This window comes from Lactuca serriola, chromosome 3, assembly GCF_051521515.1.
Source record: "Lactuca serriola cultivar US96UC23 chromosome 3, Lser_US96UC23_V15, whole genome shotgun sequence".
In the NCBI taxonomy this organism is placed as follows: Eukaryota; Viridiplantae; Streptophyta; class Magnoliopsida; order Asterales; family Asteraceae; genus Lactuca; species Lactuca serriola.
The window spans coordinates 87,495,277-87,567,365 of NC_136410.1; the positions used below are offsets into that span (position 1 = coordinate 87,495,277).

Sequence of the window (72,089 nt, forward strand, 5' to 3'; positions counted from 1 at the left end):
TAGCAGCCTGATGATCCCAACCTACATGCTCCCTCATGCTGCCTGCCGCATTTTCCACAACGGCCCGGCCCCCCTTGGCCTTTCGGCCTACCATCTGATCCCTTGGGCTTCTTCCCCGAAGCCCCAACCATCTGCCCCGTCTCTGCCTTTCTCTTTCGAATGTGCTCCAAATCAATCTCCCTTTCCCTCGCCCTGGCAATCATGGACTCCAAGGTAGGGCAAGCTGAAAAGCTAACATGCTCCTGGATGTCGGCCCGTAGCATGTCATGATAGCGGGTCCTCCTCATATCCTCATCTCCCGCATACTAGGGCACCAACAATGCTCTCTCCCGGAACTTGGCGGTGATCTCCGCCACAGTCTCTGTCATCTGTCTCATGTCTAAGAACTCTCTGGCTAGCTGCTAAAGCTCGACAGCCGGCGCAAGCTCTGCCCTAAACCTGGTCATGAAGTCCGACCAGGTCATAGCCTCAACCGCCGAGGCTCCCAACGAGTCACCAACAGACTCCCACCAATCCCTAGCTCGGTCTCGTAAACATTCCGCTGCATATCTCACCTTCGACCCCTCGGGGCAGAAGCTGGTCAGCTGTGCAGACTCAATATCCGTAATCCATCGTCTGGCAGCAATGGGGTCCTTCGCCCCATGGAAATCCGGCGCACCACTGCCCCTGAAGTCCTTGAAGAACATTGTGCGGGTTCCTGACTGGCCAGATGCCATGTCACTCCTGAACGCCCTGAGGCGGTCCTCCATGAACTCAACTATCCCTTCCTTGATCGACCCGAAAATGATGGGGGTCGACTCAAGGATGCCTCTGGTGATCTCTGACGCGATGAACTCGCGTAGCCTCTCATCTACATCTACTGGCTCGGAACCTGATCCCGAACCCGATCCCTCTCCAGAACTGCCACCAGCTAGCCTCTGACGTAGTACCACCATTCTGCAATACACACAGACAACCATTAGTGATACTGATACCCCTAAAGGGATCACATTTACTTCAAGTTCCGTGGTCTTGTCTCAGCCTTTCTTAGTTCGGGTACAGATCCTCTGCTTTCAGTAGTACGGGCCCATACTACCTTCCACATCTATATGTACCTTCTCTAAGGACTGTCTTGACTCCACCAGGTCCCTTTCACTACTTCTAATCACTGTTATACTTATCCTAGGCTTGCCCCAGGAAAATCTCTAACTCCACTCTACCCGGTCCTCAGCTGCTGAAGGCCTCCTTGTAATTTCAATTAGTCATTACCTGAATACCATCACATGTGGTGAGGCTCAATTAATCCTTCGAGTAACAGACACGACCCTTCAACAGTTAGATTCAGACTAGAGTTGCGCAATAGGGCCAAATCCAGCACTCTAAGATTATTCAACCCTGATCACATGTGACGTGACGTATTCACCTAATGTCTAACTCCCATCACTCAGAGTCCCACGAAGCACAAAGCAAGCAACATTCAGACAAAAAAAAAAAGGAACATTCTCAAGCAAATCTGTCCTCATAGAGAAAAGCTGAACTAGCATACCATGCTAAACTCATACTATCATGCATAACCCTAACAGGCTATCCTACTGCCATCTACTCAATTCTAGCATGCAATTTTCATACACTGGAACATATAAAGCAGGCACATAAGGCATCACTCCTAGATCCTTAGTCCTATTCTAGCATGTTGTTCTATTGAAACTGATAAACATAACATAAGCTGGTATGGGTACTTTGGGGAATACTTACTTGAGCTCGGCCGGTCGCGCACATCACACACTTCTTCTTAAAACTCTTTACTTAGCTTTTTAGAAAATATTTTCTGCTTTAAAATCTTTTAATCCCTTGATTTGAGTTTAGACACCCCCGAAAGTGTGTCCGAATCCCTCAAACCAGGGCTCTGATACCAACTTGTAACATCCCAAAAATATGAGCCAAAAAATTCATTTTTAAAACATATACTTAGTAAAACATTTAGAAGTAAAAGCGTCACCGATCATAACATTTCATAAAAGATATCACGTGTCTGGAAAACATTTTCATAAACATAATAATGTCATATATAAGTATCACACAGACAACGAGTATAGACAAATCTATCATACTGGCATATATTATAATCAAACTCGACCACGAGATACGGGCTCTGCCCACACTCCGACACTAGCATATCGTCTAATCGGGCCGGCCTTGGTTCCTTAGACCCGTTACTACTGGAAGGAAACTCACCTCAAAGAGTAGCTACCGAAAGTCCGACTGCTAGACGTCTGGCTGCTGCACCGGCAATCCTCCGGCTACAAACCCATACACATAGATTAGCCACTCATAAATATCCTTAGGTCAATTGACTGGCCCATCCCTGGTCCAAGGTCAACTCCTTGGTCAAGGTCAACCCTCAGTTGACTGAACTCGTCGAGTTGTGGTACAGACTCACCGAGTCCTTCTCCTACTAACCCGGTCCTACTCGCCAAGTCTCTCTTTCCACTCACTGAGTCACCCCTGACTCACTACTCGGGACTATGGAACCGACTCGTGATCCGACTCGCCGGGTCCGAGAGCAACTCGTCGAGTTCCACGAGCAGATCCCCTACTCGCTTCCAATCCTCACCAGAACATCCCGTAAGAGGATTCGGGGTTTTGGGGCTACGTTACACTGCTAATTCCGCGTGCAGATACGAAGGGTTGGACCTTCAACACTTAAACCCCTCTTACTCAGTGAAAGTTCATATGACTCGCCGAGTTTGAAAAATGACTCGGCGAGCTCCAGGCAATCTTCATAGGACTCGCCGAGTTGTTCATCCAACTCGCCGAGTCTCGTCGAGTTCCACTTTGGGACTCGCCGAGTCCCTTCGACCCATTTCCCATACAGACCAAAACTGAGACATGCAACGCTTCTAACCCATAGATCTATGCTCCTAGAGCATGCTTATCACGTAAAGTTGCAAACTTTACGTGCATGCATGGCCCTATGAGCTCAAGAAGGCAAATCCAAGCTCTTTAAGGGGTCATACACTCAATAGGGACCTCAATAATCCCAACCACATAGACTTTATACTTCTAGGATGTCCATAAGATCCCAATCTGAAGTCCCTTCAGAACTTAAAGCATAAATACATGGAATTTGAGGTTTTAGGGCTTGAAACCACTAATTTGGGACAAAAAGGGGATCTAATGAACTAATGATCAAGGTAAGAACTTGCCTACCTGAATGGAAGCTTCTCACAGTGTAGATTCCTGATCTACCTCCCCTCCTTGCACACTTCAACCTCCTCTTCCTTCCTTTAAGCTCCAAACCTTCTCCACAAAGCCAAAATCACTCTCAAGAACAATATGGGGGCTAGGGTTTCTTTCTGCAGTTCTCTGGAAGTGTTAGGGACTAAGGAGGCCAAGTTAGAGCGTTTAAATAGGGTGAAAACGCCCGGATTAGGGTTTTTGTCCAAACAGGGTCTACTCGCCGAGTCCGGGGACCGACTCGCCGAGTACAAAGTTCAAACCCCGCGCCTTATCCCGCTCCTACTCGGCGAGTTGTTCCTTCAATTTGCCGAGTCCAAGGCAAAAATGCATAAAAATAAAATATTAATCACAAGGAGTACGTACCAGGAACCAGGTGCTACACTTAAAGCTCAAAAGGACTTAATAGGTGACTTAATACATGCATGCGGCCAAAAATCCCATAAAGCGTGCACCTTTATGCCTAAGGAGTCCATAACAAGCTCAGATCTAAAAGAATAAGTTCTTAAAATGTCCCAACTCCTCAACCCAACTCAAAAAGGGACCAAAAGCAAAAAAAAAACAAAAAAACTAAGATATAAAGAGATCTAATAATGGAGAAGACAATGTTTGAACTTGATACCTCAATAAGTTTCCAACAAGGGTGATGATTCTGGATCTATAACTTTCTCACCAAGCAAAGTAGCTTCAATCTTCTTTACTTCCTTCACAAAGAGCAATACAACCTCCAAATTCTTCTTAAGGACTCAAAAACACCACAAATAAGGCTAAGGGTCGATTTCTTGGTTTTTGGAGGCTTAGAGACTGGTAAAAAGGCCAGCCCTAATGACTTAAGGTGCTTATATAAGGTGCAACACCCTGAATTAGGGTTTCATTAAGTCGCACGTATGCCCCGCGTACGTGCCCAGAGTCCCGATCAAGCCTCACATCAATACGTTAAGTGTACCATGTGGTATGCCCCATGTACTGGCTTCTCAACTAGTATGCTAAGTGTACCATGTGGTACAGCTCGCATACTACCTAAGGACCAAATGTGCAACTTTTAAATAATAAAGGGCAATAATGAACATACCAAGATCCAAGTGTTACTATATATATAGACTAAAACTCAGTCTATAAATCAAAACCCTCCAAATTGACCAAAAGTAAAAATGGTCAAAAGTCAACAGTCAATAGTTAATGGTCAATGTTCAACGACCTTTATGTCATGACCACCCACTAGTCGCACCCCGAATGCTAGGTGACAAAATGGTTGCGAAACCTTTAAGGTCACATTGAGACCCAAAGTCTGTCACATCGTGAATCCCGAATTAACGACCACCTTTTTCCTAAGGTCTTAATCCTTTAAGGTTTGAACTCTAACCTTTCGGATCTTATCAAAATATGGTATTAATGAGAAAGTTCCCAACTTTATCCATTTTCATGCCTTATGCACCAATATCTCTTAAACTTAGATCAAAAGGGACTAAAAATGAACTTATGACCTTGCATGGCACCAATGAAAGTTCATTATTAATTCTAAGTGACAGAAAGGGTTTATAAGACACCAAGATGTAACTTTTGGGTCTAGAGTTTTCCAAGCTCCACCCAAACAACAAGAAGGATCCAAAACCAAGCTAAATAATCTAGACCTATCACTCAAGAGGCAAAAATCATGGATCTTGAATATTCATAAAGGTCCAAAGCAAGGAAAGAGGGTTGATGCTTGTTGGATTTGACTTCAACAAAACCTTCTTGCACCAAAGAACACCTTCAAGCTTTACTAAAAGGATGAAATCAACTCAAGAACACAAAGGGAGGCTAGGGTTTGCAAGGAGGGACATTCTCAGAGAATGGGGGCTGTTAAATGAGGAAACCCTATAAGTTAGTGCCTAAAGGTCGAGAATTAAGGTTTCACCATTCAACAAGATCACATCGTGACATCTAGATTTCATGCCGTGACTCTCATTTAAATGTCATGCGACGACCAGTCCCACAATCGTGTCGCGATCCCGCCAAAAACTCAAATTAAAATAACAACATAATTACATAATGAAAAACTAAGAAATGGATTAACAAGCTGTGCTAGTCTACCGTAAATTGAACAATTTCTCAGTAAAACAAAAATATGATAGTTTGGCAAGAACTTATGCCGAAATTTGAACACTTTGCAGGGCTTTCTTCTAAATTGTTATATTTTGGGCGGAGTTCGTGTTGTAACACCTATTTTCCAAAATGGATCAGTTTAAGGCATTAAGGAGATAAAAGAATGGTTTTTGGGAAAAATCGGGTGTCACTACGTGACCATAGGGAGGTTACAACGTGACGAGTTAAATGGGAAGCGCATATCCAAGAAGGTTTGTCACGACGTGACAAGATAGTGGTCACATCATGAATATGGTTGCACCCCAAGCCCACAAATTTTAGGGTCTCTTCTATATTTAAAGCCCCTAAATCATGTCCTAAGGTATCCTCTTCATCCTCCATCCCCTTCCAAACGAAATCCTAGCTTATATTGATGAATCCTTAAGCTTTTGGTGGTGTTTTAGTGACTTAAAGAAGAAGGGGTCATCCTTGGTGCTTAGATCTAGCTTGCAAGCCTCATTTTCATCTTCTAGAAACTTCTCTAGACCCTTGTGAGTACTCAAGTTTCAATATTTATGATTCCTTGTTGCTAGATCTAGACTTTCATGCATTATTATCCATATTTAGGTTAGTTGGAGTATTGGGATTCCAAAAAGTTGGCAACTTTATGGGTCCTTAGTGTTCCTTGATGGTTAGTTGTGCTAGATTTTATGTTTGGTGAAGTTCAAACTCATGATTAATGGTCTTGACCTCTATTTTCTTCATGAGTGACCTAATCGAGCTCAAGACTTGCATTGGACATGCAAGACATTAAAGTATCAATTTTTATGGCTTGTGGGGTGTAAGGAAGCCTTCTGCAAAATTTGAGTGTGTGGCTTAATGGATTAAGGGTTTAATCCATTAAGCTGCCCATTAGCCAGTTTTCACAACGTGACAAACAGCTTGTTACGTCGTGACGATTGAAGAGCTCGCAACTATTTTGTCTTAAGCTGGCCACGACATGACCAAGATTATGTCACGTCATGGAGAGTCGTTGACCTATTGACCGTTGACCGTTAACTTTTTGACCAATTTGACTTTAGGTAAAATTTGAAGGAATTGGGTTGTTGATTTAGGTTATTCTGTGTTTTTAGTGCTAGTAGGTTTATGGGAGCAATCGGTGCAGAAAGTGAGTGTTTCGCGGTGCTTCTTAGGTCTCCTATTCAGGTGAGTTTCCTCACTATACTCATGGGTCGAAGGCACCAATGTCGGCCAACAAGATTGTATTATGTATCCTTGTGTGTTTCAGTATATATCCTTGTGTGTAGGATGTAGGAGTAGTGGTAAGTTGTTTAAAGTATCAGTAGGTTGGTTATTATCTAGTGGAGTGTCCTAGGGGTTGTATGTAGTCACATAGGATAGCCTGAGAACTCTTAATCTAGGTTTTCTTGCATGTTCCTCGTTTGGTTGTGGCTCTAGAGTGGGATCACCTGTTCAAATGTCTATATCACCTCTAGTTAAATATAGTTATGTATTCCTTGGAGATTTTCCGGTAGTAACATACTGTGCTGGAAGAGGCCTAGAATGCAGTAGTGAGTTGTTAGATAGGCAGACTTGTGTAGTGAGTTGTTTGTGCTTATGTGTTACTTGACTGCTTGTTTGATTATATATATTTCAACATTTTGTGGTGGGTCAGGTTGAGGCGTTTCTGCTTTGTGTTGTAAGCCAAGATACCAGGTGCGGGCCAACCATAAATTGTAGGCAGGAGAGGGGAGCTAGTTATGGGCTTGAGGCTCAGGGGAACAGTTGGGTTGAGGCGGCAGGCCAACATACCTAGGGGAATCCAGTCTTTATGGTTGTGGGCTCGGGGCAATCTAGTCTTTGTGACTATGGGCCCGGTATGCATGCTTTGAATGTGTAACGCCCGCGTTTCCAGGCTAGGCATTATCATTGATGTAATAGTCTAGGTTAACCCTTGTAACTCTTTTTGGAGTATTAATGATGAAATATTTGAGTATTATGTGAATTATGTGAATTATGTGTTTATTTTCTTAATTATTATGTGATTTGATTAATTAAGAGTAAAATAAGCGTCAAAATTAAAGTATGATATAAGCCCGATATCTTTGCATAAAGATGTAGTGGTCGAAACAAGGATTCCGAAGATATAAAGAATGCCGAAATCCGAGTTATAACAAAGAAGTTATGACCTGTCGAAGTTTCGCGACAGAACCGGCAACGCTGAATGACGTAAAAAGTGAAATTTATGTTAGAGCGATATTTAGCCTTAGTGATCTAAACGAAAGTTGTAGAGTTCGTTAAACCGAGAGCATGCATAAAAAGAACGCCCAAATCTGACTTCGTATGAGGAAGTTATGATTTTTCGAAGTTTCGACTTAGCGGTATGCAGCCCGAATACTCGATTTGAGATTGATCAGTTTTTAGCCGAAACAATATAAATGAGAATCGAATATCTCATTAATTGTAGTAAAACGATAAAAAGATAGGCAAAAACGGACGTCGGATGAAGAAGTTATGATTTTATAACGGAGTTTTCCTGTCCCGGCCTACTAAAAATAAATAATAAAAATAAAGTCAAAATTAGCCGACGGAGTCTAAACGAAAGTTGTATAGCGTAGTCTCACCTACGCGGGGATGTAAAGAACGTTGAAAACGGAGTTCGTATGAGAAAGATATGAAATTTTGAAGTTTATTAAATATTTTCGATATTTAATTTAAATATATATTAACCGATATTATCCTTGGGGGAGTCAGCGACCTTATCGTCATTACGCCCAGCGTAATTTGAAGTTCCAGCCCCTATAAAAGGAGGTCGAGGGCAACCAAGTTGTTTGCTCATTTCTTCCCTTTTTCTCGCGTTTTTGCATCGTTTTTCGTGCAAGAATTATCCCGAAGCCCCGGTATCATTCCCGAGCCCCGAAGCAAGTCCCGAGGTCCCGAAGATCCCGAGAAGTAAGATTCCCGAGCCGAAGCTCTGCCCGCGAGGAGTCCGGTTTTTGTGAAGATCTTCCAGATCTGTCGAAGAATACTACTTCTACAAGCCGTAGTGCTGTCCGATCATCTTCTGATCAAGTGAGTGTGTGGTTACTTTCTTCTAATGCATAATTATGAAGTATTTTATATAAAATACGTGTTATGTGTATATTTTGTTGTTATATGTGTGAATGTATATTCACTTTCTTCTATCTCATAGATCTGATCTATTCTCCATGAAATACGTGTTATGTGGGTGTGCCTCATCTGTTATGTGGAATATGTATTGAATGAAAATGCTATACAGGTTTTAAACTATGTATAAAAATATGTATTTTTATCTACTAATATGTCGGGTAGAACATGGGTAGATAGTTGGTGTGTAATAAACAGATGAGAGGCCTCGACGTTGTTTTGATCCAGTCATCTAGCGGAATTTAGATGACGACCACAGACTTTTCTAGACAGTCCAGTGGAACGCTAGCAGGCTCATAACCTGTAGGTGTTAATGAACTTGGGCGTTCATTCGTTGTATTCCATCCCCCTCATGGTTGCCTTATTTGACTTATATTGTTGAAGAACCCCCGAAGCATGTGTTGTCGCCCCGATGAAATATTCTTAGACGATGTCCCTTATGTTAGTTGTCTTAGGGACGTAAAGTGAGAATAACGAGAATGAGTAATTAGGTTATTGTTGGTTGGTGGAAATTAAATATAATTATTTATTGTGGGTTGAAAACCCTATATGCTCACCAGGCTCCCAAGCCTGACCCACTCAGTTTATTTGTATTACAGGTAGTGGCGCAAGGGCATAGGATGGATGAACCATCAAGTTATTTTGTTTACAAGTCTGTATATGTATATATTTATTGAATGACTTGTAATGTTATCGTTTATGCTTTATGGTTTGTATCGGAACATGACATCCCGAGTTTTGATTATATAATGAAAATACATTTCTTTTATGAAATGTTTTGGTAAACATTGTTTTATCACGTTTTGTTTTTGGGAACAAATTCTGCAACTCTTTCAAATCAAAAGGATTTACTCTTAAATTATTTTAAAAGTATAAATGAAAATCGGTCTTTTCTGGCCGAGATTTTGGGGATTTCACAGTTGGTATCAGAGCATTAGTTTAAGCGAACTAGGAATTTGTAGGATTTCTAGACTTAAACTTAGAATGCTAAGTGAAATTTTGAGATATGTGTCTGTTATGTTTTAGACACGAGCACTAGTTTATTTTAGGAAGGTTGCCTAAAATGCTTTTATGTGCTAAATGTTATATGTTGCCATATATGATATTTTTTGTTTGGATCTATGGTATGTTGCCGACCGGATCTAGAAACCTTATGTGTGTAGGATTCTAAGCGTACGTCTACGATATTAGAACTAGCATGTAAACGTTTCGGAGTGATAAGGATGATTTGAATATCTATCGTGAATGAGGATCTAATTTCACCTTATTCGGTGTGTAGATCAAAAATGGTGAGAACAAGAAGTGGAGTTGGAAATGCTGATGAAAACAGGAATCAACCACCAGTGATTGAGCAAATACCTGTCGTAGCAGCATCACCTGAGCCAATAACCATGGATGGTGTGCAAATGATGATTCAAACAATGTTGGATTGTCAGATGGATGAAACTAGGCGGCTGCTTCAACAGAATCGTGAAGAACTTTCAATTCGTATGGAAGAGCCCGAATTAAATGAAGGGCACTCAGAAGGTGGAAACTTCAGTGGGTCTGTTGGTCAAGCCAACCCACCGATAGTTAGGCAAAACAACCATGATGGAAGGAATGATGGAATGGGATGCAAGTACAAGGACTTTCTAACTTGCAAACCATCGACCTTCAATGGAAAGGAGGATCCGATTGGAGTTATGGATTGGATCTCCGAAATGGAGTTAGCTTTCATGACTTGTGGCTGCAGAGGCAAGTTGCAGACTATATATGCAGTGCGTCAGTTCCGAGGTGGAGCCGTTCGTTGGTGGAACACTCTAGGGAAAACTTTAAGCCCTAATGAGCCACTGCAATTGACATAGGCAGACTTATTGGTGCAGTTCAAACGCAAGTTCTGTTCGGCCCAAAATTTGTTGGAGTTGGAGAATAAGTTTTTGGCATTGACGAAAAGGAGCATGTCAGTTGATGAATACACTAATAACTTTACAGATAAGATGGAGTTTGCTTTGCGCATCGTTCCAGATGAGCTCACAAAGGTGGACCGGTATGTGAAGGGACTCCCATGGGAGTACGAGGTGCCAGTACGTCAGGCACATACTCTAGAGGCAGCTATCTGGGCTGCCAAGTCTGTTGAGAGCATGATTAAGGGGAGAACCACCAACAAGGTTGAGGTTGGTGAGAAGAGAAAGTTTGAGGGAACATTTGGTTCCGGTAAGAAAAGCAAATTTTCGAAATATGATTCGAAAAAGTTTGGTAAAGGAAAAGGAGGCGAAGCGAAGTGGTGTGATAAGTGTAAGAAAAAACACTTTGGAAAATGTAGTGAGGACGTAACCTGCTACAAGTGCGGAAAAATTGGGCATTTTGCCAATGAGTGTCCGAACAACAAAAGGATGTGTTTTGGTTGTAATGAAGAGGGGCATATTTTGAAAGACTGTCCGAAGAAGAAGGAGGCAGCAAAGCCCAACATTCCACCAAAGCCGAAGGCGAGAGCCTTCCAGATGACACTTGAAGCTGCGAAAGATGAAGCTGATGTCGCTTCAGGTACCTTTCTCCTAAACGAATTACCTGCTCAAATTTTGTTTGATTCTGGAGCCAACTACTCCTTTATTTCGCATGAGTTTGGTAGGAAACTAGCTTTGCCTGTTAATAGACTAGATAATGCTTTATTAGTCGAAGTTGCTAGTGGCAAGTTTGTACCGGTTAACCATCGTATGAAAAACATCTTAATCGACCTTAATGGGAATAAGTTTCACAAGGAATTATTGCCTATCGAACTTAATGGTTTCGACATCGTGTTGGGAATGGATTGGCTTAGCGCCAATGACGCCGAGATATTATGCAAGAAGAAGATAGTTAAAGTAAACCCGCCTGGGAAAGATTCGTTTATGGTGTATAGGGACAAACGCAGAGTGAATTTTGGAATCATTTCCCTAATGAAAGCCAGAAAGTGTTTTGACCAAGGGATGTACATCATATTTAGCATTCGTGATTGATGCTAAGAAGGAAAAGAAGGTGATGCAGAGTATTCCAGTGGTGTGTGATTATCCGGAAGTATTTCCTGAAGATCTTCCTAAATTACCACCTGATAGACAAGTGGAGTTCAGAATACACTTGTTACCAGGGACCACGCCAATAGCAAAAGCACCTTACCGATTAGCACCGGCGGAGATGAAGGAGCTAATGATGCAACTTCAGGAGTTATTGGACAAAGGTTTCATTAGACTTAGTTCATCACCCTGGGGAGCTCCGGTGTTATTCGTGAAGAAGAAAGATGGAAGTATGAGAATGTGCATTGATTACAGAGAGCTGAACAAGGAAACAATAAAGAATTGATATCCGTTGCCAAGGATTGATGACCTGTTTGATCAATTGCAAGGTGCGAGCTATTTCTCGAAGATCGATCTAAGGTCAGGATATCATCAGCTAAAAGTAAGAGAGCAAGATATCGAGAAGACTGCATTCAGAACTAGATATGGACACTACGAGTTCTTGGTTATGTCGTTTGGACTAACCAATGCTCCGGCAGCATTCATGGATTTAATGAATAGGGTTTGTAATCTGTTCCTTGATAAATCTGTGATAGTGTTCATAGACGACATTCTGATTTATTCGAAAAGCCAAGAGGAGCATGGCAGACACTTGCGAGAAGTGTTGGAAGTTTTGAAGAAGGAGAAGCTGTATGCGAAGTTCTCCAAATGTGATTTTTGGATTCGAGAAGTCCAATTATTGGGTCACGTGGTCAACCAAGAAGGGATAATGGTTGATCCAGCAAAGATTGAAGCTGTAATGAAGTGGGAACAACTGAAAAGTCCCACGGAGATCCGAAGCTTTTTAGGATTAGTAGGATATTACCGAAGGTTTATCCAAGGCTTTTCTTCAATTGCTACTCCATTAACAACTTTGACCCAAAAAGGAGCTACTTATGCTTGGAGTGATAAGCATAAAGAAGCATTCGAGAAGCTAAAGGAGAAGCTATGCGAGGCACCGATACTTTCTTTACCCGATGGAGTTAAAGACTTCGTTGTTTATAGCGATGCGTCTGGGGTCGGATTGGGTTGTGTTTTGACCCAAAGAGAAAAGGTGATAGCATATGCGTCTCGACAGTTGAAGGAGCATGAAAAGAATTACCCGACTCATGATTTGGAGTTGGCAGCGGTAGTTTTTGCTCTGAAAATATGGAGGCATTACCTCTATGGCACGAAGTGTAAACTTTTCACTGATCATAAGAGTCTCCAATATCTCTTTAATCAGAAAGAGTTAAATATGAGGCAACGACGCTGGCTAGAGTTACTCAAGGACTACGACTGTGAGATACTTTACCATCCTGGTAAAGCTAATGTTGTTGCTGATGCTCTCAGTCGGAAAGTCAATCTTGAAAGGAAGAGGCCAAGAGCGTTGAGAATAGAAGTTGTCTCAACAATTGTGGAGAGTATAAAGAAAGCTCAAGAAGAAGCTTTAGAGAAGAATGACCGAAAGGCGGAACGTTTGGGTAAAACGTTATTGTTCGGTATAAACAGTCACGGACTGAAGGTGTTCCAAGATTGAATTTGGGTACCTAAGTCCAGAGGAATTAGAGATCTTCTGATGGAAAAAGCTCACAAGACCATGTACTCGATTCATCCGGGTAGCACTAAAATGTATAGGGACCTGAAACCCTACTACTGGTGGTCGACGATGAAACTTGATGTTGCAAAGTATGTGGCCGAGTGTATGACTTGTGCGAGAGTCAAGACACAACATCAGAAACCATTTGGGAGTTTAGAGCCTTTACCTGTGCCTATGGGTAAATGGGAAGACATTGCTATGGATTTTGTCACTAAACTACCCCGAACAAAGAATGGTCACGACATGATTTGGGTGGTCGTTGATCGATTCACTAAGAGTGCACATTTCATAGCAGCCAAGGAGAAATGGTCTATGGATAAGCTTGCGAATTCTTATGTGAAGGAAATTGTGAGGCTTCACGGTATTCCGTTAACGATTGTATCGGATCGTGATAGCCGTTTCACCTCAAGGTTTTGGAAAAGTCTACAAGAGGAAATGGGTACCAAGTTGTGTTTAAGTACAGCTTACCATCCGCAGACTGATGGTCAGAGTGAAAGAACAATACAAACACTTGAAGATATGCTGAGAGCATGTACCTTGGAATTCCTAGGTAATTGGGGTGAACATTTACCTTTGGTAGAATTTTCCTACAATAATAGTTTCCACTCGAGCATAAAGATGGCACCTTATCAAGCTTTGTACGGACAGAAATGTCGTACGTCGTCTTGTTGACTTGAGGCTGGAGAAAAGCAGTTTATGGGTCCCGAGATGGTCCATCAAACCGCTAAAAAGTTGAAAGTAATTAGAGAAAGAATGTTAGCAGCTCAAGATCGTCAAAAGAGCTATGCTAACAAGAAGCGAAGACCGATGACTTTCGAAGTTGGAGATTCAGTTTTGCTTAAAGTCTCACCGTGGAAGGGACTTATAAGATTTGGTAAAAGGGGAAAGTTGAGTACAAGGTTTATTGGACCATTTAAAGTTCTTCAGAGGGTTGGGAACCAAGCTTACAAGCTCGAATTACTCGAAGAACTGAATGGAATTCACAACACTTTTCATGTGTGTTATTTGAGGAAGTTCACGAGAGAAGTTCCTGATATAATTCGAATTTCTGAATTGAGAATTGATGAAAACAAGAGGTTAATTGAAGAACCAGAGGCAATCGTTGACCAAAAGACTAAGAAGTTGCGACACAAGATGGTCGAATTAGTGCTTGTTTGTTGGAAACATTCGAATGGGCCAATTCTCACTTGGGAAACGGAGAGTGACATGTTGAGTCGCTATCCGCATTTGTTTGTTGATGTGTGATCCCGGGGACGTAATCATCCTAAGGGGGAGAAAATTGTAACGCCCGCGTTTCCAGGCTAGGCATTATCATTGATGTAATAGTCTAGGTTAACCCTTGTAACTCTTTTTGGAGTATTAATGATGAAATATTTGAGTATTATGTGAATTATGTGAATTATGTGTTTATTTTCTTAATTATTATGTGATTTGATTAATTAAGAGTAAAATAAGCGTCAAAATTAAAGTATGAGATAAGCCCGATATCTTTGCATAAAGATGTAGTGGTCGAAACAAGGATTCCGAAGATATAAAGAATGCCGAAATCCGAGTTATAACAAAGAAGTTATGACCTGTCGAAGTTTCGCGACAGAACCGGCAACGCTGAATGACGTAAAAAGTGAAATTTACGTTAGAGCGATATTTAGCCTTAGTGATCTAAACGAAAGTTGTAGAGTTCGTTAAACCGAGAGCGTGCATAAAAAGAACGCCCAAATCTGACTTCGTATGAGGAAGTTATGATTTTTCGAAGTTTCGACTTAGCGGTATGCAGCCCGAATACTCGATTTGAGATTGATCAGTTTTTAGCCGAAACAATATAAATGAGAATCGAATATCTCATTAATTGTAGTAAAACGATAAAAAGATAGGCAAAAACGGACGTCGGATGAAGAAGTTATGATTTTATAACGGAGTTTTCCTGTCCCGGCCTACTAAAAATAAATAATAAAAATAAAGTCAAAATTAGCCGACGGAGTCTAAACGAAAGTTGTATAGCGTAGTCTCACCTACGCGGGGATGTAAAGAACGTTGAAAACGGAGTTCGTATGAGAAAGATATGAAATTTTGAAGTTTATTAAATATTTTCGATATTTAATTTAAATATATATTAACCGATATTATCCTTGGGGGAGTCAGCGACCTTATCGTCATTACGCCCAGCGTAATTTGAAGTTCCAGCCCCTATAAAAGGAGGTCGAGGGCAACCAAGTTGTTTGCTCATTTCTTCCCTTTTTCTCGCGTTTTTGCATCGTTTTTCGTGCAAGAATTATCCCGAAGCCCCGGTATCATTCCCGAGCCCCGAAGCAAGTCCCGAGGTCCCGAAGATCCCGAGAAGTAAGATTCCCGAGCCGAAGCTCTGCCCGCGAGGAGTCCGGTTTTTGTGAAGATCTTCCAGATCTGTCGAAGAATACTACTTCTGCAAGCCGTAGTGCTGTCCGATCATCTTCTGATCAAGTGAGTGTGTGGTTACTTTCTTCTAATGCATAATTATGAAGTATTTTATATAAAATACGTGTTATGTATATATTTTGTTGTTATATGTGTGAATGTATATTCACTTTCTTCTATCTCATAGATCTGATCTATTCTCCATGAAATACGTGTTATGTGGGTGTGCCTCATCTGTTATGTGGAATATGTATTGAATGAAAATGCTATACAGGTTTTAAACTATGTATAAAAATATGTATTTTTATCTACTAATATGTCGGGTAGAACATGGGTAGATAGTTGGTGTGTAATAAACAGATGAGAGGCCTCGACGTTGTTTTGATCCAGTCATCTAGCGGAATTTAGATGACGACCACAGACTTTTCTAGACAGTCCAGTGGAACGCTAGCAGGCTCATAACCTGTAGGTGTTAATGAACTTGGGCGTTCATTCGCTGTATTCCATCCCCCTCATGGTTGCCTTATTTGACTTATATTGTTGAAGAACCCCCGAAGCATGTGTTGTCGCCCCGATGAAATATTCTTAGACGATGTCCCTTATGTTAGTTGTCTTAGGGACGTAAAGTGAGAATAACGAGAATGAGTAATTAGGTTATTGTTGGTTGGTGGAAATTAAATATAATTATTTATTGTGGGTTGAAAACCCTATATGCTCACCAGGCTCCCAAGCCTGACCCACTCAGTTTATTTGTATTACAGGTAGTGGCGCAAGGGCATAGGATGGATGAACCATCAAGTTATTTTGTTTACAAGTTTGTATATGTATATATTTGTTGAATGACTTGTAATGTTATCGTTTATGCTTTATGGTCTGTATCGGAACATGACATCCCGAGTTTTGATTATATAATGAAAATACATTTCTTTTATGAAATGTTTTGGTAAACATTGTTTTATCACGTTTTGTTTTTTGGAACAAATTCTGCAACTCTTTCAAATCAAAAGGAGTTACTCTGAAATTATTTTAAAAACATAAATGAAAATCGGTCTTTTCTGGCCGAGATTTTGGGGATGTCACAGATTGTGTGTGTGGTGTATGGTATTTTTGGGGAACTCACTAAGCTTCATACTTATCTAGTTGTTTATAATTTTTTTTCAGGTACCATTGATGTATGTGAGAATGTGAAGACGTGACTGTATACACTCATCAACATCATTGGGGGTTCCATGGTTACCATATCACTCTAGTTTTCAAAAAATGTATTTTTAAACATATGATTTTCTCAACTTGGATTAATAAATGTGAAGTTTTACCGTAATTAAAAATGGATTTTTTGTTATGAAAATTAGACGTTAGATCTGCCAATATGACTCATGCCAAATTGTTATATTTTGGCAGGAGTCCTGCTAAAATATATAGACTTAAAATCAGTACATTTATGAATTTTGAACCCAAATATGGGTTTGCATATATCTAAGTGTCGGACCATACCTTGAGAGAATTTATGTTTGAATTTTTTTTTAAAATGAAGTAAAAATATGATATTTTAGGTTTTTTTAGGCAAATTTGTGGGTGTAGGGTGTGTTTGGGAATTATGATTGTTTTTCAATGAAATTAATGATTTTTTGAAAAATTAGAAATTTTTGGCTTCTTGAAAAAAGTTTTTTTTTTTTTTTTTTTTTTGAGGGGCGTAAGAAGTTAGTATTTACCAAATACTTTTTTAACTTATTGATTTTATTGATTTTTTGAAATTGATTTTTTGAAAAGAAAATAAGTTAATAAATTATTTTAAAAATCATTTCCAAACATCCCTAGTAATTTTGTTGAGTCCCTTCGAAAATATGAATACTACTGTGAAACAAAAGAAAGTCGTTACGTGATTTGATAGTACTTTTCATTTTCTTTGCAAGAACCTTACAAAGATAGTGGATTATATATTTTTTTTCTCTAATATATATCCTTTTACAAATTACAACCTAAATCTAAACATTTTGCAAAAAAAAATAATAATAAAAAACATTACAATGTTTGTGAAACCTAAAGCAAAACTTGCTTCTAGAAAATTTGATCCAAAAAAAAACTATTATATTACTTAAGTTACTTAACAAAACTAAAGTTGTTTTGTAAAAACAAATTAGGATAATGATTTGAAACGATAAATTACTTTAATTTTTGGTCATTAAATTATTTTTTGTATTTTATTAACTTTTGAACTTGTTGAAACGCATATATTATATTAGTATGACCGGTAATAGTGAGTTTTGTCAATTTTCAGCATTGTTGCTGGCCAAAACATGAGTTTTTCGGTCATCTTCTTCGATCAAACTCGATTTTCCGGCATTATTTCCTCAATATACGATTTTGTTCCAGATTTCTGGTGTTTTTGCTCATCAATCTCTTGAACTCAGAAAATTTGTTCATCCTTTTAACCCAAAAATTCTTGAACCCGGAAATCATTCAACCCCTTCAACCTAGAAAATGAATTTTAGAGTCAAGCTAGATAAAATCATAAATCAAGTTTTGAAGAACACATCCATGGCAGTTCGGAAATCCATTTTCGAGAAAGAACACACTCCGATTTCAAAATGAGTTTCAGTGCGTGTTCTTAATCTAAAACATGAAAATCAAATCAAGTTCGTTCATAAAAACCCAAAAATCCCAAAGTTCGATTTCTTGTATGAACTCCATTTCAGATTCATCATCAGCAACCAAATCCTAGATTTCTTGTATGAATTCCATTTCATATTCAAGTTCATGTGTATGTGTTTTCAAATTTGAGTTATGGGTTCATAAATCGAAACAAAATCTGCCATAAATCGAAATGAAACCCAGAAGGATGTTTTTTGAACATGAACCCAGATCTACATATGTGTATGATTTCTTTTCGTTAGATCTTTCATGGATGATTTGCTTGAGGATGTTTTTTGAGTTCTGAGGTTTCATGGATGATTTGCTTGAGGATGATTTGCTTAAGAACACCATAACCGGAAGTTGAAGACAATGAACAATGATCTGATGTGTATGTATATATGTGTTCATCATAGATCAAAGATCTCATGTATGTTTTGGAGTTCATAAGAAAAGAGAATGAGAGAATAGACCGAAGTTTTTGACCATTTTTGGTATTCACAGAGATGTTATTCCGTGAAATAACGCCGGAAAATCAAGTTTGACAGGAGAAAATGACCGGAAAATTCATGTTTGGCCGGAAACAACGTTGGAAACCGACGAACCCCATTATTACCGGTCATATTGATATAATGCATACATCAAGTTCAAGGATTAATAAAAACACCAAAACTAATTTAATGACCCAATATAAACAAAAGCTAAAATAGATTCATTATCCCAACCAAATTTTGTATGATGAATGATTATCCCAAATGATATACACTCACATTTTACCTTAATTATCCCATTTTAGCAAGGTAGTCCCCAACAACGCCGTCGCCGCCTCCGCCATCAACAACCACAAAGAACACCGCCGTCGAAAAGCCGGAGTGATTGGCTCTGCTAAATGCATTTTTCATCATCAATTGCTCTTTCTACCATACCTCAACCGCCTCTCCAATGCTATTCAATACGTTACGAACTTCCTTCCACTGTTTTCTCTCTCTACACCACTCCTTCTCCTTCACTCGACCTTCTTACTCCAATATTTTCAGTCGCTCGCTCTCAGTAGCTACTGCATCAGGTAAGCTAATCTTGCACACCAAAACCACTACCCCATTTGATTAATTTGTTGTTCAGTTCCAAATCATGTTATATATGTACCGAAAACATATCTGAATTACATTTTTTGAAAGTGATTATTACGATTCAAAGAACGACAATCAATAATTCGACCATCATTAGGAAAAATCAAAATCATAATCACTATCATCTAAGATTGCAGAATCCAGTGTTTATAATATGAGTATACTAATTGGAACATGCTTTTTTATAGCAAACATGGAGTCCCAACGACCTGTTGTACTAGTTCTAAGTGGAAAATCAGAAAGCGAGAAGGAATTTGCAAGGTCTTTGAAAGAAAATTCAACCCTTAAAATCACAGATGATGTAAAGCTCCAGACCTATTTGCACTCTGAGATGGAAACGCAATCAGAAAAAGACGAATTCAACATCGATACTTACATGGATTCTCTTGAAACTAAATGTTTCGGAAGATTTCTTCTTTGGTCTCCACGATTACCTTCTACTCAAGACATTGTGAGCCTGTAAGTGCAAGAAGCTTTAGAAATTCACATCATTTCTATTCTAATTCAGTCATTGAATCTTCTAGGGTTTATGCAGCAACTTCTTTCAGCTTCCAATAGGTTCTGTATGCATTGCAGATCTTCAATTCAAAGGACGAGGTATCAATCAAATGATTCAAATCTATAAAATCATTCATTGGAAACTCAATAATTATAATTTTAGGGCGTTCACAAAATACATGGGAATCTCCAAAGGGAAGCCTTCTTTTATCATTTACAATGCAAATGGAAAATGGACATGTGGTTCCTCTTGTGCAATATGTTGTGTGTCTTGCTATGACTGAAGCAATTAAGAATCTTTCTATAAGAAATGTAAGCTAAAATAACATAATTTCTAAACATGAATTTGTCATTTTATAACATTAACAAGTGTTTTGTAATATTAATTTCAGGGTATTCCTCTTCTTGATGTTAGAATAAAATGGCCAAATGATCTTTACTTAAATGGGCTTAAAGTAGGAGGAATTTTGTGTGGATCAACATATCAATCCAAGATATTCAATATTAGTGTTGGTAATTGATAAACTTTTAGCTTTTAGATTAAAAACTCAATTTTTTTTTAAAAAAAAAATTGTTAAAATTTTCCAATTTCAGGAGTAGGATTGAATGTTGATAATGATAAGCCAACAACATCCTTGAATTCTGAGCTTCAAAAATTAAATTCTGATTACAAATTACAAAGAGAAGATATTACATCAACTTTCTTTGATAAATTCGAGCATTTCTTCCATATTTTGATACACCAAGGTGAGTATTAATTTGTTTTTATATTTTTAAAAAAAGTATAATTCATGTTTTTTTTTTAAAATTCAAAAATTCAGGCTTCCAACCCCTTGAGGAGCTATATTACAAGACATGGCTCCATAGGTGTATATTAGTTATTGTTCATCATTCATCTTTGTTAAAAAGGGTAAAAAAGTAATTTCCCTTATTATGGTCTTAATTTATGCAGTGGGCAGAGGGTTATTGTTCAAGAAAAAAACCAAGAACAAGATTTGGCAACAGAAAATGTAGTCACTGTTCAGGTGAGCAAATCAAGAATTGTTAAGTGAAATTTTTTCTATTTTTTATTTATTAAAAAAGTGTTATAATTTGATAATTTGAGTTGTTAATAATTGCAGGGATTAACATCTTCAGGATACTTATTGGCCATTACTGATAATGGTGAAAGATGTGAGCTTCATCCAGATGGAAATAGGTATAAAAAGTTGTTACTTTTTTTAACTCTAATTTTATTTTTAATAAGAATTGTTGCTTTTGAAGTATATGAAACTGAAAATAAACTAAAAAGATTCATGTGGTGTATACAGTTTTGATTTCTTCAAAGGACTAGTGAGGAGTAAGCTTGCCTGAGAAACAGACATCTTTTTTTTTTTTTTTTTTTTTTTTTTTTGTAATTTTCATGAGTTGTATTTTAAATTTTAAAAGATTAATATATTAGCATACAATAAGAGTGATTAGTGGATGCTACACATAGTTATATCTTTAGATTGACATTGAAGAAAAAAATATTGTATGTGTTGTAAGATTTAGTTTTGTGTTGTGTAAAGAGTGTTTATGAATTAATTTGCATGTTCTGATATATGGTGTGAAGTGTGAAGATTTTATGATGATCTTTCGTTTCTTGATATTTCATAATGTTCAAGATGTAGAATATTATATACAGTATAGCTATCTAACTAAATCCCATTATTTATGGGATCATGTTTATCCTAACTATATATATATATATATATATATATATATATACATACTAGGTGTGAGACCCATGTATTACATGGGTTTATTTAAAAAAAATTAAATATAAAATTTTAACAATTTGAAAAGTTTAAATTTATAAGAAAAATAAGAAATTTTCTGAATTATTAAAATTAATGAGACTTTAATGCATTGGATACATTACATATATAAACAATTTTCTAATAAATACTTTACATATATATTACCTTATATATTAAATGTGGAATTTTAATTTAATAAAATCAAAAATACAATAAAATGACAAGTGGAAAATATAAAATTTAAAATTTCTAGAAAACGTCATATGTCCAAATGAATGAGTAGAGGACATGTGGCAAAAAACCTTTATTTATATATATACTAGGTGTAAGACCCGTGTAATACACGGGTTTATTAAAAATAAAAATTTGATATCGATATTTAAACATTAAATTTAATATCAATATCAATTTTAGAGCTCTTATTAATTATGACATTTATTACATTATAAATATATCAATTCTTTTTCAAGGAAACATTTATTTATCTCAATATTATAACCGAAATAAGTTATGATATGTGAACAAATCAGAAAATTAAATGTGGAAATAAATAAATTCTAAAAATCCATTAAAATGTCATGTGTCCAAATCAATGAGGACATGACATGTGGCAGAAAATGGGTTTTATTTATTAGTATATATATATATATATATATATATATATATATATATATATATATATATATATAGGGAAAAGTGAATATGTGCCTGTTATGTACCTAAGTTTAGGTATAGAACCTTTTAAACGACGTAGTTTTAAACAAAACAAATCCAATTTCATTTTATCTTTGTTTTGTTTTAATAGAATACCATTGAATTAAGTTCGATTATGGTATGAAAAAGATCAATTATATATATTTTTATTGCAAATGATTATTGAGTTTATAAAGAAAATAAAAAATCAATAGTTTTTAACGAATATAACTCAAGTGTTTTGTATTTCAATTGAAAAAATATATCCAATGATTTTGTGAAAAGCTTGATTGAGTTATGACATGTTCTTCTTTTATTTTGTATTCTATTAGTTTTCATTTAGAATTTAGTAGGGTTGATGAAATGGTCATGACTTTTAATGTTTTAAGTTCTTAAACACAATGAAGAAAAAGAACATAAATTTTGATCGATTTAGTAAGTCATATGATTAATGAAGAATAGTAAAAGAGATATCATGATTAGTCTTGATATAAACGGATCAAAACTACATTGTTTGAAGGGTTCTATATATAAGCTTAGGTACATGACAGCCACATATTCCCTAAGCCCATATATATATATATATATATATATATATATATATATATATATATATATATATATATATATATATATATATATATATATATATATATATATATATATATATATATATATATATATCGATGGTATCCTTATCTAATCAAATCCTAATAAAATCAAATCGAATCAAAATTTATATAACAATTTAGGTTAGAACTTTTATCTTTCCACACCCTTTAAGTTTGGTAGTATATGTTATGAAAACGATTTATGGATATGTTTGGCAAAATGGATGTGGCTTTTATTAAATATTTGGAAAAAAATAGTTGAAGCTTTTGATGTAAAATGAATTAAAACCAAAAAGCTAGTTGAAGTACTTTTTGGATTATAAGTCATTTGTTTAAATTTGATAAAAATTAAAAGCTCTCAAAAGTTTGTTCATGAATATACCAAAATCATCAAAACTATTTTTAGGAAAAGCTTTGGTGGAATATCAACTTGTGATTTCGTGAAAACATTGTTCAGGCCTTGAGGATAATACTTGCAGAAGCAAATCAAGATTACAAAATTACAATTATTTATATTACGACCGATTACTTCCACCATTTATATAGTGGTAAGATTTTGGGTATGTTTACTATTTAACAAATATTAGTTTAGGGTTAACAAATTATTATCTTTGGAGAAAGGGAAGTGATTCCTACACTGTTTTTTTGCTATACACAACAATGTATCCATTATAGAGTTGTACAGTATAATATTTTAAAACATCAATTCTTGTGTATGGAAAAAAAATTGTTGTGTACAAATCATCTCTCATATGATAGAGGGGGCCAAAGAAGGAAAGATTTAGGTTTAGGTTATAATAGTTCAAAAGGTTATATGAATTATAGTTTATGTCCATTTTAGTCCTTGTAGTTTATAGATTTTATTAAAACATATTTAATTATTTTCTAGACAAAACTTCAAAAATGGTCCTTGTGGTTTTTCGAAAATATCAAGTTTAGTCTCTAAGTTCAAAAAACCTCACAGATGGTCCTTGTGGTTTCAAAACTTTTAACAAATGGTCTTTCCGCCTAACTCCGTCAGCTTTCTACCATTAAGTGAGGGGCATTTTCGTCATTTCAATACACAGGGACCATTTATGAGGTTTTCTCTCTCTCTCTCTCTCTCTCTCTCTCTCTATATATATATATATATATATATATATATATATATATATATATAGGTTCCCACCCCCATTTCAATACACAAAACACTCCACCCGTCATTTCAATACACAAGAGAGATTGATCATCCAAAAAAAAGAAAAAATAATAAATGGATAACAAATAAATAAGTTACATCTTATACAAAAAAGATCCGATTTTTATGGAGATGAAGCATCAAACAAAACCTCATTAAGCATATCATCCTCACCATTAGCGACTGCAAAAAAAATCTGCATCTTTTTCATCATCATTTGAGAAATCCCTTCTTTCAACCCTAGAATGAGCAACAATAAAGATCAATTTCTAAGCTTTTTCCATTCCACTCCTCGATTTAGCCCATTTCAAGAAAGACCAATTTCATTTAAACCCACATGACGTGGCATGAAGAAAAATCAACCTCACTGCAACTTTCCTCAAAGAATTAAACTCTGTTAAATAAGTTTCCCAAACTAACCTGCTACTTTGTGGATTAGCGATTTTCATTTTACCCGAAATGGGGTCTCTTTGTTTTAATTGAACAGCTTGCTTATACACTGGATCTAGCCCTTCTGTTCGCCATTTCATGAGCTCCATTAATGCGATATGAGCTTCTTGTTGGGATACGAGACGTGTTATGAGTTTGTCTATGTCTTTTTCTTGATCGGGAGTTAAGCATTTGAAAGGTGGTAAATACTTCCCTGTTCTATCTCGGATTAGATAGAATGGGTCGAGGATGAATGTTGCAGCCCATTCGGGGTGATAGTTTCTCTTAAACCTTTTGTCGAACACCTTGTCGATGTGGGTTTCGTTCATCTGAAACTTTAAGCACCAGTCTTTGAGTTTCACTCTGAGTTCTTCCCATAGTGGTAGACATTGCCCTATTCGTGGTCTTTCCTTTGAGATTTCGTGAGCCATGGATTTAATTAGCTTGACTAAGGAATGAACGGCTTCGATTTCCCTCCAAAATTGAAGAAGAAGATGGGTGGAGTGTTTTGGGTTAAGTGCTCTCATAGAGAGGGTAATTAAATAATTTTATATATATATATATATATATATATATATATATATATATATATATATATATATATATATATAGAGAGAGAGAGAGAGAAAACCTCATAAATGGTCCCTATGTATTAAAATGACGAAAATGCCCCTCACTTAATGGTAGAAAGTTGACGGAGTTAGGTGGAAGGACCATTTGTTAAAAGTTTTGAAACCACAGGGACCATCTGTGAGATTTTTCAAAACTTAGGGACTAAACTTGATATTTTCGGAAACCACAGAGACCATTTTTGAAGTTTTGTCTGTTTTCTATTTTGTTTTTTTTAAAAGCAAGTATTATAAACATGTATACGTTTCAGATATTTGTAATAATTTATGTTTTTTTTCAATTCATTAAATAATATTTGTTTTAATTAAATTTTGCTTTTAATATTATTTAGAATTTTTTTGTTTTAAATTAGCAAAAGTTTATTTTTTTTAAATGTTTTGTTTTGTTTTATTTTATGTTTTCTAATTTAATAAAATATAAAGTAATGATGTGACAAGTGGGTTGAGTGGATCAAAAAAGATAGAGTTTCCATGTATTGTGAGTTTGAAAAGATGAAAGAAAGAGGCAAGAGAAAAACTAATATGGAACTATGTGACAGTGGTTTGGAAGGAAAGGTCCCCCTAATCCCTAAGTGACTTCATGTGTAAGGAAAAATGTCCGGGTTTTTTAAAGAGTGTTGCTTTAGATACACCATTGATTTAAGGGTAAACAATACAAAATATATTAAGTTTACACCAAAATTCTAATTTGACAAGGTGTTTTTTTTGTCTCAAATTTGACACCGTATTTTCCAATTTGTTATAATTTTGACTACTTGACCGGTCAACCTGGTTATCTGCTGACGTGTTAGTTTTGATGATATGACATGTTAACATGTCAAAATTGATTTTATTTCACAAAAGACACTAATTTTTTTAATTTTTTTCGATTTTGACACTAAGTTTATTTATTTTTTTAATTTTGACACTCTATTTTCTTGTTTCAAATCATAAATCATTTTTTTCAATGTTGACCATTTTTTATTTGAAACTGTATAAATATTTTTTATTATATTTTTTCATTTAAAAACCATATTTTTATATAAATACAATGTTTTTTTACATTAAAAGCATAATGTTATGTATAAATAATCTAATTATAATTAGAAATTCGATGTAATTAGAAATAGAAGTATTTCTAGATTTGAATAAACTAAAATCATTTTAATCACCAATGATCATTTTGAAAAAGCTTAGGAAGATTAATACAACCATATAAAGGAAAGAGTTTACAACCTTTAAAGACTTTGGTTTCTTTGGCAATTAGGAAGTTTATTAAGATAGCAAAAAGCTTCAAAGTAAAAACTCTTTAGAGATATCCACCAAGCAAGGAAATACCACCAACAATTGTTAATCTTCACTTGTATATATTATTGTTCTTAAGCTTTAAGATTTATACCAAAATAAACCTTATGTAAATTACCTTTAACTTTAGGGACTATTTATGTAAATTACCTTTAACTTTAGGGACTATACATGTGTTATTCTTTCGTTCGGACTATTTATGTGTTCTTTTCTCGTCCTGACTATCCATGTGTTAATTTTTTGCTCGGACTATCCTTATCTATTTTTTTCATTCGAATTATCCTTGTATTATTATTTTTTTGACTAACCATGTATTATTTTTTTCGTTCGGACTAATCATGTATTATTTTTTTATTCTATGATTATAAAGCATCTGACATACTATAGACCATTTTAATTATTATTGTTGTCTTTTTGTCTTTTATTTTAAATTTGAAGAGTTATTCGTCTTAATAATTTTGTTGTTGAGTGAATATGTAAATTCGACCAGAAATTATTAATGTCATCATGTTTTCAAACTTGATATCCATAGTTTATGTAATTTTGTTAATAACAATAACTTTAACTTCACTGACCATTTATGTAAATTACCTTTAACTTTAGGGACTATTTATGTGAATTGCCTTTTGAAATAGTTAAATTGAAGAGATATCAATCTCCTTAGAAGGGAAAATATCGTTAATAGTAAAAAAAAATAGGGGTTATTTTCAAAAAATAGACATAAAAATGGACTTTTCCGGATATAGACATGCATTCTGCGGAGGTAGCTCTATGGAATCTACTGTAGCTCCGCGGAATGGCAAAATTGTAAATAAATCAATGTATTTAAAAAAAACACACTAAAGATCCATTCCGCGGAGCTACCTCCGAGGAATGGATCTTTAATGGTTTTTTTTTCGCATCGATTCTTCAGGATTTATATTCATTCCCCCAACTAATTATTTTTAAGAAAATTTTATCATACTATTATAATATTTACTTAAAAATAATTAGTTGAGGAATTAATATAAACCCCGAAGAATCGATGTGGAAAAAAAAAAAAAACTCAAGATCCATTCTGCGGAGCTACCTCCGCGGAATGCATGTCTATATCCAGAAATGTCTATTTTTGTGTCTATATTTTGAAAAAACCCCCCATTTTTTTATTATTGCTGGTATTTTCCCAATAATGAATTAGATCTTGAGATATCGATGTCCATAATAAGAGTGAATTGTCTGATTGTCTGTTCAGATATCAATATCCTTAATGATAATGAGTTGTCTCTTGAGATATCTGTATCTCTTTGATCTCAAAATACAACACTTCCCACATCATCAATGTTTTTTGTTTTAGAATGTTGATAGCAGGTAATATGGATTAAAAGTGGATAAAAAAATTAACAGATGACCACGACAATTTTTTACTTTACTTACTAGGGGTTTTCTAATATGTGCCCTAAGGGCACATTTAAGAAGTATTAATTATGAAAAATATTACTATAATTAAATTCAAAATACATTTATTATGAAGATTATTAATGCATATTACATTTAATTAAGGTAACATTGCTTATAATTAATATATTTTACATTTAATTATAGTAATATTTGTCATTAATTAATGCTTCTTATATGTACATTTAGGCATATATTAAAAAATCTCTTACTAAAATAAGACTAGGATAATAGTTTAGTTTTTCAACTTTTTTTTTTTTCTAAAATAAATCAGGGATAAAACGAAGTATTTATCATCATTGTTAACCTGGCTTTCATAAGTTTCAAAGTAATTCATTCTCATTTGCTGTTTGAATGCCATGCCATTAAACATAAGCATGTTTATAGAAGTCTAAAACAGGCAACATTACTATAAGTTTATACATCATAGCATCACAAAACAAGAAAAAAGAGCGACATTTGAACTTGCGATAACGGTTTTCGAATTAAATTAAGATCCATCATTGTTCCTAAAACATCAATCAAGTAAGGTTAGGTGAACCCAAAGGTACACATCTAGAAAACAACACATGTTACTCTACCTAAAATATATAAGTTCCTAAACAACATCGACTTCAAATCATACTCAAAGCAAATTCACTTGCACAAATACCTAATACACACATGTATTTTAACTATACATATCAGATCGATTCAATCGATCTGATACATACAATGCACCTGATATGTCATCAGGTGCATTGAGCATTGATTTGATAGATTGTAGTCATCAAGCCCACATCCTTTTCTTGGTTTCTTTCTCTTTGAATCCATGAGGCAAAGTCCTTCGGGTAGATGTTGTTGGTTTATTCACCATCCTTGTTGGAGGTCGTGGGACCTCTGATTTCCTTCCCATTTTTTCAGTATTACCATAAGTTGATGGAGTGGCAATATTTTCCACGTCACTATTTCTTGACAATCTTTTCTTTTTTATTTCAACACCCACAAAATCATTTCTTCTTGGCAAACTTGGCCTCTTGCAACTAGGCATCTTTTCAGTGTTCATAACATTACTATTCTTTAAAATACGTTCTTCCATCTCGTTTTTTAATTCATCTTGCTCTTTAAGCTTCTCTTCAAGCTCCTTAATCTGCAATTATAAAACAAGTTACATTTTTCGTCCTTGGGTATAATTTATTTTTGCAATTTCAGTCCTTACATGAGGTTCTTTTAACGTTTTTTGTCCATATTCCAAATAAACGGACTACTTTTGGTCCTTGAGTATAGCTGGTTTTTTCAATTTGTGTCCCAAAAACATGGAACAGGGACCAAAAATGTTACAAAACTTCAAATAAGGACCAAAATTGAAAAAATCATATACTCAAGGACTGAAAGTGTAATTTACTCAAATAAGTTTTTTTTGACAGTTTTATGATTTTTGGTGATTAAACTTTTTTTGACCTTGTGATGGAGCAAGATGGAATCCGAATCCTGTTTTTGTTCTTTCAACTTCTTTTCAAGTTCATCAATCTGAAAAGCAAAATAAAACACAGAATATAAAACAAAACTTTTTTTTATCACCCATTTCGGTGAGAAAATATATTGTTATGGGTTGTGATTTCTAATAACCTTTTCTTGAAGGGTGTTGGAGTAAGATTTGGATTCTTGAACTTGTGTTTGCAATTTGTCTTCAAGGTCTCTAACCTGCTTTTTAGATTCTCACTTGATTAGTATTCCTAAAATTAATTTTATGACAAGGAAAACCAAAATAGAAAAAATTAAATGTCACATTATACCTTATGTTGGTAAGTTATTGAATTTGAATGTTCCCTCTCTCCAAATTTGCTTTCAAGCTCCTTAACCTTTATAGTAGACAAAACCCGACATCAGAACAGACAGAACAGAACAGTACATTACATTACAGGATAATCATATACCACCTTTTGTTGGAGGACATCATTGGATTCCTCTTTCGCCTTCAATTTCTCAGAAAGATTTAAAACTTTTTTTTCTGATTGAGATTGCAATCCAATTTTCATCTCCAATTTTCCCTCAAGCTCCTTTATCTTTTCCAACTGGTTTTTATATGTCTGATCTTTTCCTCTAACTTTTGTTTCACCATTTTGCAAGCTTTCTTCTAGTTTCCTCAACGATTCATCTTTCAGTTGTGATTCTTGCTTGGTTTTATCAAGCTTCATAATCAAAAATTCAAAATCAAGAATGTCAAAATACTATAAAACACTCGTAGAACATAAAGAAATGACACATATTGGTGATTGATTTACATTCACTTACCATTGTTTTAAGTTTTTGAAGCTCACTTGTATCAATTTGCTTTCGAGCTTGACCTAATTCAACCCCTCTAACTCTTGTTGCGAAGTTTAAGGAACTTAAAGTTTCACTCAAGTCCTTCTCCGAGGGACTAATTTGGACAAACATCAATGTTTTCGAGTCCCCTCCTGCAAAAACAAAGGGCATTCATGTCTTTTGCAATTTTGTCCCACATCTGTCATAAGCAATCAGAAATTGAATTGTACCTAAGGAATCTTGAAGTAAATGTGTCAACTTGGAATTCCTGGATGAAAGGGAAAAAGAAAGATTTAACTTTTCTACAATATGAGTTCCTTTTTTAAAAAAAAAAACATAAAGAAAGTAAACAAACCTATATGGAATATGATTGGTCTTATTTGCTAAAGAAGATACGACATCTCCAAGAGCTGAAAGGGATCTATTAATATTTTGTGCTTCTTTGAGCCTATCACCTTGAGCATCTGTCTTTCCAAGCCTTTCACTTCCAGCTAAATCCACTAACCATAACTTGCTTTTTGTACATTCTCCATTCAACAAGTTCTTTGCTCTTACCACAATACAAAGCATGCTGAAAAAAAAGTCAAAATTAATAAACCATCACAAAGAGCATGTAAATCAGAGATATAAAAATTAGATCCTTGTTTACCAATGAGAACGACTGCTACGTTCGTTAACATTATTCGATCCAACAACTCTAGCACTGCTTCCTGTTTGTAGAACATTCCATACTTCCTTTACATCTTCAACTTTCGCTTCAATCAATCCAGGAATATGATGAAACCCTTCAGAAGCTTGCTTTATCTCCAACCTAAGTTTGCAAAACTAAATAAGTAACCGAAGAATCCAAGTAGTTATGTTCATAAATCATCAACGATTGGATAATGATTTTACTTTTTTGAAGTTGATGATGGAGGTGCAAGAAGATCGCGAATCTGTTCATTATAAACTTCAAGAACACTAACTGATATGTTATACGTAAACGTATCGCTCCTTTCGTTAGAAATTTTAAACAACTCTGCAAGTGTCCGGTAATTGACGCCGCGGTTGCCGGAAGTGCCTTCCATGGTGAACGTCTTCCCTGTTCCGGTTTGTCCGTACGCAAATATGCATACGTTGTATCCGTCCAAAACGGAAGTTACAAGTGGTGAAGCTTGCGCGAAAACGTCATCTGGTTAAGGTACAAGAACGAAACTGAATCGAAATTCAAAATCATTGAATTGATTTGTTATCTAATTAGGTTTTTGAGTAAACGAACCTTGATTGTCTTTTGGTGTGAAAACGCAATCGAATTTGAAGGTCTTCTTTGTGGATGTGGAACCAGTGGTTAAAACTCCGAGAACTCCATCTGAAGCTGTATTGAAGTCTACAACCGTTGAACAACCCGATGAAACTTCTGATTTGTTTAATGGACGACATCGACAAAAAACTCTTATATTTCCTAAAAGGAATTGAAGAAATCAGTAATCGATAGTATGGTATTTGTAAATTACAGTCGTATTTGGTGAGAAATTCATATAAACTTCTATAAATCTGTTAGTGAAGCCCGATAAGAACACACCAAAGAGATTGATGAACACAATGTTATTGTGGTGTGTACCTTTTGCATCTTCAACTTGATTATGAAGCTGTCTTCTTTTCGCTTGTTCTTCACTGTACTTCACTTTAAGATCCTCACACATGGAAACTGCAAATGACACAGTATTAATGCAAGAAATATCAATGTACTTCCATTGATTTGTTTAGTAGGATGCTATAATAAACAAATAAATGAAAATATGTTGCTATTTCTTGCACTTTGAGAAACCTACCCAAAGCTTGAACTGCAGAAACCATGTTTGCTAGATCAGGAACTGAGTCAACACATTCGTGTGCTTCACGAGACAACTTAGCATGATCTTGCTTCAACACCTAAATAGGATAATGATCATAAAGATTCTGTGAAAAAGATTTTACTAAAATTAAAGAATCTAGTTTTAATGATAAATATTGCAAAGGTTAAGGTAGTTAGTTGATTACAGTTATTTTGTCTGATAACTCTTTGACTGCTGTTGACCAAATCTTCTTCTCGTGCTCATATCTACTTGATATATCCTTTATCTTTTCAGATTGTTTTTCCATCGTTTGATCTGATAGAAAATTGAGTAAGTTACAAAAATGGTCCCTGAGTATTGCTGTTTTACAATTTTGGTCCCAAAAAATTCTTTAATCGTTAGGAAAATTCAAAATAAGGACCAAAATTACTAGAAACGACATTTTGGGACCAAAATTGAAAAATACAAGGATACCCAGGAAGACATTATTTAAAAGATTAAAAAAAATTTCTAGTTTTTATGTAAAAAAGTATAAACATTTTAGATAAAATCTTACCAAAAGAGCATGACTCAAAGAACTTATTATCAAGTTCCATTCGAACCTTCTCCAGTTGCTCATTTGTTGCAGTTAAATCCATCCAAGCTTGATAACATTCGTCACTCTTGTTTTGGCATTGACTAGTCAACTCTTGTATCCTCTTTTCATATTGTTCTACTGATTCTTTTCGCATCCTTTTTTTCTATAATATTATAAATCATTAATAAGAATTAACAACCATAATTATTCAAATGCATTCTATTTGTACCTGAGCTGAAGGGACTTCTATCTCAGTAGCACAGTTTTGACATCTTAAAAATTCATGTTTCACATCAGAATCTGGAATTGAAATAACATAGAACATACCAATCAAGATTTGAAATTTGAATGTTACATTTATGCTATTATCAAAAGGGTTAAATGCAAGAAGATATACCCTGTAATTTAGGTGCTCTTCTAATGCAGATACCACTAACCAAAGGACTACCAATTATGCCTTCAAATCGAATTACAATTGCTTCATTGTTCTTAACAGAAACTCTTAAGTCAACCAGCTGCAAAGGCTTATTAGCTCCAACCACAGAGAAGATGTCAAAATCTGAGAGAACCTGTTAAAAAAAATGAAAAATAAGACCTTGTAATTGATTTTGAGTTAAAGAAATATTGAGTATTTGATTATTGAACTTGCCTTTTCATCCTGCAAGAATACATTGAACACTCTCATCCCTTTAGGACCAAATGTGTTTATCATTTCAACAAAGTGAAGGTCAATGTAGTAATATCCCTCCGGTAGATTGTTAAATCGGTAATGGAAGTTCCCTAATCTTGCTGTGTGATAAATGAAGAGAAAATCACCACCATCAGTCATACACTCGTTAGTTTGAAATGTATCTCCTCCTTCAAAGAAGTTATCAGCTTCAAACTTTATATCTGAATCGGATTCAATCATGGTTTCTGCTCCAGCATTTACGAACATCACAAGGTCTGGAGGAAAAATAATCGAAAGAATCGGTAATGTAACAGTTCTGAATCATGTACAGCGTTCGAAATGAAAGAAAAAAGATGAAATTGAAACTCGAAATGGACATAAAAACTTGTTTTAATCATACACGAGGAAGAATAGATCGTGAATTTGAAATTACACCTATATGAAATTCGAAAATTAGTCAAAATCACCAACCTGTGCAGTCTGACCTCATAAATCCATTTGGAATTAGCTTGGAGCTTGAATCACAAACCATGTGATCGAAGGATAGGTCGTCATCTTCGTCCATTGAAGAAACTGCACTCATTTTTTTCTCCCAGTCAAAAACACCACCAGGCTGAAGCAGGTCAGTAGTAATCGGGGTTCCTTTGTCGCCTTCATGCGTGTAATCACTCTGCGAACTAAAGGGGTTTTGTGAATCAAAATCACAACTAGATGCTTTACGCTTCCGGTTCCCCTCAACTTCTAAAGCTGCAATACTTTCTTGGGCCGAATATTCAGAGATTTGAGGTTCTTCGTCTTCGTTGGATGTTTCGGACATCATTGTTGCACCTTCCATTCAATAGGAATTGGTAATCTGGGTAAAAAACCTAAATTGAAGAGATGCTGTTTTAGGTGCAACTTTTTTGGTTTGAGCCTTTTGAATTTGAAATTTGGGGGGTGGGGAATTTTGTACATCATTGTTTTACCATTATTTGATGACATCATTGTTTTATCATTAATTATAGGATATTTAAAAATAAATGTTTTTATTTAATATATCTGTCTGCCGTTAAAAAAAAAGATTTTGTTAATAAATGTAATCATTTTAATTTTTTTTTTTAAGAAATGACCACTTTCTTCAAAATATCTTATTCCTAAGCACGTAACATCATTCCGGAGTTGGGTCGTCCAAAGTATACCGGAATACGATATTCTGGATATTTATTTTTGTTCCGGCGTTGTTGGTGGGTGGTAGGAATTAGGTCCGGAATTTGACACCCCGTATATTCCGGATTAAAAAAATAAATTCCAGATTGTAGTCTGGAATATTGAAACATCCCAAAAATACAAGTCCAAAAAAAATTCATTTTAAATCATTAAGAAAACAATAGTTATCGAACATCATATAAAAATCATAAATCATGTATCTCAAAGTATCATACCACATCTGTCAACATATCAGAGTATAAACATCCCAGACTAATCAAATGGTGTGTGCACTGCAATCATCTTGAACTCTTTCCCTTGCTACTGGAAGTACCTGAAACCAAAACTGAAAACTGTAAGCACGAAGTTTAGTGAGTCTCCCCAAACTACCACATACCATACATATAATCATGCTGCTAGGAGATATTGTAACGTCCCAAAATTCAAGACTAAAAATTTCTTTTAATAAAACATTACTTTAAGCAAATTCATCATTTCAAAACATAAACAGAGTATTAGTTTCCAAAATACATGTTCGTTATCAGAGTAAACATTCCCAGGCTGTCTAAACTATGGTATGTGCCATGCGATCACCCCGAGCTCTTCCCTCAGCTACCGGAAGTACATGAAACCAAAACTGAAAATTGTAAGCACGAAGCTTAGTGAGTTCTCCATCCTACCACATACCATGCATAACCACATACTGCACATACTGGGCCACGCCCGCTATCCTGGGCCTTACCCGCTACAACGGCCCCGCCGCTCCAGGCCCCGCCTGGCTTCGAGCCCCGCTCGGATACAGATCTGTTTCACTTAGGCCTCGCCTGTCACAGGGCCTCGCCCACTAACATATAATAGCACGTAAGCATATCACATCACATCACATAATCTAAACACATACTAACGGATCTTGTCCTAAGGCCTCGCCTATCTCTGGGCCCCGCCCTTGTCCTGCTACTGATGAGTCATGGAACCTCGTCCATACTCATGCTGATAGTGAGGTATGGGCCCAGCCCACCCTCACTCCTTCCCTAACTTGGGCCTCGCCCCTGCTCTGCTACTACTGAGATGTGGAACACCATCCACACTCTGCTATTGGTGAGATACAGGACCTCACCCACACTCACCTCCCTACCAGGCACATACAAGTATCACACGGACAACAAGTATAAACTATCACATAAACCATTCCTTGGGCACCCGCCCTCTATCATTGGACCTCGTCCCGAAATATCATACTAGCATACTGTGCCTAGGGCTAACCCCCGGGTCTTCTACTCATAACTACATGGGTCGGCATTGTGGCCGTAGACCCATTCATACAAAGGAAACTCACTTGCACTGGCTGAACTGGCTGATGAACCCACTAGCTGCTGCCCGGAAACTCTCTGAACTCCTGCTCCACTCGCTCCCCGAGCTACCAATGTCAAAGCAACACTAAGTCTAACTGACCCCCGAAAGACAACCAAGTCAACTCTTGTCAAAGTCAAAGTCCTGGTCAAAGTCAACCTTCCAGGTCAACCCTACTCGTCGAGTCACCCTATTGACTCGCCGAGTTCATATGTCCAGAGTCCTCTTTGCGACTCGACTCGCCGAGTAAGTCCATGACTCGCCGAGTCTACCGATTACCGAGTGATGCTTTCTTTAAATGCTTTCTTTAATAATGAAATTGGTGGAATAAATGCTTTCTTTAATAATGTGTTTTATTTTAAAGCATTACCTTGTGATGGTGTGTATGAAGCTGTGTCTGTTGTAGATAACTTAGGAAATAATGTAATGTGTATTGATTCTACTAATGGTAATAACTTGGATAAAGCATCATTATGGCATTGTCGTCTTGGACATATAAGCAAGAAATTCATAGGCCAACTCCAAAAGGATGGAGTCTTGGAGTCATTTGACCTAAGGTCAGATGATAGTTGTGAATCATGCTTACTTGGAAAAATGACAAAGTCACCCTTCACAGGTTCGTGTGAGAGGGGTGAAGGTTTGTTGGATCTTGTAAACACGGATGTGTGTGGGCCCTTCAAACATGCCACAAGGGATGCTAATCGTTATTATTTGACTTTTACTGATGATTACAGTAGATATGAATATGTCTACTTAATCAAGCATAAGTCAGAGACTTTCGAAAAGTTTAAGGAATTTAAACAGGAAGTCGAGAATCAATTGGGCAGGAACATTAAGATGCTTCGATCCGATCATGGTGGTGAGTATCTTAGTACTGAGTTCCTCGACTATCTAAGGGAATGTGGGATTGTCTCACAATTGACACCTCCCAGGACACCACAGTTGAATGGTGTAGTTGAGAGGCGTAATCGAACCTTGTTGGACATGGTTCGTTCCATGATGAGTTGAGCTACGCTACCAATCTCATTTTGGGGGTGTGCCTTAGAGACTGCCACCCATATCCTTAATTTGGTCCCTACAAAGAATGTTGCTAAAACACCTCACGAGATGTGGACTGGAAAAGTTCCTAGTCTAGCTCACATCAAGGTTTGGGGTTGCGAGGCTTTTGTGAGACGCGGGACTCATGACAAGCTCGAACCTAGAAGCGAGAGGGGTATTTTCATCGGCTACCCACAAAAATCCTTTGGTTACCTCTTCTACAGACCTAGTGAGAATGTGGTATTTGTAGCAAGGAGGGCTGTCTTTCGAGAGAGGGAGAGAGAGAGAGAGAGAGAGAGAGAGAGAGAGAGAGTCCATAAGCCAAGGAGACAGTGGGAGGCTAATTGACTTTGAAGAACTTCAAGAGTCAAGTGGTGAAGGAACCTCAAACCCTAGCAGTCAACTTGAGGAGGAACCTCCTGTTGATCCAATTATACCTCCAGTTGTATCTCTGAGGCGTTCCACAAGGGTTAGGAATGTACCTGAGCATTACTATGGTTTCCATATTACTGCGGAAGGTGAGACACTTATTAGTGATGAGACACTAGTAGGCCTGGATGAACCTAACAGCTATGCGGAAGCCATGGCAGGCCCTGAGTCTGCTAAATGGAAAGAGACAATGGATAGCGAGATACAATCCATGTATGACAATCAGGTCTGGGATGTGGTTGACAATGTGCCAGGTCGTAAGACAGTTGGGTGCAAATGAATCTTCAAGAAGAAGACTGACATGGATGGTAATGTACACACTTATAAGGCACGACTGGTTGCAAAGGGATTTTCTCAAACTACAGGAGTTGATTATGATGAGACCTTTTCACCAGTAGCCAAGATTTAAGTCTATTAGGGTATTGTTAGCCATAGCTGCATTTCATGACTATGAAATATGGCAAATGGATGTCAAAACCGCTTTCCTTAATGGAAAGTTGGCTGAGGATGTTTACATGAATCAGCCAGAGGGTTTTGTCAGCACAGAGTACCCTAATAGAGTGTGTAAGCTTGAGAAATCCATCTATGGATTAAAGCAAGCACCTCGCAGATGGAATCTTTGTTTTGATGAGAAAGTCAAAGACTTTGGCTTCTCTATGAGTGAAGATGAATCTTGTGTATATGTCAATGCTAGTGTGGAACAGCCCGGAATCTCAGGTATTGTCGAATTATGTTTTTGGGGTGATTTAAGAGGGGACTCGGCGAGTTGGAGCCTAGACTCGCCGAGTAGGATCGCAGACTTGGTCGCGGGTTCGCGACTGGACTCGACGAGTCCAGATATGGACTCGGCGAGTCTACGCTGTTTAGTGAAAACCCTAACCGTTCAGGCTTGGGACGTATAAATGAGACTTATTGGCCGCCATTGTTCATTTTAGCCTTCTGAGAAGAACCCTAAATCGATTGTGTACATCTGGAGCAAGGATTATAGGCCATTGTTGATCATAGAAGAGTTGTTGTGCAAGGAAGAGAAGAGATTGGCTAGAGGAACAGCAAGGGAGTCACATTCTGAGGATTGGGGACATAGAGAATACATCATCCAGGTAAGATTTCGAGTATGCTCTGCTATGTTGATGTGATTATGGAATTAGGGTTTATGGAAACCTTTTTGTGAATAGATTGAATGTTACCCTAGTCCCCTAATTGATTGTAACCTTGTATTGGAACCTTTGGAGGTCCAAAATGTCCCATGTCTGTGCATTTTGGGAATTGATGAAGGTTTTGGATTGGAATCCTTATGCCTTAGGTCAAAATGTAAATTATGAATCATATGGTGTATCATGAGCACTGAAATGAGGACTTTACGTGGTGGATCAGCCAGGGAAGGTCAGACCTAGGAATGGTCGGAGCGGTTCTGACCTTAGGATGTAGTTTGAGCAGTTGCATGGCATGGACTCGCCGAGTTCGACGAACAGACTCGGCGAGTAGCTTGAAGAATTACTGGGACTCGTCGAGTTGTTCTTCAGACTCGGCGAGTTGAGTCGGGGTGGCCCCGCGATTCTTCCAGGAGTAACTCGTCGGGTCAAGGAGGATACTCGACGAGTAGATAGGGAATCTCAGAGAGTTGGAGGACGTCTAGACTCGCCGAGTCGCCATGGCACTCGCCGAGTCCGGTCGAGTTGACCGTTGACCGTTGACCGTTGACCGTTGACCAGAGTTGACCTAAGTCTGACTTCTTAGGGATAGTCACACTTAGAAGATATAAGTGTTAATGAGAGATATGTGATGTTATAGGGAGGTTGTAGCTCGTCGGATTGTGCACGAGTGATTTCAGGATCTGCTAGCTTTCAGCATTCACGAGGTGAGTCTTCTCACTATACTGTACCCGGAAGGGTTTGACTGTGTGACCGGAAGGTCAGATATGATATGTGGTATGTATGCTATATGTGGTAAGTTATTTGTTATATGTGCTATGTATGTTATGTGGGCCGGAAGGCAATATGTTATGGGCCGGAAGGCGATTATGTTATGGGCCGAAAAGGCGTTGTGTTGAGGACCGGAAGGTCAGGGCCTGGAAAGGCGTATGTGCGTAAGTTGTATATTGGGGAACTCACTAAGCATTTATGCTTATAGTTGTTATGTATGTGTTTCAGGTACTAGCGAGGACCGTGGGAAGGCGCCGGCGTGATCGATACACACTGAAGAATGTTTTTATGATCTTGGGATTTAGACATTTTGTATTTGATATGACACTTAAATTACTTATGCCTTGTTTTGAATGAAAATACTCTATTTTTAAAATGAAAAATTTGTTTGAAAATTTGCGTTGTTACATAGTGGGAGTATAGTTAGCTTTTTGGTACTGTATGTGGATGACATACTACTCATAGGAAATGACATCCCAACTCTTCAGGAAGTTAAGTCCTGGCTTGGGAAGTGTTTTGCTATGAAGGACCTAGGAGAAGCTGCCTATATTCTAGGAATAAGGATTTTGAGAAACCAGAGTAAAAGACTAATTGGACTTAGTCAGAGTACATACTTGGATAAGGTGCTGAAGAGATTCAACATGCAAGATTCCAAGAAAGGAGAGTTACCCATCCAGAGTAACACTAGACTGAGTAAGACTCAGAGCCTGAGTACTGAGGATGAGATAGCAGAAATGAGTCGGGTACCTTATGCTTCGGCAGTAGGCTCGATCATGTATGCTATGACCTGTACTCGTCCTGATGTAGCCTTTGCTTTAAGCATGGTTAGCAGGTATCAGGGGAATCCTGGTAAGGCTCATTGGACAGCGGTAAAGAACATTTTCAAGTACCTTCGGAGGACTAAGGACTGGGTCCTTACCCTCGGCGGGAGTGATGACTTGAGAGTCGTAGGGTATAGTGATGCTAGCTTCTAGACTGATAGGGATAATTTCCACTCTCAGTCGGGCTGGGTCTTTACCTTAAACGGAGGAGCAATCTCTTGGAAGAGTTCCAAGCAGGAGACAGTGGCTGATTCAACTTGCGAATCAGAGTATATAGCGGCAAGCGAGGTGGCAAAAGAGGCTATGAGGCTAAAGAACTTTATCGGAGACCTTGGAGTTGTTTCAGCTATATCGAAGCCTATAGAGATTTTTCTGTGATAGTGAAAGTGCAGTTGCCTTAGCCAAGGAACCAAGGGATCACGGGAGATCCAGACACATTGACAGAAAATATCATTTCATCAGACATCGTATAGAAGAAGGACTTCTCATGTCAAAGAGGGTATCATCGGATGAGAACTCGGCAGATCCCCTCACGAAGGGACTGGGTAGGGCCAAGCATCTCCAGCATGCTAGGAGCATAGGGCTGAAGGATGATATTAGTCTTAGTAGTTAGATAATTTTGAAATTTGTAAAATGTAATTAACATTTGATGATGAATCAAAGTTGTGTTTATTTATGAGTAAAGTGTTGCTATCTCTTGTCAATCGTTTACTATTATTTCTTTTGCATGTTTTGACTTCCAAAATATTTATGTTGTTTTACATATTATTCATATTATCCACAGTCAGTCATATGTTGGAAGTAGATATGAAGTAAGACTGTCATGAGTTGGTTGCAGAGGTCTAAGTTGTTGGACATGGCCTCAACACTCATGAGTGCTCATAAGTTATGAGTATTGGATTCAACCCACGCTCGCTGGTATCACTTCATGGAATTTTATCTCGAGTGATCGCGAGACGGTAATATCATATAAGTCTTCAAACCTAGAGATATGCCCTGTTAACTATGAGTTAGTTATGCATTGAACGTGCGAAACCGCATTGGTAACTCGATGTTATAAAACGCGCGTTTGTGTGTAATCTAACAAATAGTAGAACAAGCATATGAGTCGAAGTTTATCTGTTCCTTCTTGGATTAGAAGCTGATATCTGGGCCCCTCGATGATTTTGTTTTGACCTATGTATCGGTCTCGGTCAGAACTAAGTTGATGTGTTCAATTAAGTTCTATGTCAAACAAATCGGGAATCGGGAAACAAACTGCTGGACAATAAGTAAGACATTGTTCCATGTATTTGTCCGACTGATATCTAAGAACAGAGGATTATATGATCCCTTATCTGAAATGGCGTACCATCATCTTCTCAGTTCCGAGAAACCTTGAAAAGAGCTACGATTGTCGATCGGTTCCTGAAGTCATACTTGCAGTTATAGTTATTAGACTTATCCAAGTGGGAGAACGTTGGATAAGGTGTCTAAGTCCATAACTATTTCTGGTATGTACTTGACCCGACCCGGCATGGTCCATTTGGGTTTCATGGCACCATGCAATTGGATAGACTAAATGAGAGAAATAACACTTGTGGTTTATTAATATATTATAAGTTCTAATATATTAATAATATTATTTAATTAGTTTGATCAAGAATTAATTTTAGAATTAATTAAGTGATCAAAATATAACTAATTAAATATATGGGTTGGTTATGTAAATCATCCATAACTTATATAGTGGGCTAAGAGGCTCCATGGATAATCAAGTTGGGTTGAACCCATTGGATGCTCCATGGGAGTTACAAACCCATGGGTCATGGAAATGAAGAGTCATGACACATTAGGGTTTACATGGTGTAACCCTAAATGTGTCAACACTATATAAAGCTCATGTTTCTCCCAAAATCGGGTACACATGTATACTTGAGGGCTAGAGCCGATTTTAGAGTGTTATACTTTCTCTCCAAGTTTACTCCATAGCATTTGGTGTTGTGTGAAGCATTTGAGGCATCACACTTGGGGTGCTAGGCTCACAAGGTTTCAAGGATCAAAATCAACAACAAGGTATGTAGTTCTATCTTTTATTCACGTTAAAATTGTTCCCCATGTATGCTAGATAGGATCATAGCCTTGGAAATCAACTTTGCATGATAATTAGACAAACATAGATCCAAGGTTATTAGGGTTGCATGTACACTTAGGAAGTGTTGGAATGCTCAAAACCCATCAATAACATCATAAAACAAAGTTAGAATATCCCAGAATCCACAAATATACCCATTAGCAGACGAGTGTGTACAATCATGCCGATGCCTTCCTGCGATCTTGAGATGTACCGGAAACCCATTTACATCAACATTGTAAGCATGAAGTTTAGAGAGTTCCCCAAAATACCACATACACAAATAATTATCCTCTCATGGCTATATCACAATAAGGAACCTCCGATCATGTGTCTCAGTGAAGACCCTCCGGTCTCACGTCTAGGTATGGACCCTCCGGTTGTAACTCAATATATACACAGAATAATATAAAAACATAAGTCACAAAGACAGAATGCATAAAAACACATATCTCAGTATAAGAAAATAAGACCCTCCATTCAATAATACAAATAAGACCCTCTAGTCAATACATGCATCACCACACAGGTAAGTATAGTGAGAAGACTCACCTCACGCATAAATCTCGCACCCGAACTGTAGGTCTAGACTCTGCCTAAAATTTGTCACATTTAACTATAACTAATAAATAATATTAATAACCCCAAAATGCTCGACTGGGCCTCTCTACTAAATCTTAGGAGGGTAAAAAGACCATTTTGACTCTCCTTGGCCAAAAGTCCATAAAATGTCCAAAAACTCAAAAGTCAACAAAAGTCAACGCCCAATAAGTACACTGGGGGTACAACCCTCTATGATGGGTGTACTACTGGCTAAGCATGCGACGGGTATTCTCAGCGCTACGATGCGCGTAGCAGGGGTACACATGGCATACTCCTCAAACTCCCCTTTTCCACTTCACTTGGTCTTAATCCATTAAGACAATCATTCCAACTATAGATTTGAGCTAAATAAGGCCTCTTGATACATAAAGTTGCTGACTTTAAGCCTTTGCATGGCTGGACAAGACCCAATCCCAAAAACTCTAACTTTCTCAACACAAAAGACCATACAACTCATGCATCGAAAGATTAAGATGTCCAAGCACTCATTTTTATGGATTAAAACACTCTAACACACCTAAAAGGACAGAAGAATACCTCTGGAGTTCACCAAACTCACAAATTTCCATACTTGGGACATAAAACCCTAAAAAGGACCCAAAAAAAGAACTAGAACAAACAATGAACAAGTTTTGAACTTGATACCTCTGGAAGATGCACCAACTGAAGTAGAACTCAGATCCAAGATCTAGAAGCACAATCTATCCTTCCTTTAAGGTTCCTTCTCCACCAAAAGCTTCACAAGAACACTCAAATGAGTCACAAATACTCACACAAGCTAGAGGAATGAGATTAGGGTTTGGAGGAGGTTGGAGGCTAATAATGGTGGCTAAAAATGAGGCCATCATGTTCGTTAAATAGGGACACAAGAAGGTATTAAGGTTTCATCTAAGCCTAATACGCCCAACGTACCCTCTGGTACACCCAACGTACTAGGTGGCCTCCACGTTTAAGCTAAGCGCATGAGTACGTTGCGCGTACACATGCGTACACCCCGCGTACTCAATTGACACCTTTTTCAACATAAGGACCAATCTTGACATATATATATATATATATATATATATATATATATATATATATATATATATATATATATATATAAAAGGTCAAGGTATGAGAAGTTATACCTCCTTTTTGGGGATGTTACAAATTGTATCTCATCCCAATGCGAAGGTCATATTAAAAAATATAGTTGTTGCCAAAGGATCGGTCACACAAGCAGAAACGGTGACGCTCAGTTCCCCGTAGATTCAACAAAAACTGAATCTTCTAGTAAGACCAAGTTAAGTGCCAAAAGTAACGTTAAGTTTAAAAGTAAATTTAACGTTAAAAGTGGTCAAAAATATGATATTGTTGACCTTAAAAACATGTGATGATATTTGTATGAAATTACAATATTTTACAATAGATTGTTCAGAGGATAAACTTTGTTTTGCTACATCGTCATAAGGAAATTATTTAAAACATACACGGGAAAAAAAACCATAACTCAAACATCAGGGTAATCTACAACATCTATATACGAGACACTCTCAATCCACCACAAAGCATCACTTTTCGGCTGAGTAGGCTCCAATAATTCGTTGGGGGGGACGTTGCATAAAAGAATATATAAACATTAATATTATGTTATTTACTCATAGAAACTTATAGATTATAAAGTGAACTAAGCTACATACATCAGTAACATCAAGAATATGTTCATAATCAGCAACGTGCAAACGCCTCATCCTAGGGTATGCAACTGCCTGATGGATGACACCCGGTATAGGTGAACCAACTATACTATAATTAGGAAATGTCTCCATTATCCAAATCCACAAAAATAAGATGTCAAAAAACTAACCAACATAATAAGGTTACAATAGTTGTTGCTTATAAACTATTATGAAATAACATATCGTAAAATGCATAGACAAATCCCCGCAAAGTATATGTATGTCTATTGCCGACTCTTGGTTAGGTGGGGTGCAAATGCTCCTCAATTTTATCAAAGACAGTACACAAATTTTTGTAAATGAAATCCCATATACTCTGACCCATGGGTACCTGTGTCAACAATTACACTTAATAAATATATGTATCATTTCATATAATGTGTGTAAAATACTTTATACATGTTAAACTCGTCTAAATTAGAGACGATTGCCATAAGTTCATAAGTAACCGACTGTCGAGTGTATTTCCCCATAAATCCCTGCTCTAGCATATACAGCAGGGAGACTGTCACCACGTCTGCATGCACATAATTGATGAATTAAGTCACTGAACACGTGCATAAGGTTATCCATTCTCACCGAATGTGAAAGTGGCACAATTGGAAACGCATGTTCTTTAAACTGTGAAAAACTAGAACCGGGGGGGGGGGGGGGGGGATACTCACTGAAACACATGCTATAACTAAGTAGAATGCTTTCCTGTCAAAACAAACCCGATAGTGGTGTATCAAAAATAGAAGCTCTTGTAGGTCAAGTATATCATTTGTAGTATATTCCTTGCACATAAGATAGTGACAGAGTAAAGGGTGACTTTCCATACCCATCGACATGTTAATATAACCACCAAAACACGATTGCCTAAACATGGCCGCAAAAACTGGTCAATTTTGTAAACGAGCCATGATTCCCCGCCCTAGTTCAGGCTTACAGGTTGTAGTCACAACCGCTTTGTATGTTCTGTCATGCTACAATCAAAAGAAGCATTAATCAGGCAATTTAACATGTATGTTCCGGAGGGCATTCTGGAATACACGGTACCAAACCACCATTCCGGATCACAATTTCGAGATTTTGGATATGGATTCCGGATAATAACAATCTGGATCCATATTCTAGAAATGTTCGTCATATTTTGGAGTTGTTCTTCGTATTCCAGATGTGTTTTTGGATTCACTCCGGACTAGTCCCAATGAGTATATTTCTAAGTTTTTTTTGATGTGGCATACATATAAGTAAATGTAATCATATAATTGCTTTTAAACCACTAAACATCACAGAAAACATATAAGACCTATATAATTGCATAAATTATATCGATGTTAACATACAATCTGCAGTCTAGACATATAATTATAAACTCACATATAAAAAGTGAATCCTTGGAACGCTCTTAGAAGAAGAAGACATTTTTGATTTACTGGGTTCGAAACGTCTCTAAAATGTAGGTTCTAAACGATCTCCGGAATAAGTAAAGTTGAATAAAGTAACTCCAAAGCATATTTATAGGGGAGGCCACGAAACGGGTCGGGTCAAATGGATTCGGAATATGTATGATATTCTGAAATGGGCATTCCGGAGGACACCTTATGGGCCGGACCACCAAAAAACGAGTCTGAGTTCATTCCGGAAAGGCCCATTGCATAGAAAATTGTTATTTTGCAAAAAATTATTTAAACGGTAAAAAAATACAGAAAATGTGGTTAGTTTACTCAATTTCCCTTTAATATATTTAGGTTTATATGTTATTAGTTCTCTCCATTGAAAGTATAATTATTGCACCGAGAGCCCTAAAAGTTCAACAAGAAACGTTATTCTTGGAGTTTTTTTTAGCCTTTTTGATAAAAAAAATTAATTTCAAAATTGATCAACGTGGTTAGTAAAAAGTGTAGTTTGAAACCGTTTTTTTATATAGATGGATGGTCCAAAATTGAAATTTCGATGCATACTCGCTTCCTGAAAATTTAGATTAAACTTGAATAGACTCTTTTACCCTTACTATTTTTTCCCTTTTTTTAATTCTCTATCTACTTTTTTAGATTTAAAAAAATTAATAATAGTATTAATAATTACCCCCAACTAACCCCCCCTCTCTCTCTCTTTATAACACAACCATTCTATTTATCTCTCACACTTATTCCAAGAAAGCACCGACCACCAGCCATCGCCTGCAACCAACAACAACTGGGAAAAAACTCGTCAAAACACCACCAAACCACCATTGATGCCATCGTCTCTGAGCTCCACCATGCCGAAAACTTCTGCCCTCTTCAATCCCTCTTCATTTGTGGTTTGTAGAAACCCTGCCATAGCTTTCCCTTTTCATCACCACCTACATCGAGTGAACACCCCCCCTTATTCCAATTCATAAATTATAGGCCAACGTCATCATCTCCTGCCTTATCTGTCACCACTTGTGTCGCATGCCTTCATTGTTTCCATCTGCATCGCTTTCCACCTCATGTTATCACTAGAGAAAGCCATTGTCTCTGGCGCTTCAAATCTAAGAAAACCCTAACCCTAGGGTTCTAAACCTTCGCTCAGGCGCCAATTTGAACCTCCATTTCCCCATCCGTTCGAGTTCCTAGATCGACGGGTCATTTCATCGGAGAAAGAGAGAGATTTCTTCGGAGGTGGAACTCTGTTCGTCATCGTAGGTGGATCCAGATCCGGGGCACGATTCGAAGTTTCAAATCCAGATCCAGTGACGATTCGTCAACGTTCCAGAGGTGTAGGTGGTTCTAGATTCGGGCACACTCCTCCTTGATGGCGTCGAAGAAAGTGGTTGGAGTAAGTGATGAATTTGGTGATTTTTATTCGTGATAGTGGTTCTTAGTGGTTCTCGGTGAGTATGGCGGTGTTTCTGGCAAGACAGTGGTGTTCAGAGGTGGCATGAGGTCGTCGGGTGTGGTGGATGGTGGTTTCCTACATTAAGAGTGAAGAAAAGTAGAGTGGTTGTGTTATAAAAGGAGAGTTGGTTGTTAGGTGGGGTTATTAGTAGGGGTGAGCATACGCAAGTATCTACCTTAATTGCTTGGAATCGGAACTGGCAGTTCTTAGAATGTTGGAACCGGAACCGATGATATCGGTTTTGTAAGTATTGGAACCAAAATTGGAACCGATTCCGAGACCGGGTAACCGGTTTGTCAATCTCGTTAACTTTTTTAATTCATTAAATTATAACAAATGTATCCGTAAACAGACGTATACATGGTATGTGGATGGGTTCCATATTTTATCGTAGTAATTTATTAAGTACTACTACCATTCTTGGTAAAAATCATGCTTTGTCATGGTTAACCAAGCCCAATATGTCAAGTTTTATTGTATATGTATTTTCCATTTACAATAGGTAGTAAACCTCATAAACGGAATTCAACTTGGATGCATGAGGTATGCAAGTTTTATTTTCCCTTTGTCACAAGTGAATTGTTATATATGTAATTAACATTGTAGGGCGTGTTTGGTTGGCAGGAAAGGAATGGAATTCGAGGTAAAATGATTCCAATTCTCTCGATTTCATGCATTTGGTTGGACTTAAAGCGGGGAAAGGGATTCCTAAATGTAATAAATTTTCCACCATGTGGAGGAAAGTGGATACCTTCTAAAGTTGGATAGAAAACATTCATTCTCATTAAAGAAAGTGGCAGATTACAAAAAAAAATACCCCATTTACTTATCAGAAAACCAACACTCATCAATATTGCCCTTAACCACCAATTGTTACTACCACCACAATCTACCACCACCACCACCGATGCCACCACCGCCACCCTACCACAGCTACTGTCACTGCCGCCACCAACCACCACTACCACCATCAACCACCACCAATAACCACTTCCGCCATCACCACCACCACCACAATCATCACTATCGCCACTATCGTTGTCACAGCCACTACCACCAATACTACCACCACCACCATCCCCTGTCACTACCACCGCCACCAATACCACCATGTAACACTCCAAAAATCACAATAAATTTAAATTTTCAAAACCAACCATCAACCAATATTGTTTACAAAAAGAGTTATTGTTTTCAAAGCATTATTTCAAATTAGAGTTTTGCTAAGACCCGAAAATTAAAAAAAAGAAAGTTGTGTACGATCATGCCTTTGCCTTCCCAGGATCCTATGAAGTACCTGAAACGATAAACTAAAAACTATAAGTCAAAGCTTAGTGAGTTCCCCCAAAGTACCACAACATAAACATAACAAACAACAACATGCATATAAATATGAGCAGTTAGCTTCACCAGACCGCCTTGCAGGGCCTACAACCTATCTGGACCGCTCTACGAGCCTTCGACATGACTGGACCACCTCGCAGAGCCTATAGCCTATCCGAACCACTCTACAGGTTGTCCGCTTGACTGGACCGCCTCGTAGGACCAACAACCTATTCGGTCATCCCCGAGTGTCTTGGCCTACAATAATGATAATATATGGTCCATTAGCATGGCCTAGACAACCCTGACGTGCCAACCTTGCTTGGCGCTCCCTTGCCAGCCTTGTTAGGGACTTCATCGCTAGCCTTGTCTGGCGCTCGCTTGCCAGCCTTGTTGGGGCCTTCTTTTCTAGCATTGCCTGGCGCTCCTTTGTCGACCTTTCCTGGTGTGCACCTGGCGCCCCCGAGCGTCCTAGCACGGATCCTTGCTAGTGGGGCCTAAATTAGGCTGGCCCAAGGCCTGACCTAATTCTCTTTGACCTAATTGTCCATTATAAATAGAGCAGTGCCTCCTCCTTGAGGAGGGACTTTTCCCTTTGGCTGAGCCGCCACCCTAGACTTCAGTCAATGGCTCAGCCGCCACCCATACCTTCCCCCATGGCTTAGCCGCCACTTGCCGCCATCAGCCACCATACACCAGCACCAACATCAAGATGGTTCTCTCCAGCTAAGGAGAACCATCTCAGATCTACCAGCTGATCTAACTTGATCGTCGGAGTCCGCTCGCGGGGCACAGTCCCTGGGGCGGAACTAACGACCTTATCTGTTGTGACCTCGCAGATCCTATTCAGCGTAGAAGCACAATCTCAAAGCAGGAGGTCGGAGCTCCATGTCACATCATTTGGTGCCATCCCAGACTTGAACGAGTAGCCATCATCTCATTCTTGCCTAGATTTGTTCAGATCTATTGTGCTTCATCTCAGGTTTGCCTAGACCCGTTCATATTTAGCATCATTTGTTCCGATCCATTTGGCTCTTGCCAAGATCTGCTTCACCATCATTCAGATCTCTTGATCTGCTTAGTTTTTCATATAGATCTTTTGATCTCCTAACTTTTTCATTCAGATCCCTTGATCTGTTGAGTTTTTCTCGCTCAGATCTCCACATTTGCCTCGTTTTTTGCTCAAATATCTAGATATGTTCCGTTTTAGTTCATTTGAGGAACTCTCAGGTTTTAAAAGACTTTATCAGATCTAATTTTCATCTATATTTTGATGGGTTTTTCAGTAAGTAGGAGAAAAATAGGCTCTTATGAGTTCTTAATCCATCTTTGTTTTTATTTGTGCTTTATCAAACAACTTGAGAAGAAGATAAATTTTTTGTGTTTATTTACCTTATCTCCAGTTGTTTTTATCAAAGAAACCACCCTTAGTTTGCAATTTTATGTGTACAACTTCATTCAAGTTGTTTATTTGGTGCTTTCTTTAGAAGCCTAGAGATGGAAAACGATTTTTTTCAGATCTATTTCTTGATGGCTTGTTGAACAAGCTGAAGAGAAAAGAAAGTTTTATAAGAAGAATACTTTGTTAGATCCGTTTTATGTAGGGGTGTAAACGAGCTGAGCCAATCCCGAGCCTGACCAAGCTCGGGCTCAGCTCATTTAATTTTGAGGAAGCTCGAGCTCAAGCCCGATTCGAGCCATAAAATGAAGCTCGGGCTCAGCTCATGAGCAATTCAGTGGGCTTGCGAGCCTAAATGAGCCACCATATATATATATATATATATATATATATATATATATATATATATATATGTGTGTGTGTGTGTATGAATGTGTATATATATATATATATATATATATATATTTCACAACTGCCATTTTTGTTAGGGAAATTCTATTCTCCTGAAAACATCATCTATTGTAAAGCTTGTACTCTAAGTGAATCTCATACTCTATGCTTAATCAAAACCATTCTTTTGAATTCAAAACTCTTGATTTAAAGTCAAAACCTAATACAATACATCTCATATGGATTGTAAACCCTAAAAATCCCGGTTGAAGTTTGTTATGGACTAAGATCCCCTTATTGGGCCTAATGGACCAATAAACTTTCAATTTGACTATTTTGGTACTAGGAACCCTAATTGGATTCCAAATGGACCACATTCATAAAAATTTAGCATTTTGGGCCATGTAGTCCTAAAATAATCCATTTTTATCTCTAATAGGTCTTGTTGGGCCATAAATGGTTTCATTTGCCCTAGTGGGCCGTGAACCTTCTTAAGGGCTCAATGAGCCGAAAAATGCTTGGAGCTTCACAAAATTTCGAACAAGGCCAAGGTTAGGTCCAAATCATTTCACTCTTATTACTCTAGCCCAAATCTCGGCGCAACTCACATTTATACAGAAAAAGAGAAAAGAGGTGAATTATCCTACCTTGACACATCATTGTTGCATGGTGGATTTCCATGCAACATCACCTCACAAAACTCTCTCTCTTCTCTTATTAATCTCGGCTACAACCCCCCAACATACCACCTCCATCTTCTCATTTCAAACTACTTCCAAACACTCTTAAAGAACTTCCTCATTTTACTCTAAAAGTTTCGAGATTTTGGGTGTGTTTCAAGAGGAGTTTTCATCAAAGATCATCATCCTTGGTAAGATCTCACAACCTAAAATGATTTGCTACATCTTTAAACTCAAATCACTCCTCTTACCACCTCAAATTCGTGACCATGCTCCCTAGAACTCATCAAGATTCGAAGATCACTTCAAGAAGCTAGCTAGAGTCATAACTTACACTACCTTCTTCTTATCTTCATCAAAACCGAAATCTAAACCCCAAGGTGAGTTTATACCCCCTATTTTTCTATTTTACTTGTTTTTGTGGGAGAATACAAGTTGCTTTGTGTAGATCTATGTGTATATGCATGATTTAGTGTGTTTTCTTGAATCATTTGGTGATTATGTGTTGCTTACTTCATAAGTCTAAGAATATGGAGTTTACCACTTGGATCTTCATAAGAACCTTGAGAAAAATATGTGTTGTCACATATAATACATGTAAACTTGTAGATCTGGGATTCATACACTTAAAATAGCAAAAACAAGTGTTGTGAACAAACATGAATAACTTATACTAAAAAATCAGCTTTTGACAGAAAAGTTTTAGGCCAATCTCGAACTGTTTTGACCCCCTTAATGGAAATATTTTTCAATTTTTTTTACATGCAAATATTTCAGATTTATACATTTAAAATGACTACTCTCATATTTTCATACGATTTTTCTACAATATTTGGTGAATTTTACAAAACTGCCTATCATATTTGAAATGATTTTGGACCAACCTGTGAAGGTGAGTAATTTCACACTAGTTTGAGGCCATCAAAATTTATGAGAAATATTGTGAACAAAGTAGACAAAATTTCCAAACTTCCAGAATTTACGGATCCAAATTTCGACTTACGATGATTTTGCTACAAATTTTCCAACAACTAGGTCGGAAAAGCTCAAAACCAGAAAATGTGTATTCTCACAAAAATCAAGCCAATAATGATATTTTTTACAAAAATGGGTTTAAAATGTTATTTTTACCACAAACTAGTCATCAACACTAGTTCTGAACAAAATAGAGACTAAAGTGTTATTCTTACAAAAATTGGGCCTTAATTGTATATTTTTGGCTTATTGGGCCAAGAACGTAATTTTTACAAAAAGTGGGCTTTCATGCTATTTTAGTGAATATTTGAACCAAAACCAACGATAAACTAACAAACGGATTAATTTGATCATTTTCTAGGTTATTGGGCCTTAGTGGCCTATTTTTATGTGTGATAGGTCTTGTATACTATTTATATGTTTATTGGGCCTCAATGACCCATTAACATGTGCGACGGACCTTGGATACTATTTGTGTGCTATTTGGACCTGTAAATACCTTACATGTGAAATGGGCCTTAGTTGTCCTTTCATATATATATATATATATATATATATATATATATATATATATATATATATATATATATATATATATATATTTCGGGCCCATGTTATATAATTTCATTCCAATTTGGGCCTTTAAATGATTTACATGTTTAGCGATATCTTAGTGGTGCACTTACATGGTTCATTGGGCCTGGAATGAGATTATACATTTCTTTGCGTAAATTCGATTAAGGATCTAGTGAGTTATGTCGTTTGGCACCTATTAAGTGTACGATCGCAATATGTAGTTATAACCAGAGTCTCTTGGAGGGAGAACGGAGATTTGTGTATAGATCTATACGGGTATGACACCCCACACCTGAGTTGTTCGCTACAGTTAGACTAACTTAGTCTAGGGTGATGAAAACCTTATAATCAAAAATCAAAACCGGCGTCCAACAACACCAAGACAGGTGAAATTGTCATTATTTAGTATAGTTATGACGACTCACTTAGAAGAATTAACGTTATGAAGTTTACGGAAGACCATTCTCTTTTCACTTGGATCATTCGGAAACATTCTTGTATTGGTACTCAACCTCGGGGGTTGGTATGGTAGCTTTCTCTTTTACAGATAACATCAGGTTGTCTGTGAACATTCTCTTTAGATTCTCTCTACATTCTCTTTACCCTTTTCAGTCAAATAAACAATAACATACATGCATTAATACAAGATCTGACACAAACATACTAAATAGTTTGCAGAAAATATAGGATATTCTGGTGGTTTTCAAAGTTATACAAATCATTTACACAAACATGCTTATGAACTCACCAACATTTTTATGTTGACCGTTTTCAAAATAACTTGTATTCTCAGGAAGCTGTTGAAGCAGGATGAACGAAACAAACTAATGGATATTATGTTATATTTTGTTTCATCATACTCTTACTATTTTGGCATGTAATATTCAAATACAATACTCGATGTAAACAATGAAGGTTGTTATATTACATGTGTGATGATGATGATGTTATGTTTCAATTATATTCACTGTAATGATATTTCAAGATGAAGTCACGCACAAGCTCCCGGACGTTTCCGCCGTCTAGTTCGGGGGTGTGACAATATAGGCTCGTTTAAGCTCGTTTAGGCTCGCGAGCCCACTAACTGAAGCTTGGCTCGAGCTCGTTTTGATGAGTTTTGGTCATAAGAACATCCTATGTGCTCATACAAACCCTAATGCTTGGATTTATGTTTCTCTATTGTACATGCAAGTTATCCAAGACTATAAACCCTAGATCTAGCATATGATAAACAATATAACATATAAATAAGGGTTTAGATCATACCTTGATTGTTATGTAGCAATAACAATCTCAATTCCTCCTTGAATTGACTTTAGAAAGCTTAGAGTCACAAATGTCACTCCTCTAATGGTTCACAAACACCAAGAGCAAGAGGATGAAGAGGAGAAGAGAAGGAGGCTACCCAAAATGTGTGGAAACCCTAGACCATTAGTTCACCACATTTTTGGGGCATAAGGGTTCTATATATAGTGAGGCTATTACGGTTATCTAACAAGGAAACCCTAATTTGGATGCTTAAGCCCTAAGCAACCCATTGACTGCTTTCCTTAAAGGCCTTGGACGATTTCTAATGGGTTTCCCCATAGAGTTCGTCCAACCTTATAATATAAGGCAATCCATGGCCCAATTGCAATTATCTTATAATTACAATTCCAGTCCCTTAAGTTTAATTAATCTCTTTTAGTCACAAACTTAATTCTTATTAATTCTTGACTAATATTAATTAAACAATATGATTTATCCTTTAATATATTATTCTCATAATATATTAATAAATCATATTTAATCCTTTCTCTCCATAATTTATCCTATCAAGTTGCTTTGGTGAAGGCAACCCAAAAAGACCATGCACCATCGGGTCAAGTACATACCAAAATAGTTATGGACTTAGACACTAATCCAACACGTTTAATAAACGAGCCTCATATTTAGGCTCGATCTCGGCTCAGGCTTGTTTAATTCGATCTCGAGTCGAGCTTTTAACGAGTCGATCCCGAGTAGCTCACAAGTAGTTCGACTCACTTACACCCCTAATTTTATGTTTATATTTTGGGTTTTTTTTAGAAATTTGAAAAGAAAAGAAGTGTTTTATGGGTTTTATCCCATCCTTTCATTATAAAAAAGCCCTAGTCTAGCTGTGCATTTTCATAACAACTGTTTGTACATCCAGTTGTATTGCTTGTACATTCAACGAACCTCAGAACTCGTTTACCCTTCACTAAAATATATTAGAAATTTTTAACGCCCATACCTATAAAATTACCTTGAGACTTACCCTCCCACATTAGCTATGTGGGTAAAAATTATATAAAAAAGGGGTACATGGGCGCTATTCGAGAAGAACCATCAGTCAGAAAAGGAACGTAATACAACCCTTTCCAGCTATTTTACAACTATGAATAATGCATATTCGAAGTCTCAAAAGTGCCCAACATTTCAAAAAACGAAAATGTGTACATGATGAAGTTAAATTACAAATTACATGAATACATGGGACCCGCTGCTTTGGAAAGCTTCAATGAGTTGGACGAAAAGATCAAAGCTGTATGTGGGTCCCGCTTGGACCACCTCCATCCTCATAGAGATCGGAAGCAAGTTCCACCAAATCCCGTCAACTCTCTCAGGAAACACTAAGCACCCCAAAGACCGGAACCAATAACCCTCAGGCAAAACTCACCGGTGGTCAAATTTGAGCACCACCGGTTATCTCCAGCTGCTCGCTGTTAGCACCACCCAACATCGTCCTCGCCGGTAGACCTCTAACAAGTAATGCAACTGATCGACGTCACCAGCAAGCTCACCGCCTATCGACACCCATCAATAGAGGCTTCAGCGCTGACTGCCGTCGCTACCGGCGAACCTATTAAAATCGATGGTCAACATCGACGACCCAACAGATCAACGTCGTTGGCAAAGTCGATTCTCTGACCCAACCTTCCTCTACAGATGACGAGGTTGGCAAGGAACCCAAAAAATAAGAAGAAGATGATTCGCCTCCAGTCGACTTTCCCTTCCTGTCGACGTCTTTGTGAAGTAGTAACTAGTGAACCAATGTAAACTAGGGATGAGATTTAGAACCGAAATCGGACCGGAACCAGAACCGGTAGAACTGGAATATATAGAACCGGTTCCGATTCCGGGTTTAAAAATTGGCTTTATCCGGGTTCCGGGTAATCTGGGTTTGGGTCCATCGGGTCCAGGTAAACTGGGTCTAAAAACCGGAACTGGTGTTTGGAACCGAAACCACTTTTAGGACCGGAATCGGTTTTTGTGAAACATTTAAAAGATGCATATCTCATTCGTTTCAACTTCGATTGACATACGGTTTTTTCCAACATGTAGTTTAAAGTTTGTACATGACTTTAGACTATAAATTTTCCATTTTTAGTTTTATATTCATTGACTTACAGTCCCCCAAAGTCGAGATATCAAAGCTGGAAGTTTTTAGTTTTGCAGTTTTTTTGTATTCGGTGAAAGTTTTAAGACATGCATATCTAATTCGTTTGAAATCGGATTGACATGTGGTTTTTTCCAAGTTGTAGTTTACAGTTTGTACATGATTTTAGACTATAATTTTGTCATTTTTGGTTTAACATTCAATGATTACAGTCCTCTGAAGCCGGGATATCAAAACTGGTAATTTTCAATTTTTTAGCTATTTGTTTTTGTACTTTGTATTATGTGAAAATGTTAACACATGCATATCTCATTCATCTAAAGTCGAATTGACATGCGGTTTTTCCAGAGTGTATTTTAGAGTTTGTACATGATTTTAGACTATAATTTTATTAATTTTGGTTTCACATTCAACAAGTTACAGTCCCCCAAATTCGGGATATCAATATGAAAATTTTCAAAGCTCAACCCACTAAGTAGTAAGTAATTACCAAAAAATTCTGGGTTTTCCGGTTCTAAACCCACTTTATCCGGTTCCAACCTACCCACTTTGATGTTTCCGGGTTTTTCGGTTCTAGACCCACTTTATCCGGAACCATACCCGAAACCGAACTGGAACCGGTTCCTATATACCGGTCCGGTTTCCGGTTCTATAAAATCTCGTTAACCGGTTCCGGGTTTTCTGGGTCCGGGTCCATCCGGTCTGGGTTTGGACCCACTTTCATCCCTAATGCAAACCCTATGACCCAAACCTAATTAAGAAGCTAGTGGGCATGTACAATCGGTTACACATGAAATTAATCTTGGGCTGAATAGTTTGCAAAATGGGCTCGTACAAATCCATTTTGGTTTTCCCCAAATGGACCTTCCTTTTAGTAGGCCAACCTAATAACAACAAAATATGGACCATTATTGCAAGATCATTTTAGCCAGTTAGCCATTCAGCTGTCGTGCACTGTTATTCGCCACGGTAAAATCCAAAATCAGAAGATGCATTGCGGTCCAACTCAGTGCTTAAAAAAACATATATATTATTAGCAACTAGTAAAGTTTCCCGTGCGTTGCACGGGCCAGATATAATAACAGTGTAGTTACATTTCTATACATATAATTGCAACATCGTTACAATAGTTTTCTCTACTTATATTTCTTTACATAAAAATAGGAGTTATGCTATAAAGTCAGGACATCGGTTGTAAATTGCTGCTATAGGTAATGCATTGATGACTCTATACTAATGATCTGCAACAACAAACAATAGTCATTGATAAAGTTCATTCACAATTTTATTGATTTAACCAACTGAACGAACCTGGGATCTATAATTGTGATTTCGTCAATGCCATCTTTTCGTGGAATAGACTAATGTAGCTCCATTCTACACCATCCAATGTCTTTCATCATTCCATAAGCCACCTTGTCAGTACAAAAACAAAATAAAAACCAAAAATCAGTTTCTTTACAAAGGCAAAGGGTTTAATAGCTCAAAAGTTAAACCCGTAAACATGCCAAGGTCACACCAGTGTTTTCTGCAACTTCTTTGACATATTTAAGCTTTGCTGAGTACTGATGGCATAGCCAACCAGAAAAAATATTAAACAAACAATAAAATGTAAAATATATATACATGAAAATAATATTATGAATTGTGAAATACAACCCAACAGCCAAAACAACAATTAATTAACCAAGAACAAATCAGGCCTTAATTTCATCATTCGTGTATGGCAATGTCGTGCACCTATATCATTATCAACGAAAAAAGGGTACAACCTTTTATTTTTCATAATAATCAGAAAGCACCACAAAATCATAGCATATGGTAAAGGCTTACTTGGCAAGACCCAATATGGCATAGTGATGGGACATATAGAATAATGATCTGCTGCAGCAGGCATTGGGGTTCCTTAAAATGACTCTAATTTCCATAGCGATAGCCATAGCCATAGCACGCATTAGCCTTCCAAAAGATCCTCTACATGCGCCTTAACATTATGCTCTATCATATTGGTTTTTCAACTATATACATGATTTATTTCCTTCCATTGAGCCTGAATTGAAAAGTTAGCAATTACTGGCAAACTAAAGAATAGAAGCAAACACTAAAAGAACATAGAAAAAATAACATCATGTGTAACAAACCACAATAACTCTCATGTTTTTGCAAACACTGTTTCAATACTTGGAACCAGCATCATAAATAAAGTAGAAAAAGTTTTGGAAATGAATGTATTTTTGAAGCACCTGTAATGCAAGACCTCATTTGTCAATAACCTGTTGTCAATAGGTTGAAACGAATTTTGCCACGAAGTTATAAGTTATAACCAATGAAAAATATACTATTTAAAAATAAATAGACAATGATGGGCGAAGTGGTGAAACTCTGGAATGGAATTGTCAAAAGAATAGAAATATGACAGAATTATCACCTGTCACGCATTTGGTTAGTAGGAAATGGATTGGAATTCAATAATAAAGATTAAATGCTTTTAAGGTTTTGTTTATATCTAAATAAATTTTCATTTACTATAAAAAATATATAATTGATTTTTTTTACATTTATAAATCAAGGGTATTTTGGTCTTTAAAATAAAAGGGAAATAAGGAACTGAATTTCTTCTATCCTCCCCTAGGTATGATGAAACCCATCAATTTTTCAATTTAAAAGAGACCATGAACCAACAATACAGTTCATTATAAGCACCAACTCCTAAAGTTATTTTGAATTGATAAGGCTTGCAAATTTAAGTAATATATGTTGTGTTAACGGAGGTTTCTGTTGAGACATAATGTTTTGTGTGAACAAAAATTATATATGTTAAATAAATGAAGATCAAGTGTATCAATAAAGCATCAAAGCACAAGCTAATAGTATATTGGAATGAAAATGGCTAACAGTATATTGGAATGAAAATTCAGAAACTTGGTTGAAGCATTTCATTGAGCACTTGGAGTGCCTTATCAAACTTTCTTTCAAATGTCAACCTTAAATGGGTTGGGGGTATAACTAAATCATTTTCTTAGGGAATGATGTTGCAATATCAAAGCAAGGTCAATGAATTTTGGAGTCAAGGGAAATAGCATACATGAGTCCAATAACATACATGAGACTAAGAAGGGAATATCGTTCTCAATAATAGCATAAATAAATGAGATTGAGAGTGGTAGTATAGATTTTAATTAACTCACCTTCCATGATGATTGTTAGAGCAAATATGACCAGCCATCAATTAAGACAGGCGGCAACAAAGGAAGAAAACAAACGTGGGTAGGAGCTTTATATGGAAGTCGAAATTAACCCAAATAAAATGGCAGAACCCGAAAGCTGTGTTGGATAAAGAGAAGATGAAAATCCAAATCAAAGACAATGGAAAGCAAAACAGGGATCAATTTTTGATTCTTATATAAAAAATATACAATTTTCAACTTCTGTTTGGTGTTTGTTTTAACGTTCAAAACCAATTTCTTTGCTTATTTGAAGGTCCCATGGACCAAAACAGATAGGAAAGAACAATTTATTTGCCCCTAATCAATGTAATTTATAATCTAAATCACTTTCTAACTGTTATGACCTAAAAACCAAAATCACAAAAATCATAATTCATCATATTCGAAGTAAAGTTCAAATTTGACATTTAAAAGCTGAAAATCAAACCTTTTGGGTATCCTTTGGAATCCCATAACCATTGGAGTACATCAGGACCACCAAAAGTTGCAGATACCCCCCCGCTTTGGCTTCTTTGTGGGTAAGCAAGGACGCAGAATGGAAACATGGAAGCCCCCGACCAAACCAATCAGTGAAGGGGGCAAGTCGACGACAAGGAAGTGATCCGCTGCTACCTTTTGTGGTTTGCTCATCGCCTACATCTTTGTCTGGCGTCGACCATGGGGGTGGTGCGTGGCGGTGTCGAATCCTAGCCGATTTTGGAGACCGGAGAAAATCATAGCGTATGTGTTTCTTTTAAACAAATAGTATCACAGTGAAAGGCGGTTCAAAGCAAAACATTACCTTTTACCGTTGGACTGGTTGAAATCGACGATTGCTGCAAGAAGAGGAAGGTGGAAGGAGTCGATGGACTGAACAACGCCTGAATTTCTTTTTTTCCATCTTAGCAAGCGCTTAACCGACATCATTGGAATAAGAATGGATTTAATCGAGGGCATGGCGGTGCAACATCTGATTGGGTGGGAGAGGCGGTGGAGGGAGCAACCGACTCAAAACAAACGAAAATAATGCAAAAGAAAATAAGGGGCCAAAAATACAAAAAGGATAAATTTTTGTGGCGAATTTCAGAAAAAAAAAAGTTCACTGTACATAAGTGTCCTCACAATTTATTATATATATAATTGGACCGACCATTTGCAAGTGGACTTCCCCAATAATGGGCTACTTTTGCAAGATAATAATCAGCTACTTAATGTTTCGCATGCTATAAATCTGGCTAGCATCCCGATTCTAGAATATGCGTTCCAGCCCGTCCAAAAAAAAAGAAGAAAAAAAAGAGACGTAGGCCTAATAGACTGCAATTTCGTTATGGGCTCCTCTCAGGTCAGCCGTCAGCTATTACATATTTTTGGGCTACCTCAACAATTAATTGGGTCATTTTCAGAAATTATCTTATCAAACGGCTGCCGACGCTCATATCTTGTGATCTCGCTCATTGTGCTCAATGCTATCCAAACTACATTCCAAAGTGCTATTAAGAATTTATGACTGTGAGTTTACCAGTTACAACTTCTCTTATTATGAATAAAAATCTTCTCTCCCCGCTCGCCATCCAGACATCCTCCCACCCTTAACAGATTAGTACCCTTCAGCCGCTCACCTATCATCATCGTTACCGACACGCATGAATGTAAATATACGATTACAATAATAAACCTATTTTTATGGTGGATTCCTTAAGGAAGGTTATTGCTGACGTGTTTCTCCTAAAGATTGGAAAATTTTGGAAGTGGACTAAAGTTCATAAAGTTTGGGTAGGGCAACATGTTGTTTGTGCATGAAAACGACACCATACGATTAGCGCTCATGAAGTTTGTGACCCACATTTTAGCAATTTTGTGTTAATGAAGCTTTAATTGTGTCATAATGTGGTAAATTGTACTACACTTAGACGAAATGCAATAAAACTTTAGAACAAAGGAAAAAATGGTTTTATTTTTCGAAAATTAGAGTTATAGTGTTTCTTTTACATTTGATGCTTGGATCGATCCGCATGACATGGATTCATTACTAGCTATCCATTATGGATTTGGTTCAACTCACAAAGTTAATTAATGATAAAACAAACAATTAAGTTTGATTTGTCTGGATATCTACATACCATTTCAAATTAATATAATATTCTACTGTGACGTAATTTGGATTATTAAATCACAAAATAAAGTTTTTTTCCACTTCATTTGATATTTTTCGAAGTATTCCACCGTTGTTGACAGTTGCCCAACTAAAACTGCACTTAAAACCAACTTTAGACAACATCTTTTTATACCAGGTGTGTTGCATATATTGTAAATTTATCATACGGTTGTACTAAAATTATTGAACATTCTATAAATAAGAAGTTGTAGTCTACATGTTAACCTCATCGATCAAAATTGACGAGGATGACAGTGACGTAGTAGACTCCGTCCAACAATTAGATGTTTTTTGTATTTGAAGAGATAAAATATCTACAGTCTTTTATCGTATCTGTAGAAGAAGATCTAGATCAGAAGTATGTAGTGTGCAAACATAAGATTGTTTTTTAAGGTCTGCATACTACATAGATAAAACGTCTCCTTTAGCCATTTTTCATTAGAGAAATTAAATATCCTCCTACAATTTCCTCCTACTTATCTTCTTAACCATGTTAAATGGTGACAAGTGGATTAAAATGTTATTAAGAAAAATTAAATATGACACATGTCTTCATTTGACATGCGTACGAGGATGGTAATAAGAAATTATAGGAGGATATTTAATTTCTCTTTTCATTAATGTACTTAAATAAGTTATTCATATGTTTAACCGAACTATAATTTTACTAAATGCCCCTTTTATCCATTTTTACTTTAATACCACTCATAGATTATGGAGGTTCTACATCTGTAATTTCTTAAAGATCAATAAAATTAACACATGAAATTGGATTTAATGAACATATAAAATACAACTACAATTACATAAATTATCATATTAGATCTATCTAAATTTCAACCAAAGCATATTAATGAGAAATGCATTACATCGAGTGAAAAGATTCATTTTTACGTGAATTGATCCAATCTAGATCCCTATTTCCTTCCAATATTTCTTTCTTTCTTCCTATTGTTCCATCGCTACATAAACATATGGAAGCTTTTCTAAGTCATCATTAAAGCTTGGTTTTACTATTTCTATGAAGATAATAAGAAATCCTTTTAGCGAGTTTCGACGAGCTTATGATTTTCTAATGATGTAATAATCAAATTACTTTCCTAGAAAGCAGTACACCATCATTGATTGGAAAAAATACCAAACTTTTAGGAAATCATATAGATCGATCATGATAATGATGATGGACGTACATGTACAAGAGTCTCCAACTTCCACGAGACGATAGTATCTGTGGAGGAGTCTCCGACAGAGGTGGAGGCATGGTATGTCACTGACAAAGGTGGAGGAAAGGCTAACGAGTGGTGTGTAGATTCTGAAGTCATAAGGGGAGGCTAATGTTGTTTGAGTGTGGGGTTGAAAAAATGGAGAAGTGAAATAGGTTTATGTAACGTCCCAAAATATAGAGTAAAATTTTCATTTTTAATTATAAAACCAAATCAAGTTGTATACCAACTAAAAGATGGTTAACATACGAGTTCAATTCCAAAAACCAGTTATCAGAGTAATTACCAAAATTCATAAAATGTGGAATCTCTTAAGGATGCGATACAATCAATTCACACCATTTGATACAAGAACTACCTGAAACATTTTAAACTGAAAGCTGTAAGCACAAAGCTTAGTAAATTCCTCAAAATGCCACATACTAAACATAATAATGGGCCCCGCCCTAGGGGTATATTTTAACTCATATGAATGCTATGGTCCACACATAGTCTTTCAATAACTTTTGTTTCTATAGTCCCCTTGGAGTCTTTCCTGCTATGGCCCCCATAGTATTTCATATAATTTGTTATGGTCTACCCATAGTATTACATGCAATTCACAAAGAATAACTAGTATATCCTAACATCAAGTGTCCTACACAATATAGTGAGAAGAATCATCTAAAATCCTAGAGCCAAATCTGACTACAGACTAAACCTCAGCCTATACCTCAAAACTGCCAAATTTGACCCAAAAGTCAAATTAGTCAAAAGTCAATGGTCAACGGGACGCAGGCCGCGAACCTTGACCATACGCATTGCGAACCACTAAACAACAAAATAGTCGCATTTTGCCCATAACTCACGTCGCGAACCCTTATAAGTTGTGCCGTGAATTCCCGTCTGAACCAACTTTTGTTTAAGTCCTTAAATCATTAAGTCCAAAGCTCATAAGCTCAAATTAAGACCTTCTCAGTGACTTAATGGATAAAGTTTACAACTTTATCCATTTTCATGTCTATAAAACACCATAAACCAACCTAGGTCATCAAGAAACCCAAAATGCTACAAGGATATGAATGGACCAAATAATAAGATTAAAACCTCTCTATTTCACCACAATAGGTTCAGAAATCATCAAGATGCAACCTTTGAACCTGGAGTTTTCCAAACTTCAACTAAGTATGGACCAAGATACCAAAACTTGCACAAAACTTATATATACAAAGAAGAATACATAAAGCTTCAAATTTGAGGACTTATAAAGGTCCATAATATGTTGAGGATGATGGATCTAAGCTGGGACAAAGCTTCTAGCACCAAGAGAGACTTCCTTCACCATTAAGCTTCATCAAAAAAGGCTTAAACACTAAAAACTCAAGCATGGAGGCTATGGTTAGGGTAAGGAACGTTTAGAGAAGATGGATGCTAACTAAAATGACCTAATTCCAAGAGATCATGCTCTTAAATACGGAGTAAAACCTAAAATCATGGGCTTTGGCTAAACCATCATTCATACCGTGACACTCTATATGTCGCACCGTGATTGGCCTGGCCTAGCAACGACCAACCAACATAAGCCCAAAACGAACCCAACCCAAAACTAATCCTTTAAATCAAAAGTCTTATACTTTTAACCCAAACTCTCATTCTTTTAAGGCCCAAACCTTATCGTTGAAAGCCTGAAACATTCTCATAAATAAATTAAAGTCCACCATTCTGAAATAAAAAATGTCCCAAAACCGGATGTTATAGTTTAAAAGAGGTCTAGTGAAATAGGCTTAGAAGAAGTTTGCAGGATTTAAAAGCTATATTGCATGTCTTCTAGAAAAACAGGGTGCACAAAAGTTTTTAGCAGGTCAACAGTCTTCTAAAAAAGCAATATTCTACTAAAATGTTTGTTCGCCCGCAAACATAATCCATACGATATTCTATTAGAAAAACACCAATCTATTAAGTTAAACGGTGTCATACAACTCTTGCTGTCGGTATTTACTATGTGGCACCTATTGTTGACGACAAACACCGCCCCTCGTCCTATTTTTTGCTGGCGGTAAAGTTTGACAGTAAACTTCTACCAAATTTCTCTCTTTTGATTTACCGATGAAATTAACTCTTTCTTCCTTATTTTTTTGCCGATGACAATCCTCAACACCACATCCTAACATCTTTTAAAAATGACAAAAATTATAAAAGTGTCACTATCAACTTATGTGGAGTGCATTATATATACAAGACAAAACTATAAAAATGCTCCCTGTGGATTTTCATTTTATGTGGTTACAATCCATACATTTGAAAAGTTGCAGATTTGGTCATTTTCAACAAGTTTTGTTGTGGTTTTGGTCCCTTGTCCGTTAAGTTTAATTGTTTGGCTGTTAACTTCTTTAAAATGATAATTTTACCCCAATGACCATTTTCTCATTTTTGTCTTTTACCATATTATAAGGACCATTTTTGCTTACATTCTTTTTATCTTAATGAAGTTTATATATTATAAATATTATTTTTAATATGCAATATTATATATTAATAAATATTGTTTTATTGGATTATTAATTTATTTTAGTTGTTTTTTTAATTCTTTTTGTTGGAGTAATTCTTTTTTATTGAATTATTATATATCAATATATAGTTTTTAATATATATTATTTATATCATAATAAATATTATATTATTGGATTATTAAGTTTTTTAGTTAACTTTTATAATTCTTTTTTTAAAATTATTTTTTATTGGATTATTACTTTTAATTTATTATTTTCTTTACATACTAAATATTATTTTATTAGATTATTAATTTATTTTAGTTAGTTCTATTTTTTTAATTTGTTTTTTGTCGAAGTAATTCTTTTTTATTGAATTATTATATATCGGTACATATAGTTTTTAATATATAATATTTATATCATAATAAATATTATATTATGAGATTATTATATATTACAAAATATTATTTTATTGGATTATTAATTTCTTTTAGTTAATTTTTTTTAATTTCTTTTTTGTTGGAATAATTCTTTTTATTAGATTATTATATATCAATAAATATTATTTTTAATATATAATATTTATATCGTAATAAATAATACATTATTGAATTATTAATTTTTGTAATTTCTTTTTTTTGAATTATTAATTTTAATTTATTATTTTTTAATATAATAAATATTATCTTATTGGATTGCTATTTTCTTTTTAACGTATACTATTAATTCTTTTTAATTATATTAGTTACATGAAATGAAGGTGTTTGACAGTCATCCTAACGATTTTGATGACGAGAGACAACGATTTTGTGTATCCCACAACTTTGTGGTGGAACCCATAAAATTGACAAGAACTATTATTATAAATTAAAAATAAATTAATAATCCAATAAAATATTATTTAGTATATGAAGAAAAGAATAAATTAAAATTAATAATCCAATAAAAAATAGTTTTAAAAAAATTACAAAAATTAACTAAACCAAATTAATAATCCAATAATATGATATTTATTACGATATAAATATTATATATTAAAAACTATATGTATTGATATATTAATTCAATAAAAAGGAATTACTTCGACAAAGTTTTTTTTAGAAAAAAAAGAATTAACTAAAATAAATTAATAGTTCAATAAACAATATTTAGTATATGAAGAAAATAATAAATTAAAAGTAAGAATCCAATAATAAACAATTAAAATGAAAAGAATTCAAAAAACTAACTAAAAGAAATTAATAATCCAATAATATTATATTTATTATGATAAAATGTTATATATTAAAAACTATATGTATTGATATAAAATAATTCAATAAAAAAGAATTACTCCAACAAACAAAATAAAAAAAAAACTAAAATAAATTAATAATCCAATAAAACAATATTTATTAATATATAATATTATATATTAAAAATAATATTTATTAATATATAATACTTCAATAATATAAAAAAGAATGTATGCAAAAATGGTCCTTATAGTATGATAATAGACAAAACTGCAAAAATGACCCCTGAGCCTAAAATTGTCATTTTAAAAAAGTTTACAGCCAACCACTTAAATTTAACGACCAAAACCACAACAAAACTTGTTGAAAATGACTAAATCTACAACTTTTTAAACGTTTGAACTATAACCACATAAAATGAGAAACTACAGGGACCATTTTTATAGTTTTGTCTATCTACGATCAAAGATCTCTAGACAACATTGGCAACAAATCAAAAATGTGTTTTATCTAGTTTTATGTTATTGTTTGTTTGTTTGTTTTTTTTTTTGTTTAGGTAAACCAACTACCTAAGAGAGCTTTTTAGGAAGGGAATAAATATGTGTATTTGATTTAGAATTTAATTTGCTTTAATATTTATAAGTTAGTGATCACGTTTTTATATTTTTAATAACTCATAGAAATGCATCTATAGATAATTGAAAAAAAAAACATTTCCTATTATTCCAAACCCACACGGGAGACATTGGGTGAAAAAGCTGGTACTCTTGCATTTAGGGTTTACGGTTGAGTTTTTTGAACCAGACATGTGATTTTCAAACTCAGTATAACGGCATTTACATTGTTCATATGACGTTATCATCTACAAAAAAAAAACCAACATTTGGAGAGAGTAAAAGTATACCGAGACATGTACAGATTTTGTCACCGACTACTCTTTCACAATCGTTAAGATTTGAATACAGTCCAATGAAATTATTTTTATCATATTTAAATTGCATAACATCTTTCAACAAATACAACCTTAATTAAAAGTCATATGGGTCCATAGTAATAATATCAATTTCTTTGTAATGACTATAAGTCTATAACGCGAGGAGTAGCATATATGACTGTAACATGATATTAAAGCGAACTCAAAAAAATATCCAAGATCCATCTAAACAGAATCTAAAACTGGATGACATTTTTAACAATCATTAAACTTTTTAAATCATGATACTTTCTTAGTTCATTAATTTCCAGTTCTAAATCTATTAATTGTCCTTTCAACTCACTTTCTAAGCAACACTTTTTCAGACAATTATATCACAAAAATGACCTAATCAGTACATACAGAAATGGAACCAAAAGAATATATAAATTGCTAAAAGTTGGCTCATATGAAAGTCATGATAACAAAATGTCAAGTTTCTTTTTGTATTTTCATACAAACAATAAGAAGTTTATACTATAAAAAAAGGTGTGTGTGTGTGTGTGTGTGTGTGTGTGTGTGTGTGTGTGTGTGTGTGTGTGTGTGTGTGTGTGTGTGTGTGTGTGTGTGTGTGTGTGTGTGTGTGTGTGTGTGTGTGTGTGTGTGTGTGTGTGTGTGTGTGTGTGTGTGTGTGTGTGTGAGAGAGAGAGAGAGAGAGAGAGAGAGAGAGAGAGAGAGAGAGAGAGAGAGAGAGAGAGGTATGGGGATGGGGTTGAGTCTGGAAAAGGCTAGGTCTAGTAGTAGTTAAGGAAAGAGGTTGCCTAGCTATTGTTATGTTTCACAGAACTGTTAAACTAGAAGTCTGAGGAACACAGTTTCCAGATTGAGAGAGACAGTGAGAGTTCTGAAACAATTCCACAAAATCAAAAGATATTCTGCCCCACACCTTCACCTCCATCTTCACTTCGACCCGTGGCTATTGACCTAAAAATATGTTAATGGGACCAATATTTATTAGTAAAACTTGTTTAATTAACTTACGATTTCTAAATAAAAATTTCAAAATCTATCAATTTTAGAACCCAAAAGGAAAAACAGCACCTAATTAATTACTCTTTCTTAACTCCCCCAACTGTATTCCGGTATTATCTAATAAACCATTGAGCATGTGATCGGATCAAACTTCTGAAACAAGTAGCTACTTGCTGTGTATTTCATGGGTGAAAGATAAAAACATTTCATTAAAACAATTACAATAACAATAGATAGACTAACAAGAACTTTGAAGCGCTTCTACGAGAAAATACAATTTAAACGTAGATCGACTACCCTAAATAATTCTCTCTTTCCAATCTTCCCATTTCAATCTTTAACGAAATTACTTGCATGATAACATATAGATTCGTATCCAACCTGGCATATTTCTCTACTAAAGTTATGGAAGTGCCGCGTACTGATTCATGTGATTCCAAGCTTGAATCCTATTCCAGGTGTTGATGTCTCCATTTTGATCATTTTCTGTGGAAGCTGGATTCACGTTCCCCGATGCATAACTGTTGCCAAAGAACCACTCAGTCGCCATAGCACCAACGCCTCCGTCGCCACTGCTGCTACCAACTTTTCTTGATTCACCGCCCATGGAGGATGCTATCGGTTTTGAAATTTCAAGATTCTGAAACAAGATTGGTTGTAAGCCGGTTTCTTTTTGCTGATGACCATGTTCTTCTCCAGCATCACCACCGAACAGCATAGCCAACCGCTGTTGCTGTAACTTCCAATGCAAATCTTGGTTTAAAGAACTTAAAGACTCTATAGAAGAAGCAAGATTGGTATTCTGATGAAGATTCGTGTATGTAAAACCCATTTCTTGAAAATTTCCTGTCGCTCCTCCACTTTGATTGTGATGATGATCTCCTTGCTTTGTTACATTAGTTGACAAACCGAAATTAACCCCTAAAGGATCGAGGTTCATGAAAGGTAGATTACATGATGTGTCTCCATATGAGGAAGAGAATTGGTTAATCCTAGGAGGGAAGTTTATCCCTCCAAGTTGAAAATCCATGAGTGGCGGTGAATGACGATCCAACAACTTCAACACTCCATTATCCGATGATGAATCTCCGATGGTAAACTTTGAAGTGGAAGTCTTTGACGTCTTCTTGTTTTTCCGGCATCCTCCTCCTATTGGGATGTTGCGTAAGGCTCCACCTTTGGTCCAGTACCTTCTACATGTCTTGCAAAAGTGCCTGGGCTGCGTAAGGTTATAGTTGTTGAAATAGCAAAACTTGGTATTTGTTGAATCGCATCTTGGGCACTTGACGGTTTGTTCCGGTGGCCTCAACGAAGATGTTTTTCTGCCACTACCACCCGAGCTTTGGGTCTCATCTTTTGTAGCGTGTTTTAGCGGTATTTTGTTAGACATCAGAACCTGATAGAGAGAGACAGAGAGCTAGAGATTCAGACCGGAACCCTAATAGAAATTTATGAGAGAGAGAAAGAGAGAGAGAGAGAGGATCATGTGGGTGATTTGAGTTGCCTTTGGCAGAGGCAAAGATACACTCTATTCATGGTTTCATGCATGATTTTGGAAGTTGAAAGAGGGATGTTGATGGGCTCTTGTGAACATCATCAAGGAGAGTTAGAGGCTTCTACTTCTGTTATGTTGCAAGAGTTATACTTATACAGGCTGTATTTCAAGGGTTAATTTCTAAAAAAACACAAAAATGTAACTAGGCAACACACACGAAAGAGACTGCAAGAAAGACTAATTAAAGATTCAAGTACATATATCCATTGGAAGGGAAGTACTTCGGGATTTGGGTTGATTAGGGTGGGGAGGTGAGGTAATGTAAGACAAAAATTGGGATGATATGACAGTGATCTAGCATGCAAAAATCGAGTGTTACACATGTAACTCCCACCCTACCAAACAATACCAAAAAATAGAAATTTGGAAATTTATAAAAAAAGAGATGAAAGAAAAAAAAAATAATATAGCAACAAATTATGTGCGTTAGAGTGTGGATCTGTTTTCTAAAATGTATATAAGTTTAAGATTGTCTTTTAAAAAAATATTTATGGAAAGTGGGAGAATATATATATATATATATATATATATATATATATATATATATATATATATATATATACACACTAGGTGTGAGACCCGTGTATTATACGGGTTGAGTTATAAAAAAATTTAACATTAAAGTGTAAAAAGAAAATATTTTTTGATGTACAACTTTAAAGTAAGAAAATAATAAACGTATTTTTTACAATTTAATATCATATATATGATATTTAATATTTTACATATATAAGTATATGACTTAAATTTTAAAATTAAAACAAACCAAAAATTGACAAATGGATAATATTTATTTCAAAAATACCACAAAATGACAAGTGTTAAAACTCATGAGAGATTGACATGTGCCAAAAAAACCTCATTTATTAAGAAGGATATATATATATATATATATATATATATATATATAGGTTCAAATGTTTGTCACATCTATTGTGTGCTACAATGCACCAATAAGAATTGAATAAACATTAAATGTATATTAAATGATATCCACATTTATAATTCTTTTTTATGGAGACTAATTTAATTCGTCATTAATGTCAATAATAATATTCTTTCAGAATGAATTCATATATTAAATAATAAGAGTGTATTTTAGGAGAACGATAGTATATTCTACTAGAATACACCCTCATTCTTCATATTCCATACAACTTTATTATATTTTAAGTGAGTGAGTCCTGAAATAATGTTATTGCTGACATAAAAACTTAGATACGAATTCATTCTAAAAAAATGTTATTGCTGACATTAATGATGCATTTAATTAATTTCCATAAAGAGAAAACTATAATTATGTATATCATTTAATATACATACAATTATGGAAACCATTTAATAACTATCATTATTTAATTAAATAATAATATAATTTTACTAAATTCTTATTGGTGCATTCTAGCACACAATAAACGTAAAAAACATTTTAACCTAGCCCTATATATATATATATATATATATATATATATATATATATAGAGAGAGAGAGAGAGAGAGAGAATTAAGTTCAAATGTTTTCACTATCTATTATATGCATGTATGATTGATTCTGGACCAATCATTTTAGATATTTTAAGAAAGTAATTAATGCATATTAAATGCTGAAGATGTAATTAATATTCATTATATCTTCAACATGTAATATGCATTAATTACTTTCTTAAAATAACTAAAAAGATTGGTCCAAAATCAATCATACACGCACACAATAGATAGTGAAAACAAAATAACCTAACCATATATATATATATATATATATATATATATATATATATATATAGGGCTAGGTTATAATGTGGATGAACAATGTGACATCCCCAAAATCTCGGCCAGAAAAGACCGATTTTCATTTATGCTTTTAAATATTTTCAGAGTAAATCCTTTTGATTTGAAAGAGTTGCGGAATTTGTTCCCAAAACAAAACATGATAAAATAATATTTATCAAAGCATTTCATCAAGAGATGCATTTCATTATATAATCAAAACTCGGGATGTCATGTTCCGATACAGACCATAAAGCATAAACGATAAACATTACAAGTCATTCAACAAATATATACATATACAGACTTGTAAACAAAACAACAAGATGATCCATCCATCTTACGCCCTTGTGCCACTTCCTGTAATACAAATAAAACTGAGTGGGTCAGGCTTGGGAGCCTGGTGAGCATATAGGGTTTTCAACCCACAATAAATAAGTTATATTTAATTTCACCAACCAATCACTATCCCGATTACCCATTCCCGTTATCCTCACTTTACGTCCCTAAAACAACTATCTCAAGGGACCTAATCTAGGATTTTCATCGGGACGGACATCACTGCGAAGGGGTTTCCTCAACAATAGATATCCTAAAGGCAACCATGAGGGGGATAGAGTACACCGGTGAACACATCGTTCACAACACCTACAGGTTATGAACCTGCTAGCGTTCCACTGGACTGTCTAG

At 36.0% G+C, this 72,089-nt stretch overlaps 3 protein-coding genes and 1 long non-coding RNA gene across 6 annotated transcripts; 2 read left to right on the plus strand and 2 right to left on the minus strand.

Annotated features, from left to right (window-relative positions):
• Window positions 1–18,776: 18,776 nt before the first annotated feature.
• Window positions 18,777–21,267, plus strand: LOC145092817 (biotin--protein ligase 1, chloroplastic-like). Of its 3 annotated transcripts, XM_079030798.1 has the most exons (10): window positions 18,778–19,123; window positions 19,376–19,646; window positions 19,723–19,784; window positions 19,849–19,997; window positions 20,078–20,198; window positions 20,280–20,432; window positions 20,507–20,552; window positions 20,638–20,710; window positions 20,807–20,883; window positions 20,996–21,267. In XM_079030798.1, the coding sequence occupies exons 1-10, from the start codon at window positions 19,000–19,002 to the stop codon at window positions 21,036–21,038; spliced, it is 1,119 nt and encodes a 372-aa protein (XP_078886924.1). In that variant the 5' UTR covers window positions 18,778–18,999; the 3' UTR covers window positions 21,039–21,267. The 3 variants fall into 3 exon arrangements, 2 of the variants coding, with proteins under 2 accessions (XP_078886924.1, XP_078886926.1); XR_013702661.1 differs by lacking the exon at window positions 20,507–20,552 and having other exon boundaries at window positions 18,777–19,123; window positions 20,996–21,055; XM_079030800.1 differs by lacking the exon at window positions 18,778–19,123 and having other exon boundaries at window positions 19,448–19,646; window positions 19,712–19,784.
• A 6,921-nt stretch (window positions 21,268–28,188) lies between these two features.
• On the minus strand, window positions 28,189–33,997 carry LOC145092818 (kinesin-like protein KIN-14R). Its single transcript, XM_079030801.1, has 19 exons — window positions 33,542–33,997; window positions 33,050–33,345; window positions 32,798–32,969; window positions 32,630–32,700; window positions 32,380–32,563; window positions 32,029–32,138; window positions 31,821–31,920; window positions 31,610–31,696; window positions 31,268–31,450; window positions 30,904–31,180; window positions 30,659–30,820; window positions 30,365–30,580; window positions 30,240–30,277; window positions 29,998–30,161; window positions 29,643–29,894; window positions 29,499–29,564; window positions 29,332–29,406; window positions 29,164–29,232; window positions 28,189–28,852 (listed from the first exon to the last, which is right to left on the minus strand). The coding sequence occupies exons 1-19, from the start codon at window positions 33,903–33,905 to the stop codon at window positions 28,493–28,495; spliced, it is 3,246 nt and encodes a 1,081-aa protein (XP_078886927.1). The 5' UTR covers window positions 33,906–33,997; the 3' UTR covers window positions 28,189–28,492.
• On the plus strand, window positions 31,059–31,654 carry LOC145092819 (uncharacterized). Its single transcript, XR_013702662.1, has 2 exons — window positions 31,059–31,189; window positions 31,309–31,654. It is a non-coding gene; the product is annotated as an uncharacterized LOC145092819 (long non-coding RNA).
• A 34,228-nt stretch (window positions 33,998–68,225) lies between the features above and the next one.
• Window positions 68,226–69,690, minus strand: LOC145092820 (dof zinc finger protein DOF5.7-like). Its single transcript, XM_079030802.1, has one exon. It carries the CDS (start codon window positions 69,465–69,467, stop codon window positions 68,481–68,483), a length of 987 nt encoding a protein of 328 aa, XP_078886928.1. The 5' UTR covers window positions 69,468–69,690; the 3' UTR covers window positions 68,226–68,480.
• Between the last annotated feature and the right edge of the window lie 2,399 nt (window positions 69,691–72,089).

What these genes read in the sequence shown, in the direction of transcription:
- LOC145092817 (XM_079030798.1), top strand. Translation starts at nt 19,000, where the DNA reads ATGCTATTCAATACGTTACGAACTTCCTTCCACTGTTTTCTCTCTCTA. An exon ending in GATATTCAATATTAGTGTTG is followed by an intron (nt 20,199 to 20,279) that starts GTAATTGATAAA and finishes TTCCAATTTCAG; the next exon opens with GAGTAGGATTGAATGTTGAT. An exon ending in TACAAGACATGGCTCCATAG is followed by an intron (nt 20,553 to 20,637) that starts GTGTATATTAGT and finishes TAATTTATGCAG; the next exon opens with TGGGCAGAGGGTTATTGTTC.
- LOC145092818 (XM_079030801.1), bottom strand. Translation starts at nt 33,905, where the DNA reads ATGGAAGGTGCAACAATGATGTCCGAAACATCCAACGAAGACGAAGAA. An exon ending in TATGAGGTCAGACTGCACAG is followed by an intron (nt 33,346 to 33,541) that starts GTTGGTGATTTT and finishes TTTTTCCTCCAG; the next exon opens with ACCTTGTGATGTTCGTAAAT. An exon ending in CCATCATCAACTTCAAAAAA is followed by an intron (nt 30,821 to 30,903) that starts GTAAAATCATTA and finishes TTGCAAACTTAG; the next exon opens with GTTGGAGATAAAGCAAGCTT.
- LOC145092820 (XM_079030802.1), bottom strand. Translation starts at nt 69,467, where the DNA reads ATGTCTAACAAAATACCGCTAAAACACGCTACAAAAGATGAGACCCAA.